We start from the raw sequence: 72,089 nt of genomic DNA, 5'->3' as shown, positions 1-72,089 counted from the left end.
ATAATTATTATACACCACTCAGCCGGCCGCAGCAGCGACATTCAGAGTAGCCCGAGGCATTCGTTGCAAACTACTGTCAGTGACAGCATGATGGCCCGCCGGGCCGCAGCACTGCATGACTGGCATGATGGCGTGGGGAGTCCGCCAGTAGTGACGCGGACCTCTGGTGGGGGGCTGCACGTGTACGTTTTGTGCCAACAACTCCCCTTAACACTCAAAAGTCCGATGGATAATCCTGCTCTCTTCGTCAGACATGTCAGACCTACAGCTCAGGAGCAACTCTCCCTTTCTTCTGCTAGGTCTCTGCTGTTAGAGCTCAGGGCACAGCAGTCGAGTAGTCACCTAGAAAGAGAGCCTTTATACACAGCAGAGATTAGGCATAGCACTGCACAGCTCACAGAAACGCTTGTAGAAGCTGAATACGTAGTAAGGAAGAGGTCAGGAATTAATTTCTTTAGGTAAAAAAATTGTTTGAAGTTCTCTGGTTATGTTTTTTTTTAGATCTGTTGTGTTCATCATGTATTCAGGTTCGATGCAAGGGACATGAAGATCGTGGCACACTGTCTATGTGTCGCAATTCCTTCCTGTAAGTGGTTACTTTCTTAACCTGTGCCAGCCAGCCTACCTGTGGCATACAAAACCCACAATGCTGTATTAGCATCAGCACATTTCACTCATCATCGTCAAAGTGAAATGATGGGCTCCAGCACAAAACTGTTCCCTGGAGCATTTTTATTGCTTTTGTCAATGACAAACTTTCAGGGCAGTTGTAACTCATGCTGCTGACACCCAGCCAATACAGCGTTTTTCGGCTGGGTGTCTGCAAAATGAGATACAAATGCCCTGTGCTTTGGAGCAGTTTTAGTTCTTTGTTAGTCAAATAGGTGTAATTATTGATGTTTATATGTTTTTCTAGTCTTTATTTATTGATTTTGCTTGCAAGAAAGTGTCACTCACATTTGTTGAATGTTACTCATAATTACACTGAAATTATAAAAATGTCACAAGTAAGCAATCTAAAACCTTGGCAGCTATGCCGAAGCAGGGGCTGGGAGGCTGGCCGAGTACATGGCAATAGCTGCAGCAGACAGGGGGGACTGTCTGGGGAGGCAATACCCTTGCACAATCACAGATTGCAAACATGCAGTAAATCCAAAACCAACTCCCAACATGATGCATCCCTTTGTACCTTTTCCACATACATTTCCTTACCTTCATTTGCAAACAACTTTTAGGGCCGCAGTTCACAATACTGATCAGGAGTCTGCACTATAGTTCACCATACAGGTGCCCACAGGGGCCTAGGCCTTTCTTCATTGTTGATCCCCCGGGGTGGGGTATGGATGGCCACATCGCAGGGGATACACACTCCAACGAGGGGGCGGGTGGCCCCCGAACGGTGCATAAAAACCAGCACCCAGGTCCACTAATCTAGACCCAGTTTTGGACGAGCTATGTGGGACCTCAGAGCCCCATGTTTTCCATCAAATGGAGGCCCCCTTGCAGTTCCAAAACGATACAGACAATCCAGTGTTGGGAGTTAGGTTTCCCACACACCTAGAACCAAGATGTACCCAATTCTTATCTAAATTACAGCTAATATGCACCATCACTGACTAGCATGGGGGCTCTTGCGCCCCTCCAAATGAAGGAATCTGCTTAGTTTAATGGAGCCTACATCGACATTCTCACAGCGCTTACGTAGGGACCTCACTTACACTTACATTGAAGGGAACATTAGCATTCCACATGCACTACACTGCCCACTTCTATACAATGGTATCAGCACAGCTACATTTTGGGCACCCAAACCGCAAACTGGTCATGTTACATGTGTTTACTGACACCCACTCATAGGGGCAGACAGGCTTAACTTATCCCAAGAGATAGCCCCTAAAAAAGATAAATGTCTCATCTACTTGTGCCTATGTAAGGTTAGGGCCACGCTACAACCCAATAGAGTAGAACCCCTTAGAGCAGTAGTAAACATTACCTGGTATGAGACCAACCCCAAAGCACTATACCTTTTCACCAAACCAAGTGATATTCAAACCAAGCTAGACAGGATGCCCAGAAGGGATACTATAGGCGAGGACACTGTTTGGTACTGAGACTTCATAGAAAATAGGTTCTCAGAGGTAGCAAAACCACTGCACCAGTGCCCAAATACTTCCACTCCCTTGTCCACCAGTCGTCCCAGGGTGGTTTTCAACATATTTGGGGCAGCCTTTCTTAATGACAAATGGACCCCTGAAATGGAATTACAGTGCAGATCTATTCACCTAAATGACGCTAGAGAAAATATGTCCCATGGGGTCAAACACCAGCACAGTTACCCCATGCCAGGAAATCTGGGATACTGAAATAAATAGGTACACATAGTTGGAATGGAAGGGGCAACTTCTAATTGCATAGACACTTACACGTTATTCGTTGATTTTCAGAGGCAAGGGAACAATACCTGTTGGTACCAATAAAAACTGTGAAGCAATACTGCACAAAACAGACCTTCAATGGGGCACCGCCACTTGATGGATTACTGAAAGCAATGCAGCAAATTTGCCTATGCACAGCTCATCCCCAGATGGCAGGGCCTCTGCACCCTCGTGCCTACCTTATGCTTAGGGCTCCCGGTTTTATGGTATTTTTTTTTTTGCCATTTCCGTCTGTATTTATCCATATTTATTTTTCGGGCATTTTTTCTGTATTTATCCAGATTTATTTTTGTCACAAGCAAAAGATGACACTACAGCTAGCCTTTTTCCACATTTATTTAAATTGACAATGCAACGCAAGGAGCTTGTAAATAAGCCCTAATCTGTGATCTCTGTCGAAGGCCTGGAGGCAGGCAGGACGCAAGTCATGTTGGGTCCTTAGATTCCTGCTTGGGGGAAAGGAAGATTGCTGTTGGGTAGAATTTAACCCCCACTCTTCGTTCCTGTTTAAAAGATTTAAGCCTATTGTCTTGAATTCCCATGATACAAACGTGCAGAGCTGTGTTCAGTGTGATAATTAGGTTTTTGTTTAATACACTCCAGGCACTGCAGGTTGGCACACACAGTGCACGTCAAGCATGACATGCTTTAGAATAATTTGTAATTATTTAATGCACATACACTCTTTGTGGTTTAATGAAACATTTAATTTTGCTTCATGCAGCCTGCCTGTTGGAATGCAACAAACATTTTAAGATATTATGAAAGCGTTAAAAAAATAAAATGGCACGGTGTGTGATGTACATAGTTAATTGTTAAAACACAATTTATTTCAGTGATTTTCCACATACAGAACGTTGTGTAAAATTTAGAACAAAATAGTGTCTCCCAGTTCACAAGCTCAAGAAACATTGAGCCTCGACTTCTCTCTCCTCTTCTACCTCCTCCAACGCTCCCTCAACCACCACCCCTTGCTTCACCACTTCCATTTTCCCTCGAGGGTTCCCCTCACGTATCATATTGACAGGGCAATCCTGTTGAACCAGCCGACAAAGCATTTTTCCCAGTGCCCATCATAACCTGTGGAATGTCTATGATGTCGATTGCCCAATGGATCTCTTTCCAGCTAGGCCTTCACCCCCAAATCACACACCTACTTATACAAAGGGTTTCTGCTTTCCACAAGATGTGTAGTGTAGTACCGGGCCGTCATATTATTTACACTGCTAATCCGTGCACCTCACAAAACGAGTCTTAGTAGAGCTAGTCACATATTGATTGCAGTCACATTACACACAAGCCAGTGACTGCTGCTCTCACGGATATCACACCACAGAACATGGTAACTGATGTACCCACACGAGTGGGAAAGTGATCAGCTGTAGAGGGACCACGAGATGAGAAGAACAGTTGTAGCTTGCCATCTAGAAAGGGGGGAGTGGGCGCACTTTTTATATCTACCTGTCCAGTACCGGCTCTGCATCCCCAGAGGCAGCTGCTGCTGCTTTCCAGACCTGCTAATTCCATCAGGGAGCGGAGTCCGTCCTAATCTGAGTCTGGCAGGGGCTCTTAAAGGGGTGAAATAACAAAGCAGCCTCATTAACAAATAAATGGTCTTTCAAAGACCTGTGAAGTACTCGGGTGCGGCTGGCAGCTATGTGTGCACACGGGAAGCTGTCACCTCTTAACCCTCTAAGGAAGAAGAGACACCAGACAGCAGCACAGCAAAATATACTAGTATTTTCCCGTTTTCTATATATAAATACAGATAAAGGAAAACTTGTTTTCCGTCTGTATTTATATGTAAAAATCCGTAAAAACGGAAAACCGGGAGCCCTACTTATGCTACAGAAGAACTGATGACTAGTTTGGCTGGGCTCAGTACAAGTATATTTTTGAAGAATTCCTACAGTTTTTTTTTTTAACCAAACAAAAGCTTTTTCTGCATCTAAAAGGAGAACTAAAGCCGGAACCTTTCGTGTTTCAAAATAATCTAGTGCCTCAATCAAATAGTGTGTATTGGTAATAAGTTGACGGCCTGCAATAAATCCATTCTGATCCAGTTGGATCAATTGCGGGGAGACATAATTAAAGCGAATAGAGTGTAATTTTGTGACAATTTTGTAATCCGAATTAAGTAGTGTAATTGGCCTATAGGAATTTGGGTCTTTAGGCTCCTTTCCCTTTTTCAAAAAGCTAACCACCATTCCATCATAAAAGGATGCTGGAATTGGTCCGCCCTCCAACATGGAATTTAATAATAAAAGAAGAAGTTCAGCAAGGGAGCTAAAAAACGTAACAAAAAATTCAGCAGGAAGTCCATCTGGACCACAGACCTTACCACGTGGGAGACCCTTAACTACCAACTCTAATTCATCCCTAGAAAATAAAGTTGCCATTGTTTCTTGGTCCAGATGAGAAAGAGTAGGGAGAGGATATTTATCTAAGAAATCATTAAGTCTGTATTGATCCGTGATATGATGTGAAGTATAAATGTTTTCATAGTGGGACAACATTATGGTCCCTATCTCTCCCGTATCTGAGGTGTCCAAGTCATTAATTGGAGACTTTAGGGAATGAATTATATTGGCAGCCGCTTGTTTCTTGATCTGCCATGTCAAAAATTTACCCGTAAAATTACTATGTTCATATATTTTTTGGGACTGTCTACAAAAAATGTCTTCACTTCTTGCAAAATAGTATGCACTAAGCTTCCGCTTTGCAGCGTTTAATTGATTCTGTATAATCACGGAGGGATTATGATACTTTTGATCTATTAGGGCCTGTACTTTTTGCTGCAATAAATTCTTTGTGTCCCTTACAACAGCTGATTCCCTTGCGTCTCTTCCTATGACAGCCCCACAAATAAACGCCTTCAATGAGTCCCATACAACATGGAGAGGGGCCGTCCCCATATTGCGTACGATATATTCCCCTATCTCATCTTTAAGTGATGTGACCCATACTTCGTCGGACAGATAAGTTTTATTAAATACCCATCGCTTCGAAGTTTTCTTACTATCCTCCAACACAAACTCAATAATTAACATTGCATGGTCGGAAAAGCCATTATGCAAAATCCGATGATACCGACTTTTAAGTTTTGTAGAGGCAAGAAAGAAATCAATTCGAGAAAATGACTTAAACCTTCCCGACCAGCAAGTAAATTCCCTTTTGGAAGGATTCAAGAAACGCCAAGGTTCAACAAGATCAAGGGTGTTTACATTATTAAACATTGATCTAAACGATTTGGGTTTCGACTGCTTTTTCCCACCAGTGGTAGAGTCCAGTTTAGGATTGATAAGGATATTAAAATCCCCCCCGATGACAATATCCCCTCCTACCATCAATAGGGACTGAAACAACTCCTCATATATTGTAGGGTTATCATTCAAGGGAGCATAAAAGCTCACAAACGTTATGGGCGATGGTCTATTTTTTAATTTACAAGTGACCCAGCACCAACGACCCTGACCTCCCTCTTCAGTTTGAATAATCTCTGCCTCCATTTTCCTATTTAGGAAAAGTGTGGTTCCTCTCTGAGACTCAGTGAAGAGAGAAAAGCGACGATAGGAAGCCCAAACTTTAAACATCGAGAAATTGTCAACTTTTGAAACGGGAAAATGAATTTCTTGTAGAAGTATAACTGCAGGGTTCTCAGTCAAAATCCATGTTTCTATAGCCCGCATTTTCTTATTATTATTTAGACCATTCACATTAAAAGAGATAATTTTCAATCCTGTTCTAGCAGACATTTTCATTTATCTAAATCAAATAGCATTTTTTTTTAATTATCTTTAAACAGAGAACACCACAATCTGTCTCTGACGAAAAGCAATTTTTTATCTCCAGAAATTGCAAAAAAAAGAAAAAAGAAAAGAAAAAATAATTTTTGTCAAAAACTCAATTTTTTTACTTTTTACCCACCACACCATTTACCCACCCTACCCCCTTCTACTGCCTGTGGCTCTATTCTACCTCCCTCTACCCACGCTAGCCACAGGACTTTTTCCCTTAACATTGAGATGTCGTGTAACTACACCCCTTCAGCCCAGGGGCCGTGCCACCCCCCCCTCTAAATTAGAGCATGGCAAACAAAATAAAACATAAGGTATGGTGACGTTGGTGTTGGTAGTGCTCAAAAATCAAAGTATTCAGTCTTGCAACCCATCTAGCCATTCACTATCCCCTTCAACCACTCCTGCACTTCCTCAACATCTGATATAAAACTTCCCCTTAATCAACACTCTCAGCTTTTATTGTTGCGCGATCATGGCTTGAGCCCCCTGAGCTTTAAATAGGTGAAGAATTTTAACGAACTCCTTCCTTCGTCTTGCTGCTGCTGCAGACATATCGGAGAAGATTCGACATTTCACCGTAGCATTTACCGGGAACTGCCTCTGTTTGATCGCCCTAGACAGAATTTTCTCTTTAACCCTAACATCTGTGAAGTTTAACAAAATAGTACGAGGAAGAGTGGAGTTCGGAAGGGGGGGGGCTGGAACCCGATGAGCTCTAGTAATAGTTAGGTTGCCTTTATACTCCGGTATCACTCCCTGTTGAAGAAAAGAGGTAACCCACAGAAGCATATCGCCCCCCTCAATTCCTTCTGGAACCCCTACTATGCAGAGATTAGATCTTCTGTTATAGTTCTCCAAATCATCCAATTTAACCTCCAGAGCCTTTGTTATCTTGGATACGTCTTTAGTCTCCTTCTTCTTTTCGACCATTTGATCCTCCAGGTTAAAAATTCTCTCCACCGCCTCCACTAGGCGGGCTGGAAAAGTAGAGACTAATTCCTCAATTTTATCCATTTTGTCCAGTCTCTGATGGATGGCGGCCAATTCGGCATTTTGGGATCTCTTAATATCCCTCACCTCATCTAGGATTAGGTTCAACATATCCTTAACGGACATCCTCATTTCACCATCAGTCTCAGTGTCCATCCCTAAGATGGGGCTGGAGGAGTCCATCACCTCACCAGATTTCCCGTCTCGTGATTCTGAGGGTTGCGCTACTATGCTTGCTAAATCCTCAGTCTTTAGATTCAAAGAGTCAGCTGAGTCCTTTAAGTCAGGTGCGGGGCTTACAGCAGTGATTTCTAAATTCTGATTTACGCTTACATCCGAACTCAGGGAGGGCAAATTACTTAATTGAGGCAAAAAAAATTTTGGGTAGAATAGAGGGAATTGCTTAGAGGGCTGAGAGGGCCCAGGATTCTTGGGTTTGTCTTCCAAATTGGAATCATCGACTTTATCGTTTTTATCGTTTTTGTCTTTTAAGCTGGGTTGAGCTGAATTTTCTGTTACTAATTCCTCTTGCTCATCCGAACTTTCTGATGAATGTGCGGAATTCTCCTCCCTGGAGTTACCTCCCTCTGTTAATTTGGCAGCCACATCTTTCGCCTGCTGTCGACGTTGCTTTGCCTTGATTCGGGCATTTAGAAGTTTCCCCATTTTATATACAGTTATATGCAGTTATATCTCACCATAGAGTGTAGTAAAATTCAGTGAGGCTCACCAGACCGAAAAAGCAGATATGTTTCCAGGGGGGAGGACTCTTTGACGGGGGTAGCGCTGCCCAATCTTCACCACATTATTCTATGGATACAGATCTACAGGCTCTTAACAGGGATAGCGCAGCCCAACCTTCACCCAGGTAACACGTATTTTAAACTCACGATGTTCTGAGTGCAGCTTTTATTTTTCCCCTTTTACCGCTGCTCGTTGGGCGTCTTTACTTCCCCCTCTTTGCAGTCAGCCCAAAGCACACATTGATTCACGCTCTCTGGGCACACAGATGCCACTCCTTCCTCCTCCGCAGCCTCCGCTCTAGGGTGTCTCCACCTGCTCCTCCTCGCAATCAGGGAAACCAAGCTGGAAGCCTCCCAAAAAAAACGGCAATCGGGAACCAGGGCCGTCTCTGCTTGCTTCTCCTCGCAATCAGGAAAACTAAGCTGGAAGCCTCTCGAAATAGACCAAGCAACCGCGACCCTGGGCCGGCACAGAGCACTCCTCAGCTCCCGCAGGCAGACGCCTACACGCCAGCACTTCGAAGCCCGGTATGCTGCCACAATGCTACACCACGTAGCTCAGGTATACAGATTGACACCCAGGGAAGAAAAGGACCTGCGCCGCAGATCGTTTTTAATCCAAGCTCCCGCATTAGAGGTAATAGGTCAGAAGTGAGAGAAGCTGTAGCCGCCAAACTGCCAGCCAATCTCCGCCATCACCATCTTCAAGGGGGGGGGAGCTACGAGCACAGAACCCAGGTGCTACGTGGAGGCGTGGAACTCCACCGTAGCGGCCGTGCCTACAGTTTTATCTTGATGACCATGATGGAGGGTAGAATGTGTGCCAAGATTGGTGCTTCCTGTTGGACTTTTATTCCTGGAAATATACTTGAAAACGGAACTCTTACTTTTGCCATCCAAGCACTGAATCATCATAAAACTGACTTGAAGAAGGAGGGAGGTGCCCCTGAGCAGGCCTTGTTTCATAGTATTTTTTCCTCGCTACCCCTGTTGGTGACCAAACTCTGGGCGTCATTGTTTCCACTTCTCATGTTTGTACTACTGTTGTGTGGTTTCCTACAACTGGGAGATTTCCTGCTGTAAAAACGAAGTCCTCAAATTAGTTTGCAAATAGCTAGAGAGAGCATAGCAGACACAAAAAAAACACACCCATCCTTGAATAATGTGACTGTTATGACATATGAGAAAAATGATGTTGATGAAATTTCAACTAGAGGAAGAAATGTGAATATTGGTGAATGTGATGTCAATGTACTCCATCATGTGTGCACATATAATCATGTTAATACCAGGAAATACGATGTACGCCAATGCAAATGTATGCCAAATTATGAGAATGTTTGTAAATGAGATATCAATGACTGCCATGTTATATGTACACGTAATAACGAACTAGCATCATTGTTGTCAAAATCACCCAAAATGACCTCCCCATCAACCCTGAGTCTACCCAAACCCAAGCCTACTTATTGATGCATCACAGGTGGGGTTACATGAATCCAAACAAGCCCACAGGGCAAACCCAGATCGATCCCACAGATAGGCAGCTATTCCACAAAAGGTCTGAGGAAATTGGCCCCACTAAAACATGTTTGGCCAAAGGTGTACAGATTCTCAAAATACCAAAAAGTCATATGCTGCATGTTGTTAGGAACACTCTGCCAGGCAGAAAACAGCATGCACACTACATGCGGTGATCAAGCACTCCCCATGCCTGACATCTGGACACATACTCACTGGCCCACATTGGGTCTGCACAGAGTCGAAGGCCACCTGCGCCACCTTATCAGATGGTTGAATGTATGGTTCATTACTAGGCCCCGGTTTACGTGCTAAACAATAATCTGTAATCGGTTTACTGTGCTTCACGAACTGTATATAATGTCGGTCAAAACCTCTGTACCACTAGACCGTCTTCAGACATGACTCTGTTGCTGTTCTACCGGCTGATGCTTTTAATTAAGCCAACTTGTTCCTGTTTTGTCACATGCCTCTAGTCTTTTTATTTCTTCAAGGTAAATCCACATACATGCAACAGCGTGGAAAACTGTGTTAAAGTCTATATGATTTAACCAGATTTGTGTATAATGTCAGTAGTTCTGGAGCACTCAGATTATCTATATCTGGATATGGTGTGTATCGTGCTAAGACTAACAATGTTGCTCCCTCATTTCAATGAGGACTTAGTCTAAATTTCTTGTATGTATGTGGTAGGGCGCCTTCAAACCAATTTTGGAGACCATGGTAAGTTCATTGTATTTCTAGAGCTTTATTTAGAGGTGTAGTTATTAGGAACTGAATCTACAGTGTATGACTGAAACAGTCTTGAAGTTGTATTTACTTCTAAAAATGTAATCCATGAATACAATATCTCTGTCCTGAATGCTTTGTGGGCTTCAACCACAAAGGTAACGTCTCCACCCATCTTGGGAAGACCATGTAGCAACAGCATTTGTCTAGCTACATGTCTGCTGTGTCTTCGTTCTCAGACGTTCGAATATGTGGATTCAAATAGAGTACCTCAGAGGGGAGATCCTTTGAAAAGTTCAACCTTGAACAACCACAGCCAATAAATAGGGTCTACCTACTCAGCTGAGGAGGATATTTTCCCTAACAACAAGGACATCCCCTTTTATCCTGGGTCTGTGGGTACGCAAAAGAAAACTACTCAGGTGATTAATTAAATAAGAACCTAAACTAGAACATTGGCGGCGCCATGTAGTATGGCTAATGCTTTTTCAAGTAAAAATGTGCATTTGTTAAACAACATAAATGTTGGATTGGCATGCGACTGACTCTGAGCACTCCTCAGGATATGCTGGCCTATAGTCCTGCTAGCTCATAGTGCATCATCTGTAACCCTTGTGGTAAATAAATATTTACCGTCGGAATTTCTATGCGGTAAAGTTCAATAAAAATAACTCACTCGGAAATGAGAGGCAGAGTCCGTGGTATCTGAGTTATAAGGGTTTTATTCCATAAAATGGAATGGTTCGAACCATGGTATCATGTTCCTTTCACCACTAAGGTTCAGGAAGGGATAGACAATACTTTATTAACAGAGTACAATATATATAGTCAATGCATATAGTGGTGATGAATACAGAAGGCGTAACAGCTGAGAGAAACGAGATAAGAACACATGTGCGTAACAGAAGGCGTGCACAAGGGCGTACACAGAGGTGTGTGCTAGAAACGTCACATGAAAGTGTCACAAGTGGGAGAATACATAGAGGAATCTTGCAATGTCAGCAGAAATCTGTAGCAAGGATGCGCGCGCAGCGGCATGACGTGTGACTGACGTGAGGCTGGAGGGTGCAGGGGACTTGACATTTAGCACTAGAGGAAGAGACAGAAGTCTGGCATGTCAGATCGACTCGTTCCTAAATCATATCTGATATCTTGTGTTTGGGGAACTATATTATCTAGAAGGAAAGGTCTCTTGGGCAGAGGCTACTCTATACTGACTATTAATGCGTGCATATGTGACTACGTGTCTGCGTGTAATGCGAGGGGCCATGGGCCTACCATGGTAACGGGAGCAATGAATTACTTGCATGGAGACAGAAAGGCCAGGCCCTTTGCTCTGCAGCCGGGGATTGTTTATCTACTCTGCTAGGCTGGAATGTGTTTTCGAGGAGCTGAGCTCGGCTATACTGATAACTCGAAGGCAAAATACTGTCTTTGGCAGGCAAGCAGGCCGAGCCGGGCACCGCTTGCCACGCAGGGAGTAGGGCAGAGGTCAGGGATGTATCCCACGTTGCAGCTTTCAGGAGGCAGAGAGCAGAAAGGGCTCGATGGCAGAAATCAGGGCCTAGCTCTGCAGGGCTAGGAAAACGTGAAAGTGCCCCATGAAAAGACGTTGGCAAGGCATACTTAGGAACTGAATTATCAATCCATTCATGGTGAATCTGAAAGAGGACATGTTAACGTTGGACGCAAATGTATTTGCGTCTTCATAGCTGGTCGAGGAGGGAAGTTACATGCACTTTAAGCACGTACATGGAGACGGTGGGGTTCACGTTAGGGGACATTTCTTGACCATAAAAATTCAAATTACCTCATTCCCTCCTTGTCCCCTACGGACCCTTCATGATATATCGATCTTCATTAATCCATCTATCTGTTCATATAAGATCATTTGCTCATCCTTTCTCAGGCGGGATGTAGAGCGTGAACTTGAACGGGGGATGCAGGCTGTGGCACACAAGCCACATATCGCTGGCCCACATTGAATGCAGAGACAACAACTGAATACTATGGCCAATATAATCCCTAGGAAAGAAAGTAGCTTCCATCCCCAGGCTGTTATCGTACTCCAGAACCAACCGGACCAAGTCCAGGTGCCTGGATTCTGATGAATCTGATTAGCGATCTTATGAAGACGGGATATGGCTCTATATACTGACGGTGCATTTTCTGGAATGAAAACACAGCAACTCGATCCGATGACTCTAGAAGCCCCGCCCCTATCGGCCAGGATGACGTCAAGGACGAGACGATTCTGAAGAACAACAAGTCTTATAGCAGACTGTTCCTCCGTTAGGTTACCTAGGGCGGAAGTAGTTTCATTCACTACTGCTTCAAGGGTTCTGGTCAATTTTCGTATCAATTTACTATTCGAGACAGGTCCTAAAAAGAAAAAGAATCCTCTATTGAAATCTGTATATTGTTCCCATGTTGTTTCAGTCTGATCGACAATTGGGAGTTCTCTCTTGTGTCTAGTATGTATAAGCTGAGGATTTCTATGGTAATCAGGAGGAGCTAGAAAAACAGGGGGCAGTAGGAATGCAATGTAACAAGTACCATCCCAATCTAGGGGTAAACGTATGTATGCGGTATGACCACAAATGAAATAGGAATGACGGGAAGCTTTGAATGTGGACTTGCCCTTATCACTGAATTTGATCACAGTAGTACATTCACTATGACCTAGGTGTATTGAACCATTCTTTTTGACACATAATTCACCTTTGACTGGTAACACTGACATAGAGGGCAAGTCTGGTTTGGTTTCAGACAGTACATTCAGAATCATGAGGTTAAGTGTATAATTACCTAATCCATATACTTTGTTTTCTAGATCGGTCCCTGTCCTTTGTGGGAGACCCTCCTTGTCTGGGAAACATGCTTGATGCATGACTGTGTTCAAATTTCCCCATACCCAATTGCCTTGGTAAACTATGGAATCAGAATCTAGAGAGTTCATTAAACTGAACCATGCACCACAGGAACCATTGTGGGTAAACGGATACGGAAAGAGGGGCAAAACTCCCTTGTATTTCTGATAGGGGGGGAGTCGGCCACATATCCAACAATTAGTAGCATTACTGGTCTGATGGGAATGGTGTAACATACTGATGAATGTATTGTTGCGCAGCGCAAGTCTGTAAGACAATTCGTGTGGAGGCAGTTAACTGAAGGTGTGCTCTGCAGTGTTATTAAGAGTAGAGTGTGCAATAGGAAAGAACATATGCAATAATACACTTATGCCGATAACCATAAGACTCAGAAAAAACATAATCAATAACGTGATGATGAAATAGCTCCGGAGAGATTTACAATGTTTCTGTTTCTTGATCTGTTTCTGTCTATCTCTCTCTCTATTGGGGTCTAACTTGTACATGTCAGGAACCTGTCTAACCGCTTCACCTAGGGGAGGACTTAAACAATTAAACTGTCTGACTTACTAGACCTCAATTTTGTTTTGTACTCCTGAGACGGAGTTTTCTCTAACAGGGGGAGTTTAGAGTCACTGGAATCTGGGCAGTCCTTAGAGGGGGAGGAAGAGTCTGGCAACAGTCCGTGAAACTTTTTTATATGGCTTGTGTGGAGCCAGCCCTTCCTCCCTTCCAACTTCACTGCGGTCCTTGTAGTTAGTAGCACCAACTTTGGCTGCTTCCATCTGGGCTCCAGCGGGCTTTTCCTGTCGAAATTTCGGACGATGACAGTGTCCCCTGGACAGACGTCGTGTGGTTTTACTTGGGTGTTGTCCGGAAAGGCTGCGGCAACCTGTGAACGACAAGATTGTAGTGCAGACATCAAGGAGGCAAGGTAATCTGTCAACATGTTACTATCAACATCGGTTATTTTCCTCGGCAAAGGCGTCCCCCACATATTCGGTGGCCTACCAAAGACAACCTCATACGGGGATAGCCCTCTAGAGTGTGCGACCATTCTCATATAAAACAACGCAACTGGCAAGGCGACTATCCAGTCTACCCCTTTCTCGGCACAAATCTTAGCAAGACGTGTTTTCAGTGTCTGATTGTGGCGTTCCACGAGGCCTGCTGCTTCGGGATGTCGGACACAGTGGAACTTCCACTGATATCCTAGCAGGAGTGATACCTGCTTCATTAGCTCGGACGAGAATGGCTGACCGTTATCTGAGTACACGACACGAGGCAAACCATACCGTGGGAAGAATTCACGAACCAGCTGCTTGGCAGTGGTCGGAGCAGTGTAATCTGGGACTGGATATGCTTCTGTCCAACGGGAAAGTGCACATACAACTACGAGGACATACTTGAATCCTCGACATCGTTCCATCTGGATATAATCCATCTGGAGGACTTCAAAAGGGTGATCGGGAGGATGAAATCCACCTTGCTCTACAGGAATGCTTTTACCTGGGTTGAACTGACAACAGATCATGCAAGTACGCACTTTCTGTTTTGCTGCTGCTCGTAAATGTTTGTTGTACCAGAGATTCTGTAAACTGTCTAACATGGCTTTTTCTCCTAAGTGTGCTGGACTGTGTGCGGTGTTAATCATAACTTGAACCATAGAGTCGGGGAGAAACCATGTGGCTTTTCCCTTCGTCATCCATCCCTGGTCTGTCTGGATCCCTCCTAGTTCAGTCCATTTCTTTATTTCGTCTGGAGTAGCATGTGTCTGTATGTCAATTACATCTAGTGCGGGATCCTTAACTGTCATGCAATGTGTCGGAACTATTGTCTTTGTCATATCAGTTGCATGTGTGTGAGTCAGAGCTGTGTGTTTCGCGGTTCGATCGGCCAGGTCGTTACCCTGGGAAATAATATCTGTAACTTTAGTATGTGCTTTGCACTTCATGATAGCTATGGCTGATGGCAAATGTATTGCTTCTAACAATGCTTGAATGAGGGGACCATGCTGGATCTTGGCTCCGTGAGAGGTCAAGAAACCTCTTTCTTGCCAGAGTACACCGAAGTCGTGTACGACTCCAAATGCATAACGTGAATCTGTGTATATGTTAACGTTCCTGTTCTTGGCTACTATACAGGCTCGAGTCAGAGCAATGAGCTCTGCAGCTTGAGCAGACAGTGTATCAATACGGTGTGTTTCTTTGACTTCAGTTTCAGTGGTCACTGCATATGCGGCCACTAATTCTCCTGTGCTTGTTCTCATACATGAACCATCCACGTAAAGTGTCAGGTCTGGGTTAGTCAGTGCAACATCTGTCAAGTCTCGTCGGGGCTTTGTTACTGCATTAATGATCTCTATACAGTCATGTGGAGCTGGATCTGTTGTATTCGAGGGTAACAATGTGGCAGGATTGAGTATATTGCAGCGTCTGATTTCTATGTGTGGCTGGAACAATGTCAATTCATAACCTGTCAGTCGTGCTATAGTCAAGTGTTGAGTCTGCGTTCTGTTTAAAAGAACTTCCACAGAGTGTGGAACTTGGACTGTCAATTGGTGTCCTAACACTATGGAATCACTTTGTCGGATTGCTAGGGCTGTCGCTGCAACTGATTTTAGGCACGCAGGCAGGGCCTGGGCTACTGGGTCCAATGTACTCGAAAAATAAGCACAAGGCTTATGTGAACCTGCTTGGTCTTGTGTGAGGACAGATAATGCTGTGCCATCACGTTCTGTAACAAAAAGTGTAAAAGGTTTGCTGTAACATGGTGTTGCTAAAACTGGTGCTTGACATAAAGCTTTCTTTAATTCATCAAAAGCCTGTGTATGTTCTTGAGTCCAAGGGAGGACAGTCGAAGTCGCTGCCTCCTGTGTTGTCAACTGTATAAGTGGCTTAGCTAGAAATGCGTACTGAGGGATCCATTGTCTACAGTAAGAGGTGAGGCCAATGAAGGCCCGCACTTCCTTTTGTGTCTTGGGTTGCGGTAATTGTGCGATTAACTGAATGCGGTCAGATGTAAGCTGCCTACCCCACTTGGACAGCAAGTGCCCAAGGTACACCACTTGCTGAACACAGAATTGCAGCTTCGAAGGAGACACCTTGTGTCCCTTGTCGGCCAGGAAATACAAGACTGTCAGTGATGCGTGTTCACATTCGGGTTCACTTCGGGCGGTGATCAATAGATCATCGACGTACTGGAGTAGGGCAGTGTTAGCAGGCATGTGAATACTGTCAAGTTGTCTTTTCAATGCTTGGCTATAGATGCTGGGGCTTTCTGTGAATCCTTGAGGTGCGCGTGCAAATTTGAAGCTACGGCCATTTAAACAGAATCCGAAAAGATATTGGCTTTCCGGATCAATGGGGACACTGAAGAAGGCGTTCTTGAGATCAATTACAGTAAAGAACGTCGCCTCTGAATCAATAGCGGTCAACAATGAAGAGATGTCGGGAACTACAGGGTACTGTGGTACAATGCATTTATTCAATTCTCGTAAATCAATCACCAACCGATAAACTGGAGGTGCATTCGGGTCAGTACGTTTAAGAATCTGAATGATAGGGGAATTACAGACATTTGAGTCGGTTTCTACAACCACTCCTTGTGCAATGAGCTCGTCAATTATTTTCAGTAAAGCCACTACAGCATCAGGTGGTAACTTGTATTGTCGGATTCGGGGTAAGACAACTCCTGGCTTGAGTGTAACTCGATATGGTGTAATGTGCATACAACCTACATCAGTTGGGCCTTGCGCCCACAAATGTTCTGGTACATTTTTCAATCTGACATCAAAATATCGTAATACATAGTGACCCTTAAAGTCACGCAAAAACAGTCTAACTCCTTCCGGAGAACAACATATCACTGCTCCTAGAGCTTTTAGTGTCTTGATACCCAGCAAGTTTTCTGGACATGATTTTGTGAGCAATAAGTCTGTAGTACGTGACAATGGACCAACTGCTAGGGGAACAGGTTTCGATACTTCATTAACAATAGGCTTTCCTGAAAATCCCAGGGAGACATTCTGTGAGCCTGAGAGGGGTGCCCCTGGAACCTCGTCGTGACTAATTGTTGTTCTGCTTGCCCCTGTGTCAATCAAAAACTTTCTATCCTTTCCTAATACTTGACTATGTACATAAGGACCCTCTTGATCTACAGGAACCTCAATAAGAGGCAAGCCAACCTCCCTCTCTAGGCTGTTTCAGGAGTATCGCTGATAATCGGGGTAATCAGATTGTGCATACTGGTACATCTGCTGTGAAACTTGCTGTGTCGCGGCAATGGGCTGTGGATGTGGTACCGCTACTGTCTGTACTGTCTGTTGTGGAGCAGGCATAGGCTGTACGTTCTGTGGAATATGTTGCTGGACCTGATGTTGGACCTGATCCTGTCTAGGCTGACGTGGTCTCTCTTTAGTTTTACCTGTGGCTATGTTGTGTTTCAGAACTGTACATTCATTCACATACTGACCTGGCTGTTTACAATAGTTGCATGTCCCTTTAACGGGAGCAGCCGTATTATTAGACTGTGTCATACCCCTTTTCTGACCGTCAGCTGGAACTGACTGAGCAACTAACATTTTCATTTTCGTATCTTTCATACGTCTCTGTTCGTGATCTTGTTCTTCCCTAATTCTATTCTGGTGGTACTGTAACATTTGTAACATTTGGGAAGGCGTATTTGCTTGCCATGTGCTTTCGACTTTCAAAACACGGTTCTTAACTTGAGGCAGGGAATTCTCGACTAATTTTGATACAAAGAGGTGTGGGTATGACTCGCTACTTGTTTTCAGGCCACTGTTAATAATAAAACATTTCTCGAATCTAGAATAAAAATCACTAGTATCTTCATTGTGTTTCTGCTTACAGGCTGAGATTGCGTCCCAGTCTTCCTTTTTAGTCGCTAACAGTCTAGGCAAAACCTGTACTAATAAACCTGGTAATGCTTTAGCTTTATCCCCAAGGCCTAACCCTGGGGTACGACCATTTTCTTCGACTTCTAATGCAGCCCAATCAATCTTTTTGTCTCCCACCTCCCATTCTTTCTCCTTTAGTTTCTCGTAAATTCCTGCAGGCAACAGTACTTTTAACATTTTCATAATATCCGAATACGTGTAATCGCCCATGAGTAACATATCTTTAATTTCTCGGTGAAAACCTGCAGGGTCTTTATCATGACTGGGCACTATTTTCTTCATTTCCAATAATTCCATTTTAGTTATGGGTGTGTATACGAATACACGTTCTAGTGTGTTATCGTCTTTTCTGACCGGATGTACTTCCCGTAAGGGATTCTGTCTGTCGAAGTAAAACATTTTTCTTTCTGGGGGTGGTGGAGCTGAAATAAACTGTGGTTTCAGGAAGGCACTATATTTGTGTCGATGTTCTAGAATTTCTTTAATTAAATCAGTACCTAGGCCTCTCCATCTATTTGAGAGCAGTTCTATTAATACATCAGGTAGGGGACCAGGATCAGAATGTTGGCTTTTGAACAACGTAATGAGATGCTGAATCATGTATATACCAGCTAATTTCTGTTCATCAGGGGAGAGGTTCAAAAATGTCTGTGCTACTGCATCATCATTATATGTACTAGAATTGTCAGCCCATTGTACTGCGGACCGGGCTAGTTCTTGTTCATCCATGGAATTGAGTACATGGTACCCCATTCGATCTTGAAGTATTTTATCGGTAGCCTGAAACATATGTTCAGGAGAACTCGGATTTGATATTGCAGAGAGAAAAAGTCTTTTGCTTTCTGGACGTATTGTTTTCTTAAGGTATCTTCCTTACCTACAAATGCTATCATGTCTCTAGTTGCTAATTGCGACGTTTCTGCTGTGGTCTCTGGTTGTTCTTCCTCCTCTGAGGTTTTCCCGTCATCTGACTCTAGTTGCTCTTCAGATACTCGGCGGGCATGTATTTCTATTATTTCTTTACGGATCTTTCTAACCATAGTATGTACACTGTTCTCCTTTTCATGTTTACCATCCGCAATGTTCTGGCTCCATCTATTCAGTCTATTCATCTCACTTTGTGGAAAACCTGCCTGATCTTGTTCTCTTATTAAACAATTTACCAAAAATCGCATTATTAAACCTTTGTTCTCAACTTTCTGACGTGACATGGCTGCAGCAACACACTCCGGTCCTTCTCCTGTTCTAATAAAATAATACAATTTGTCTAGATGTTCTGGCATTTCTGGTAGTAACATCAAATAATCTGTAACGCGTCTCAAACGTAGGGACGCTAACAACATGGGTCCTGTCGTACCAGGCACTGTGTCATATCTGCAGTCTGTAAGTTCTCTTCTAAGTTGTTCGGCCGGTGCACCTTTAGGTGTCCGAGCCTTTGCTAACTCTCTCATTGTCACTCGGTGTAACGGTGGGGGTGTTTGATAACTTCCTGTAGCACCTCCTGAAGCGGAGGCTTGAGCATAACCTGGCTGTAGGGTCGGTACCTGCTGTAGCTGGGTTGGATCCTGGGCCACGCCAGTCCCAAAAGGATTAGATGGATGCAGTTGTTGAATACCAGGGGGAACAACGAGAGCGGGTGCGGGCAGCGAACCTGGAGGGATCTGCTGTTGCGGACCTGGGGGCTGATGATCATGGGGTAGGTTGACGTCAGCAGGTGCAGGTGGTACGGGTACATGGGCAGGTGCAGTAGTATATGTAGGAGCTACATCGTCTAAATAGGAAGAAAGAAAAATGTCTGCTGCGGTCTTTTGGCGTAATTTAGTCGGAACCAATGGAGCGGGCAGATCTTTCGGTATTTCCGGAGTGGCCTTAGGTAAACCCTCGGCCAAAAGAGGATACATACCATTCACAAGAGTGTTTCGTTGTCGGTCTACTTGTTCTGTTTTAACTCGTATACCTTCTTCAACTAATTCATTTTCTCGGGCTTTATCTGAATCTTCTCTACGTTTTTCTGCTTTTCTGAATTCTTTCTCTGTACGTCTATGCGATTCTTTACGCCACAATTCTATGGCGTCTTTCTGAGATTGTCTGGCCTTCTTTTTCCATAGCGCTTCTTCTACTCTCATGATGCAATCTGCGTCCCATGTCCCTGTAACGGGCCATCTATATTTCTCGTCTAGGTTCTTAGTATAATCGACCCATAAATCTAGATATAATATGGCATCTAAGCCGTGTTTGTGATACATAAAATTTCCAGGAGTGTCCCTAGGTGGGACAGGAATCGCTTCCTCTAATATCCCTTTCCTAGTTCCTAACTGTCTTAACTTCGAGAACAATGGCATCTTGATATTTGGCACTTGACACTTACTCGAACTTGAACACAATTTTTACACATAAGCACAGTAATGTAGATCAAACAGTCACTCATACCACGATATTAATCACATAGAAACATTTTGAACACATATTGACTATACATGAATTCTATAACGAAAACAAAATCGAACCGTTGAAGACACGAATTACTTGATATACTGCTAAACAGTACAGATACACTGCTAAAACAGTGCAGACCGGGTCTGTGTACCCAAACCCGTCTTGACCGGATACATAGTAATGCACCCGTCTAGATGCGTCCCCAGCAACGGTACTCACCGGGAAGCACGGAACGGAAGGCCTCGGAAACTCGTCTGGACTGGACCGGACTGGACTCGACTCGATTCGTGACGTCACAGGTACGTCGGAACTGGTGGGCCTCTAGACACCTCGGACCTTGCTCTCTCGGCTGGGCTCTGGTCGGGATCCTCTGCACTCCTCACCGCCTCGTCTGGATGCTGATCGCAGTCTCCGTCACCTCCGTAGGCCTGAGGGAGATCCAGGAAATCCTGCGGGTACGCGTAATTGTCCGTCACGGCTGTGGCAGGGGGCAAAGCCTGGGACGCACCTACCGGCGCGTGGGGTGGGGGAGGGGTCCCTGTTCGGGCGCCAAATTAATGTGGTAAATAAATATTTACCGTCGGAATTTCTATGCGGTAAAGTTCAATAAAAATAACTCACTCGGAAATGAGAGGCAGAGTCCGTGGTATCTGAGTTATAAGGGTTTTATTCCATAAAATGGAATGGTTCGAACCATGGTATCATGTTCCTTTCACCACTAAGGTTCAGGAAGGGATAGACAATACTTTATTAACAGAGTACAATATATATAGTCAATGCATATAGTGGTGATGAATACAGAAGGCGTAACAGCTGAGAGAAACGAGATAAGAACACATGTGCGTAACAGAAGGCGTGCACGAGGGCGTACACAGAGGTGTGTGCTAGAAACGTCACATGAAAGTGTCACAAGTGGGTGGATACATAGAGGAATCTTGCAATGTCAGCAGAAATCTGCAGCAAGGATGCGCGCGCAGCGGCATGACGTGTGACTGACGTGAGGCTGGAGGGTGCAGGGGACTTGACATTTAGCACTAGAGGAAGAGACAGAAGTCTGGCATGTCAGATCGACTCGTTCCTAAATCATATCTGATATCTTGTGTTTGGGGAACTATATTATCTAGAAGGAAAGGTCTCTTGGGCAGAGGCTACTCTATACTGACTATTAATGCGTGCATATGCGACTACGTGTCTGCGTGTAATGCGAGGGGCCATGGGCCTACCATGGTAACGGGAGCAATGAATTACTTGCATGGAGACAGAAAGGCCGGGCCCTTTGCTCTGCAGCCGGGGATTGTTTATCTACTCTGCTAGGCTGGAATGTGTTTTCGAGGAGCTGAGCTCGGCTATACTGATAACTCGAAGGCAAAATACTGTCTTTGGCAGGCAAGCAGGCTGAGCCGGGCACCGCTCGCCACGCAGGGAGTAGGGCAGAGGTCAGGGATGTATCCCACGTTGCAGCTTTCAGGAGGCAGAGAGTAGAAAGGGCTCGATGGCAGAAATCAGGGCCTAGCTCTGCAGGGCTAGGAAAACGTGAAAGTGCACCATGAAAAGACGTTGGCAAGGCATACTTAGGAACTGAATTATCAATCCATTCATGGTGAATCTGAAAGAGGACATGTTAACGTTGGACGCAAATGTATTTGCGTCTTCATAGCTGGTCGAGGAGGGAAGTTACATGCACTTTAAGCACGTACATGGAGACGGTGGGGTTCACGTTAGGGGACATTTCTTGACCATAAAAATTCAAATTACCTCACCCTAACCTTACAGAGTAACAAATGGATGTGCAACCTCGGAACATGACAACCCTGACCCCCAAAGGAAATCATGGTATTAGACCTGGAATACTTTCTGTCACTTAATTATGCATGCCAAAACAGATAAAAAAGAAATACACAGTATGTAGTTTCAATATTTATTGAAGCATTGTGATTTTTCATTAAAATACTTGTGCTGTAATGAGTAATAGAAAGAAACAGGATACTGTGATTACATTACAAGAATGGTGAAGAAGGTGAACAATTCAACGGTTTTGCTGATTACAGAAAACGATATGCTTGCATACAAGTATTGACATATAGTGTATTCTTACCTAGCGCATTCTACCTAATCATGTGTAAGATGAGTGGATCTACCAAATCCTTATTGGGTAGTCTAACTTCCCATTACCTGTGGGTAAATGTCAGCAAGCTGCCTGTTTTGCTGTAGAGTTGGGCAGCGTCCCTCACAGAGGTGACAGGAATCAGCTGAGCTGGAATTCTGGCATGGACCGACCTCTCAGTGCCAGCAAAACGCTCCTCTAAATAAACAAAGGCTTGACTTTATATCTATAAATATTACCATCCTCCATGTTTTCATGCCGAAGCCCAAGTTAGGCCGCAATTGTTTATTCTATTATGGTAGCTCTGTCGCAGAGCTGCCAAAAACGTATAACATCTTGGATGCTGAACTTAGCCTTCGTACAAAATGATCAAGGTGTTCTTAAAGAGTACCTACGAAGTGGTATTGTAATGAAACCGAGTTTGATTAATGTTATCCTGTAAATGCGCACAAATGAATGTGTGTCAAATGTGCTCGTGTTTAAGTAGAGAAGGCAACTTCAGACATGAGCATGTAAAGATAGCTTTTCTCAACCAGCCTAATATCTTCACATGACACTAGTAATGTAATAATAGGGTTTTCGCATTTGGCAAGCATTTTGGCCAGGATTTTGCAGTCAGTAATGATTAATGATATGAGTCAATAGCCCTTGGTGTCTTGCAAGAATTTATCTTTATTGTAAATAAGGATACCACACCCTGGTAGGATTTATATAGCGCAAACTCAACCCAAAGTTATTCAAGTGCTTTACATGAGCACCAAATACGTTACACAAGGACACATTCATTTTTGGTGGGTGCAGGAAGATTAAGTGATTTGGACAGAATGCTGAGCTGACACCTAGGCTCAAACCCGATTCCCTAGCTTCAAGGTCCGATGCTCGAACCCGGTTCCCTAGCTTCAAGGTCGGCAGCTCTAGCAGCAAATGATGAAATTGAGTTTAATGATTAGGGAAAGTGAGTGAATATTTGATAGAATTCTTCCCACAGACGGTCAGGGTGCCTTCTTTTTCTTTAGACTGTGGAAGCTTATCATAATTTATTTTGCGTAGAGGTCTGTTCCCAAAGGTGAAAGATTTGGGAGGTCTTGGTGTTTGTTTTGATTCTTCATGACTTACGAAACAAAATGATCTGGGAATTCTGTAGAGGTTTGCCCTTTGTTTGTATATAGTATTTCACAACATTCTTGGAAGACCATGATAATTTAATTTCTAGTAATTTTTAGAATACCTTGTTTGATTTCCATAGTATTGTTTTTAGCTTACAAGGAGTTGTAGCCGCTACATGGTATTTTGATTTGATATTGAGAGATATGTGGTCGGCCGCAAAGGTTAATTTGTTTTTATTGACTTCAATACTCAAGTTTAAGAGTATTTTAAAGGTTGAAATGGAGTTGTGCATCTTTTTTGTGACTAAAGCAATAATTTCCTCATGTAATGATGGGTTGTAAGCATCCCTCGTAGTTTCTGTGGACATCGATTTTGAAGAGCTTTAAGATGACACGCTGTGGTAAAGTGACATAGGAGATTGTATTTAACATTAAGCTCGGTTTTCTATTGCAATTTGATTGATTCTCAAATGTCATTGAGAAAAGAGCTTTGACTGATTGGGTGATTGAACCAATATTTTTTTCAATACAGGTGTTGAGCATGTGGTGAAAAGTAAGTAGTCAAATTTAATGTAGGAGTTGTGTGGTTTTGAAAAGATAGTACATTCCTGTTTCATAGGATTTGCAACAAACCAGATATCTGCATGGTTCTCATTTAAGATATGTTTTTGAAATTCTTTTTGCGATTGTCTCAGGATATACTTGGCAGGGCTTACTGTCTATACTTGTATTGCAGTCATTCTAAGTATTACATTTTCATGATCATGTATTTCTCTGATGGCTTCATGGATTCCCTTCCAAAATGGGCAACACTGTGGATTGGTATGTAAAGATTGAAGATTTGTGTGTGGAATAAACATTTGTAAAACAGGCGGATACCCATCTGATGTCTGTATATTTTTGGTAGATGGGATGGTTGCCTTCAGTTTTTGTATTGAGAAGAACTGCTACATCATTATTTATGTTTTTAGTTTGTGAGAAGACAATCTCACTCACCAATGATAGTTGTAGATGTTACTTTTAAGCATTTAATCAAAATTATCCATTAATGCTGTAATATAAAGGGTCTTTTCTTTTATACACTTCATAATGATGGACAAAACAAATAATTGACAGCCTAAACTACCTATGGAAGAGCCTATGTAATGTAGCCAATGCTTAACTTTTCTCTTCTCTTAATCTGATAATTCAAATGTACACATGTCCTTTAAAGGACAAGGTGGGGCAACCACTAATCAAATGTCCTTCATTGCTAACACATATGTACCAACCAGCCTTTGGAATGAATTCCTTCTTGTCCTCCGCAAAAAGACTCCTAGCTATTTCTGTTCTTTATGACAGTAGGTTTTGACTATAATAATGATATTAATTATTCTATTTAGGAAAGTGTATTGAATAGTGTGCAATACATTATTGGTTATGGTGTATTTATATATATATTTGTACATTTGCATTAAAGCATTTATAGTTAAAATAAAGTTAAAATTAGGAAATGTATATACATTATTTTTATTTAACTCTCTCCTTCAATTATTTACTATGGGATGGTGTTGTAGCACCAGTGGCTGCTGAACTTACACTAGTTCTGAACTGGAGTGTATGTATTACAGTTTTGGGACCTATGTGACAAGTGCAGTTTGTCAATAGAAATGGGCTTACTCTTTTTTGAGTCTATGCATATCTCTCCCGAAACCCCTCCATAAGCCTTCCCAAGCCCTCTTTACTACTCCCTTAACATCATTTTACAGTCACTGCATTGTCCCTCCCTCATTTACTACAAAAATATATAGCTATTTGTGCAGAGTTATCTGCTGTAAGAATGGAGATCACTGCACATAAAAGAAAAGAGAGGCAGAGTTTCAGACCTCCACATGTAGGTTAGTGAATAGCATTTTGCAGTATGTTAATAGTACTACTAAACATACTACAAAATACAGTTTATGAATAAGCCCCAAGGAGTAAACTTGCATGTGGAGATTTACTCAAGGGTAAGTTTACCTTTGTGAGTAGCCCCCCATATGTGTTCAAGGTAAAATCATCACATAGTGCCCCAAGCTGTTCTTTGCTACCAATTAGTGTTAGTGACAGCATTTTCCTACTGTTGAATAGCTATGGCACCATGTTTATATTAATGTACGTTTTGTTGCGTGGCTCATGAAAAGAAATGTATGCATCCTATCTAATTTAGAGCCTGATGTACAAAACCATTTTTGGTCGTAAACCGTGAAATACTCAAAAGCACAGAGTTTGGAGTTCAGGATTTTTACTATCTACTTAAACCATTTTGCAATTTAGTAAATATTTACCTATTTGCAAAATGGGCTTATCAACATATGATTAATAATTTGCAAAAAAATTATGATCAGATAAATGCCCTTTCCTCTAATTGCAATGAGAAGTATAAATGGTTTGTGTCCACAATTGCATCTAAAATGAGGTGGCAACCCATTTGCAAAGGTGAAGCTGTGCTTATTTGGATCTGTGCAGAGCAACCTCTGGAAGAGCAGGCAGGAATTCATGTGTCCCCTAATAGGATTTTTATTCTATGTAGCACCGGTAAAAAAAACAAAATCCTATTTGGAAATATAAAATCAGCTGTTCCTGTCCTGGTGTAGGCCTTTATCCCTATGGTTGTAGCCAATCACTGGGAATTTTAAATAATGACATAACTAATTAGAATGATTAGGCAGGTTTCTCTATCTCTGCAATGAGAGTTCTGCAATGTAACATATTAGTGCACAGGTTACGTCACGCTATCTGTGACCTTTCTCTTTGTACATTGGGCCTCAATTTGCAAATGGAATAAAGCAATATCTATATGTTATATTCAATGGCAAAGGTTGAGGATCAGTTATAGTTTGGAAAACCTACTTGTTAACAAAACCAACGTAAGCTACACAAACCTTGGAATATCTAAAATAATAGTGGTAACGTAAAGTTAAAATTTGTGCCCATGCAAAAATTGTTATAACTTGGTCACGTCCATACACAACTGACAACTCTCTACCCATACTACATTAACTATAACTCATGCCTTCCTCATGCACTGCTTAAGCCCTTTCATATTACATCACTTTTAGACTTCACCCAGCGCCACTGTCTGCGAGGCAGCTCGCTCCTGTTCTGGCCCCCACCCCGCTTGTGTGCTAAAGGTCAACTTCCATCCAATTCTTTCGACATGACAGAAGACCACATCCTTTAAACTGTATTTGAGAAAAGAAAAACTTAGCCCCTCAGCCCAGCCATGCAGCTGTGGTAGGCGTGGTAACAGGATGTCCTTTTTGTGTAAGGCGCTTTTTCTGTTAAACTAAAACTAAAAGCTAATTTACAGTAAGCCTCAAGTCAACAAGGCATGACCTTTGGGCTAGCATAAAATACCATGTTTGCGAGAAAGGGCTGCTTTTTGAACATATGGATCGGAAGGGTCCGGAACAAACCATAAATGACGCAGGATGCATAAATAAGCACGAGATGGCGCAAGATGACGTTACCATAAGACCCCTCACCATGTTAAAGAGTATAAAAGGGAGGTTCACAAAGACCTCTTTGAATTACTCCTCGTAAGTGAGTTCTTCCCAAGGGTTATTTAAAAACCTTTGAATTAGTACATGTACTTTAATTTTGATGCTTTAGGTTATATTCTGTCTTATGAAATGTTACATTTGAAATGTTGCCTTTGCTATATATTCTGTTAACCTTGCTTTTTCCTCATTATATTTGAAGTGTTTATATTGTATTTTTAGGACTTCTCACTTATAGGCAGATGTGAGTATTTTCCTAAATAACATGCACTTTGCTTTTTAATGTACTTTGCCTCAAATGAGAAAGGTGTCTTTAAGGTTTTAGACCCTTGTCCTCTAGCAGTTGGAAAGCTTGTATTGAGTAAATGCAATGTTCAGTACTAAAATCTAAATCCACGTGGCTACCAGTGAATGCGGAGGGCTGCATATTGAACTAATGTGATTCTCATGTCTTTATATTGTTTCTAGAAGTTGCATCTTCTTAAAAAAAATGGTAACCTTTCAGCTTCAGTTTCCACGGCTCACATATCTGTTTTTTCTACTTTTAGAGCAAGGGTTCCTGCACAACCAGGTACAAATTAAGGTGCTCCCTTGTCCTTAGTTCTCTCTCACGATCTTCCCAGCGCAGGCTTCAGAGCCACTGCGCCCAGCCCCCTGAACCCTTCTGCCCCGTAATAAATCTCCCTCTATCATTTGGAGCCGTGACTCTGGATAAGCAGCACCAACAGACAGGAAGCATCTGACCCTGGAGGAAGTACAGGCTGCTAGAACAGACGTGCAGCCCTTCTGACTGAGCCATAGCAGAAGCACAACGCACGGGGTAAGTTTATAACTGGACTGCCTTGGTGCTTGTCTTTTTCTGGGCTACAGTGGAGAGGTGGTTGTGTTTTGTGGAGCGGCTGTGTCCCTTACAGGTTATCAGTTTCTTACTGTCTAGTGGTCTAGTCACACATTTTTTTTCTAAGAGAGGGGAGGTTATCTGAGGAGTGGAATTCTGAAAACTGAAAGTGAAGTTGGGACATAGTACATTGTACAAGTATAATAGGAAAGACTGTGTCTTGCGTCTTTCAATGACCATTCTTTTTCTGAGCCTCTCTGAATAAAAGGGAGGGCCTCTGACTATTCTAATAGATTTTCAGGGAAGGGAAGGTGCATCTGGCGTCTTTCAATATTTACCTAAACTGGAGTTTCTAAGTGATATAATAGTGATAAATACCCAGTATTTTTTTGCTTTTCTAAGTGATCCTAACTGGAGTTTCTAAGTGAAGTTTCTGTATAATAGAGATAAATACCCAGTATTTTTTTGCTTTTCTAAGTGATCCTAACTGGAGTTTCTAAGTGAGTGTCTGTATATAGTCTAAGTGACATGATTCTAAGTGAGTCTCTGTGTATAGTCTAAGTGACATGATTCTAAGTGAGTCTCTGCATATAGTCTAAGTGACATGATTGTAAGTGAGTCTCTGCATATAGTGTAAGTGACATGATTCTAAGTGAGTCTCTGTATATAGTCTAAGTGACATGATTCTAAGTGAGTCTCTGTATATCGTCTAAGTGACCTGATTCTAAGTGAATCTCTGGAAAGGATACCCTCCATTTCAATAGTCAATGGAGATGAAGCTAAATCTGAAAACCACGTAGCTAATGGTTTTTCTGATGGCGATTATGTAAATAACTAAGTGAACTAAGTGATTCCCGGTTGCTGAAAGTATTGTGTTTTCGCCATTTAAAAGCACTTTTTTGCATTTTTTTGTTCTCTTTCTGTACACCATTTGCATAGGAAGCACTTTAAACGCCCTCTAGTGGGCAAAGTGCGCAATTTTTTAAAGAAATTCAAACACTAAAAATATTTTTGAGAAACATGAAACAATGATCGCTATTTAGTAGGTACTTTTAGGACTACATGTCACTGCTTGGTGTTTAGTGATATATGTATAGAGGTTTTTATTAGGTATAGCTGCAGAACTTTTTGTGATTATTATTATTATTTCTTCATAGTCATTGAATTGGAAGTCACTGGCTGGTACAGAGGCTGTCCTTAGTTAGACCATAATATCTAGGCACACATTGGTTGTTCTTTTTTTTTGTTGGTTGAGCATACGCACACATATATTAATTGCAGAGTAATACTGCTGAAAAATATTTTGTGAACATTATTAAAGGCCACTGCCAAATGCAGAAGACTGGTTCGTTAGTGAGATTCAATAACTAGGGAGATTGTAAATGCATGTATGTATCCCCATGTGTATTGATCTGCCACTGACTAACTGAAGAGATTCTGTAAGCTAAGCATCGTGAGAACCATAATTGTCACAGACATACTATTTTTATGCTATTACCTTTCAGTGTGCATTCAGACTAGCCCTCCCCCTGAGGTAATATGAATTTTTATGGTCAATTGTGTCCCCTAACGTGAACCCCACCGTCTCCATGTACGAGCTTAAAGTGCATGTAACTTCCCTCCTCGACCTGCTATGTAGACGCAAATACATTTGCGTTCAACGTTAACATGTCCTCTTTCAGATCCACCATGAATGGATCGATAATTCAGTTCCTAAGTATGCCTTGCCAACGTCTTTTCATGGTGCACTTCCACGTTTTCCTAGCCCTGCAGAGCTAGGCCCTGATTTCTGCCATCGAGCCCTTTCTGTTCTCTGCCTCCTGAAAGCTGCAACGTGGGATGCCTCCCTGACCTCTGTCCTACTCCCTGCGCGGCGAGCGGTGCCCGGCCTGTTTGCCTGCCAAAGACAGTATTTTGCCTTCAAGTTATCAGTATAGCCGAGTTCAGCTCCTCGAAAACACATTCCAGTCTAGCAGAATAGATAAACATTTCCCCGGCTGCAGAGCAAAGGGCCCGGCCTCTCTGTCTCCATGCAAGTAATTCATTGCTCCTGTTACCATGGTAGGCCCATGGCCCCTCGCATTACACGCAGACACGTAGTCACATATGCACGCATTAATAGTCAGTATAGAGTAGCCTCTGCCCAAGAGACCTTTCCTCCTAGATAATACAGTTCCCCAAACACAAGATATCAGATATGATTTAGGAACGAGTCGATCTGACATGCCAGACTTCTGTCTCTTTCTTCTAGTGCTAAATGTCAAGACCCCTGCACCCTCCAGCCTCACGTCAGTCACACGTCATGCTGCTGCGCGCGCATCCTTGCTACAGATTTCTGCTGGCACTGCAAGATTCCACTATGTATCCACCCACTTGTGACACTTTCATGTGACGTTTCTAGCACACACCTCTGTGTACGCCCTCGTGCACGCCTTTCTGTTACGCACATGTGTTCTTATCTCGTTTCTCTCAGCTGTTACGCCTTCTGTATCCATCACCATTATATGCATTTACTATAAATTATGTATCCTGTCAATAAAGTATGCTCTATCCCTTCCTGATCCTTAATGGTGAAAGGAACATGATACCCTGGTTCGAACCATCCCATTTTATGGAATAAAACCCTTATAAACTCAGATATCACGGTTTTTGCCTCTTATTTCCGATTGAGTTATTTTATTGAACTTTACTGCATAGAAATTCCGAAGGTAAATATTCATTTACCACATTAATTTGGCGCCCGAATAGGGACCCCTCCCCCACCTTACGCGCCGGCGGTGCGTTGCAAGCCTAGCCCCCTACCACAGCCGAGACGGAGATACAGGAAATCCTGCGGGGTCTTTATCATGACTAGGCACTATTTTCTTCATTTCCAATAATTCCATTTTAGTGATGGGTGTATATACAAATACACGTTCTAGCGTGTTATCGTCTTTTCTGACCGGATGTACTTCCCGTAAGGGATTCTGTCTATCAAAGTAAAACATTTTTCTTTCTGAGGGTGGTGGAGCTGACATAAACTGAGGTTTCAGAAAAACACTATATTTGTGTCTATGTTCTAGAATTACTTTAATTAAATCAGTACCTAGGCCTTTCCATCTATTAGAGAGCAGTTCTACTAATATGTCCGGTAAGGGACCTGGATCAGAATGTTGGCTTTTAAACAACGTAATGAGATGCTGAATCATGTATACACTAGCTAATTTTTGTTCATCAGGGGAAAGGTTCAAAAACGTCTGAGCCACTGCATCATCATTATATGTACTGGAATCGTTAGCCCATTGTACTGCGGACCGGGCTAATTCTTGCTCATCCATGGAATTGAGTACGTGGTACCCCATTCGATCTTGAAGTATTTTATCGGTAGCCTGAAACATATGTTCAGGAGAGCTCGGGTTTGATATAGCAGAGAGAAAAATTCTTTTGCTTTCTGGACGTATTGTTTTCTTAAGGTATTTTCCCTTACCTACATATGCTATCAGCTCTTTGTCTGACTGTTGTGAAGTTTCTGCTACATTCTCTGTTTCCGCCTCCTCTTGCGAGGAAAGTGGATCGTCTAATTCAAAATCTTCCTCAGGTTCTCGCTGGGCATGTATGTCTATTATTTCTTTACGGATCTTTTTAACCATAATATGTATACTGTTCTCCTTCTCATGTTTACCCTCCGCCATGTTCTGGCTCCATTTAATCAGTCTTTTCATCTCAGTTTGCGGAAAGCCTGCCTGATCTTGTTCTCTTATTAAACAATTAACCAAAAATCGCATTATAAAACCTTTAGTCTCAACTTTCTGACGTGACATGGCGTCAGCAACAGACTCCGGTCCTTCTCCTGTTCTGATAAAATAATACAATTTGTCTAGATGTTCTGGCATTTCTGGTAGTAGCATCAAATAATCGGTAACGCGTCTCAAACGTATGGACGCTAACAACATGGGTCCTGACGTACCAGGCACTGAGTCATATCTGCAGTCTGTAAGTTCTCTTCTAAGTTGTTCGGTCTAAGCCGTTTTCGGTGTCCGAGCCTTTGCTAAATCTCTCATTGTAACTCGGTGTATCTGTGGGGGGGTTTGATAACCTCCTGTAGCACCTCCTGAACCGGAGGCTTGAGCATAACCTGGCTGTAGGGTTGGTACTTGCTGTAGCTGGGTTGGACCCTGGACCACGCCAGTCCCAAAAGGATTTAATGGAGGCAGTTGTTGGATACCAGGGGGGACAACGGGAACGGGTGCGGGTAGCGGAACTGGAGGGATCTGCTGTTGCGGACCTGGGGGCGGATGATCTTGGGGTAGGAGGCCGTCAGCAGGTGCAGGTGGTACGGGTACATGGGCAGGTACAGTAGTATATGTAGGAGCTACATCGTCTAAATAGGAAGAAAGGAAAATGTCCGCTGCAGTCTTGTGACCTAATTTAGTCGGAACCAATGGAGGGGGCAGATCTTTTGGTATTTCTGGAGTGGCCTTAGGTAAACCCTCGGCCAAAAGAGGATACATACCATTCACAAGGGTGTTTCATTGTCGGTCTACTTGCTCTGCTTTAACTCGTATTCCTTCTTCAACTAGTACGTTTTCTCGGGCTTTTTCTGAATCTTCTCTATGTTTCTCTGCTTTTCTGAGTTCTTTCTCTGTACGTCTATGCGATTCTTTACGCCACAATTCTATGGCGTCTTTCTGAGATTGTCTGGCCTTCTTTTTCCATAGCACTTCTTCTACTCTAATGATGCAATCTGCATCCCATGTCCCTGTAACGGGCCATCTATATTTCTCGTCTAGGTTCTTAGTATAATCGGCCCATAAATCTAGATATAAGATGGCATCTAAGCCATGCTTATGGTACATAAAATTTCCGGGAGTGTCCCTAGGTGGGACAGGAATCGCTTCCTCTAGTATCCCTTTCCTAGTTCCTGTCTGTCTTAATTTGGAAAACAATGGCATCTTGATATTTGGTACTTGATACTTACTCGAACCTGAACACACTTCTGACACAGAAACACGGTAATGTATATCAAACAGTCACTCACACCACGACATTAATCACATAGAAACATTTTGAACACATATTAACTATACTTGAATTCTATAACGAAAACGAAAATCGAACTGTTGAAGACACTAATTACTTGATATACTGCTAAACAGTACAGATACACTGCTAAAACAGTGCAGACCGGGTCTGTGTACCCAAACCCGTCTTGACCGGATGCATAGTAATGCACCCGTCTAGATGCGTCCCCAGCAACGGTACTCACCGGGAAGCACGGAACGGAAGGCCTCGGAAAACTCGTCTGGACTGGACTGGACTGGACTCGACTCGTGACGTCACAGGCACGTCGGAACTGGTGGACCTCTAAACACCTCGGATCTTGCTCTCTTGGCTAGGCTCTGGTCGGGATCCTCCGCACTCCTTACCGCCTCGTCTGGGTGTCGATCGCAGTCTCAGTCACCTCCGTAGGCCAGAGGGAGATACAGGAAATTGTGTGTTATCAGCACTGCTGGAGAAGACAGAGAAGCTCACTGCTGTTTAAAATATATAGGTGTCACTTAGGTTTACAGAAAATGTTTTTCTTTTAAATTACATTTTCACACCAATGAATAGGATACAGGGTTACAGAACATACAAGACTGCACACACAATACATGTGCATGTTTCTATGATCACACCAGGATTGAAGATACCCACCATTGTGATCACCTCGTTGCCCCGGAACCCCTTGCGCAGCAAGGTCCTCGTTGCTCGCTTGGGCGAACACCCTAGTGCTCTACAAATTCCCCGACCTCTCTCCAGAAGGTGTTTATAATGGCCCAGATAAAGAAGAGATTAAAGAGGCATTCTATTTAGTCATCAAAGAGGCATTAGGGGACGAACTTGTACTAGACTATCCTGCATTTCTAACAACTGACACATAAGGGCAGCGATAGTACATATAAAAATATATATATTTCGCTACAAGATACAGATGAGCTATAGTGAACAACAACCAGTTGCGGTGGTTCTGCACATATTAGACAATAACATTATATCAGTACAGAACATTAGCGCACAAACTCTGACGAGATTTAACAGACGCCAAATTCCCCTGATATCTAAAGCGTGGGACCTGTTGGGAATCCAACTCACACAGGGTACTGAGATAAGATTATCTGCATTGCATCTAGTGAGACTGTACCGCACAGCGTGAACATATAAATCCCCTACCCATAGTCCACACCTTAAACTTTAGGGACCACAGTACTCACAGAGCTCCCCATCTGTGAGGGACACTCAAGACATACCTTTGCAACTACCACTGGTGCTCCTATCAACATCCTATACTACTGAAAAGTCTGCCACAGAACATATTCAGTCAGTAGGAAGTGTAGTAAATAGCGAAAGCCCTGATCTCACCCACCAGCATTTATTCACATCATCTCCTCCAAGCACCAACTGCCAGGAGAAGCAGGGAGATTCACAAGATACTCACGCCCCACAAGGTTGTGAGCATCATGCATTATTTCTGCAGGCACTATACGACCCCAAATTGCCCTGGTTTGAAATCATCACGACAAGGAATACATGAGCAACTGGTGCAACAGCCCTCACCATGTCCCATACAGCTGTTACAGAGACATCCTTCCACAACGCATTACCCATTAGTGTGAGCATATTTACAAGACCGCCAGTTAAAAGGAGAATAATATTGTCACATTCACTGCCACAGTTTGCTCACCTCAAAGGTAGCTCTAAGAGATGAGCAGACAGCCCACACAATACACAAGACTACAGATCACGGTACACATAGAGAACGGTCATGTTACTGCTCTTTCTAAGGATACAACACCATCATCTGTTCAGGTCTCGCCCCTAATGCATACAGTCATCTGGACACTAATATCAGCCCTGGGAATTGACACAACAAACTTGCAGCGGGTGAGATTGACTATAGCACATAGTGGAGTTACACCCTTACTCCTTTCTACACACGACGCAGAAGAAGAAGAATGCCAACACCTACAGCAAATTCACCAGCCTATGACGCAGATGGCATGTACCCAGGACAGGTTATCAAGACCGATCTAGAACACTTATTAAATGACAAGACAGCCATAGGCCATGACGATATCTCAGTCCCAGACATCTCAAGGGTTTCACAAGACAGTAGACCAGAGAGTACACAGGGCCAGCTATCCCTGAGCTCCCCAAACTCAGTACTGCAGGGCTCAGCATCAGGAATGCCAGTTCAAATTGACGCGCTATTTACAATAAAAATGACTCCTGCTTCCAACTTAGCAGGTCCTCAGCAGGGAGAGGACCAAGGGAGCGGTGGGGCCTCTGGCGGCTCACATCATAGCTCACACATGCCACTCTCCAGACTTAACAGCCCGGCCCCCACATCCCTCACTGAGGACCATATTCCCTCAAGAACGAGAACTAGAGATTATGGCCCATTCCGATCCCCTAGCCAGTAGCGTTACAATACACAGACACACTATAATTAGTGGCAGCCCCTGAACACTGGTCCCAGGCGAGAGGAAGAACATCTGCTACAGTTTAATGAAGAAAATAGGGATAGCAAGGAGTATCCATCTGAGGTAGTAACTGAGGGAGACATTAGCAGAAAGAGGACAGAGCACGACTTACACCAAAGAACTGGTAGAGAAGAAGGGGACATGTCACATGAACAGTACTCAAGAAGCCCCATTGGCAATACAGCAACACTCCAGCGACTGTCATGACACGTAAGCAGAGTAGATGATAGAATGACTGAACTGATGGGTGGCTTGGGCCAATTTAGTAAGAAGCAACAACAAGCACTCAATGAATTAGCAGGTGCTGCAAGCCTAGCAGGGTCACACAGTGGTGGGGTCCCAACTATCATGCTGCAGCAAGTGCCATGGATAGACTTACATCAGGAAGCCCAAAGTGCAGCCCAACCGCAGAGCAACACAGCAGCTTCTCTCACAGCCAACTACTTAAGTGTACCCCAAGCTCTGTCTACAGTCGTTAATTATAATGCTCAGGTGACACCATCACCTACGCCTGTACCTCAGGCATCACCTCCAGTAGTTACACCACATAGGCTAGAAAAACGCAGCTAGACCTAGACAATTTGGACCTGCCAAATGTGCATGAAAGAGCAGAAAATAGGTAGAGTAGACAGAAAAGAACAGAGATAGAAAATGTTACAGTGTTAGGTAACGAAGGGCGACCTGAGGACATCCTACAAGAATATGATGTATCAGGTACAGCACGCCTGCGCACAGCCAGATCTAGAGGACTGAACAACATTGCCCTTTACAGGCCAGGACCGCCATTAACCAATGGTCTGACGCCAATTGAGATAGTAGTACTTGGAGAAGGGTCAGACTATTATGTCGATCCATTCTCAGATAACTTGGCAGGCTGGACAGAAGCTAATGCACCTCAAATGAATGTCTGGCCCCGAGAAGGATCTTTTGAGCCAGAGGAAATGGCCACTGCTGAAGAAAGTATCTTGCAGGAGGCAGGAGATGACGATTAGAACTACACCTACATGCGCCAAGGCCTAAGGGTCTGGCAGAAATACGCACGCAGGTACGGTCACACAAGACCCACAGGGGTATCACATCAGCTGCCCCTGCTGTCCGAAAAGGTCAATGACCCCCCATCTCGGTCACTTGGTACCTAACGGGCAAAGAAAATATGAAAAATAAACTCCCACCCCTCACAAAGGGTGCGGGAAAGTGGATACAAGCCTTTGAAAATAACACTACAGGTGTGTCATTGGCTATTAGGGAGGTGAAAAGTCTGCTCACCTCCCTGATTGGAGAAGATGCAGAGGATATGTTTTTATGCATCGACACAAGACTTTCCACCACTAATTCAGAATTAGATAGTGATCCTTTCAATAAAATAAGATCAGCGCTATGGAACGAACTGCGCCAGAAGTTTCCAGATATCTCAGACATCGGATTTCTAATGTCACAAAAAAGGCAATTAGCTATTGAGAACACAGCTGCTAAATTAGAAACAGCAAAAGTTAAAGAAAAGAGAGACTCTTAATGCAGTTAGGCTAGCTACACCAGTGAGTCAGGTTCCTTAAATGTACTAGGAGGTTACACACAGGTAACTACACATCACATACAACTACAGCTACCTCAGCAACACATGCCTTTGTACCAAATGGTGCGCCAGACTCAAGTCCTTGAACGACAGGGAGCTACAGTACTGCCCCCCATCAATTTGGTTTCACAGGGCACGACCCAGCAGTACCAGGCTTGAGGTTATTCAAGTTAGAACCGCCCACAGATAACTCTAGTGTGTCCCTTATTGTCATGTCTCACAAACATTAGAGAGGACTCAGTTGTGCATGTCATGATTAACAACAACACGTATAGTTTCTTGATTGACACAGGTGCTACACTCTCCTGTATCAAGGAGGGGGCACTGCCCATATCCAACAAAAGCACAAATACATTAGATTTATCTGGGGCAATAACAAGGGTCCCTTTCACCGAGCCAGTACCAATAGAAATAGGAGGTAAATGTATTCAACAGCGTCTACTTTACACAACACAGTCCCCAGTAAATATCTTGGGACGTGATCTCATGGCCAAATTAAATATGATAATATATTTCAGTGAGAACGACACAATGACTTCCTCCATTCCTGATACATCACCGACCACAATGATGGCTGTCAAACAAAAATTCCTCAAGTTATACCGTATTTTTCGATCGTAGGCCTGAAGACTGCCCTCTTCAGTGTCCCATTGCACACTGACAGCCAGTATTTATTAGAATTTTCATTCTGAAATAGGCAGTTCACATATCAAAGGTTACATTAAAACTACTGTGAGTCCCCCAGTGTGTTCAACAGAGCTGTCAAAGATGATTTGTCAAACTTCCTATGTGGCAGCTCTCTGCTACAATATGTTGATGACAAACATACTCCTCTGTAGCACACTAGAGCAAGAGTGCTGGCAGGATACAATTGCTCTGCATTACAGACAGTACAGTCTACTTTGTTGATGGTTCTTCTACCATTGATCAAGAGACAGGAGTAAGATACACAGGAGCTGCAGTAGTCAGAGCACATCAGAATAAATGCTCAGACTCTCTAGACATTGTACAGCAGATAGCATTGCCATCACATTACTCAGCACAAGTAGCAGAATTACTGGCACTGATTGCAGCACTCAAACATGGAGCTGATTATAGAGTTACTGTATATTCTGAGTCTGCTTATGTCACCACGACAACACATTCAAGGATCCATCACTTCCATACACAATTGATAGTACACAGCAATATGATCTCATTGCTAAGCATGGGCGAATTTTGCGAATCTCGCGTTCGCGAATTTTGCGGATTTGCGAACTCGCAATCCGCAAAATCCGCGAATTCTCGCGAATTTGCGTTTTTTTTTTTGTGTTCGCGCAGGTTTTGCGAACTTGTTGTTTCTACGTGTCCAGCCTGTTTGGGACACTCTTCTTCATCACTGCCACCCTCTGTCACCACTGCCACTCTCTGACTACTCAAGCCACCCTCTGGCCCACCCATGCCACCCTCTGTTTCATCACAGCACCCTCTGGTTGTCCAGTGTACATTATTGTGGCAAAGCAAAGCACACCTTCCCTGCCTCAAGTGACCTGAATTAATTTGGGGCTGATTAATGTGTCACAGAATATTTTTTTAGCTGGCACCTGCTTCCTTAGTGCTTCCTGATTAGTGATCTTTTGCACTTGCTAAGTGCTTTCATTGTTGCAAAATTAGTTACAACACCTGCCCTGCCCCAACTGACAATAATGAATTAGGGGCTGATTAATGTGTCACTGGATTTGAACTTCCAGCCTGGCTCCTGCTTGTCTCCCTTAGCTGTAATTCAGGACCTTTGTGGCATATGTGTAACTATTCTGAGGGTCAGAGCAGGGTCACATAATAGTTGCAAGTAGGCAACTGAACTCTGGAGGGGCCCCTCAGGAAGCACTACAGGAAATGGCTACTAATGATGAGCTTGAACTTTTGAACCTGGTAAGTAGTTTCAGTTTTGCTAAGATCGTATTTCTGCAATTTAGCGCTTATTCGCGGGGCGCGAAGTTGAACTGGGAAGCCGCGAACTCACGCGAACAGTGCGAGCAAGCCATAAAATCCGCTGCTCGCGGATTTGCGGATTTTGCGGGAAATTCGCGAATCTCGCTGATTGCGAATTTACCGAAAATCCGCAAAATCCGCGAGCGGAACGGATTTTCCGCCCATACTTACTCATTGCACAACTGCACCTCAGAGAGATACAGGGGAAGTACCCCACCTGAAGAAAAAGAGTTGTGGAAGAAGAGGGGAGTGCAGCAAGATGCTTCAGATTTACAGACAGACAATGACAGGAAAGCCTATCATGCCACAAGCCCTTTTAGAAATAGCACTCACTCAGTTACACCTTCCTACACATGTCCCTCGTGATATAATGTCCACAACTTTGCAGACAGAGTGGTTCATCCCCAATGCATATGAGCATATACAACTCTTTGTTCATTAATGCCTCATTTGTCAACAGTATTCCCCTAATCCAGCTATAAAAAATATAAGTTGACTTCAGCCTATCACCCCCAAAGCAATGGTATTTGTGAGCACCCCAACGGCCTGTTCAAAGCCAAGATCAGTAAGATAGTGCCCAATTGGAAAGAAATGGCTATATTACCTTTTCATCGCTTTGTTTACACTTAGAAACGCTCCCAGTTCTGATCATCACCTCACACCTCACCGGCTTGTCACTGACAGATCAATGAACGTGGTTGTTCTCTCCACCAGACTTAAAACAAGACACTGAGCCTTCTTCTGATATTGTAAAAGATGAATTGTTTGTTCATTTATGTGCCCTAATGCGTGCATCGAAGTTCCTTTCCATTCAGATATCAAAGACAAAGAACAAGGGTCCTACTTCTAATGAACTTCCGCCTATCTGCTTTGGGTCACACATCTTTGTAATAGAAGCAGTCCGGAAGAGGAGAGACCTCAAATTCAACGAACACTTCCAAAATTGACTTTTCATCCACAGCTGTCCGAATAGCCAAAAGGAATGGATTCAGCAAAGCCACGTGAGGATCCACCCGGCACCATCCGAGATCTGAACATTGACCGAGAGAAAGGCATCATGTTCCCACGGACTATCCAAGAACGAGAGTATGGTGATCAATGATGGCCTACGGACTGAGACACAGCAACAGACCCGCCTCACATGTCAAGTTTTCAATGAAAAAGATATGTACAATTGCAATTATTTTCTTTGCTATGTTTGTAGCTTCAGTAGCCATATTCCACTGGTTAGCAGTGCGATTAGAGAAAGAAAAAAGAGCTACCAGCAACATTAAAAGTGTCACTACAACTGGGCACCCCATGCACAAGACACTTCCCGGTAACAAGCAAACTGGGATAAGCACCAGCAGTAGCTATGACACCACCGAGCCCACCTTGACACCTTCCTCTCCCCAAACAGACCCCACAGAATGGGACTTGTCACCTGATCTCACCCTGAATACCCCTATGACAGGTACCCCTAAACGTGCCCGTCAAAATAAAAGAAGTGTCAGAGATAAAATGGGTCACGAGAAAGTGCCAATAAGACATACATCGTGTACACAACGTAAGGAAGAACAGGCTATACAAATTTCAGACTGGGTCAGTAATATCCAAAAGACAGTTGTTTACACCTTCGACCAGCACACTGTACTTGATAGTAATCCAGCAGAGGATAATGGGATTCACAATGCTCTATTAGACAACATGTGGTACAGAGACATGAGGGAGGTTGGAAGGAAGGTCACAAAGGGTCATGCTTTGTATGTTCACACATTCCTCACGCTGTAGGCGCAGATAAATTGCTCTTTCTCACCACCCACAGCCAAATGTCTTTTACACCTGTTTCTTTGCCGCATACATGGTCAGATACAGCTCCACTCAGCCAAAGTGGATGATGCATTTGTAAATACCACAGAGTGGGATGACAAGTATGTAACATTTACGGTCATCACTAATCCATTGGAAATTGAAAGGACAATGGAGGTTTACCGTGATATGAAAGTACCTGCCGACATAATGCAGGTTTGGGAACGTCACTATAAGATACTAGGGTACTTCACCTTCCCAACGCCCCCATCGAAATGCCACTCACCCGAACATCAACGAGCTAACCATACACATGACACATGCCCTTGTCAGTGGAGACCAATTCTGCACCTGAAGGCCAATATTTATTTTAACAGCAAGTGGAATGGTCCACATGACTTAATATGTAAGGCAGCCTCCTTAGGTAGCACAATTGTAGGACAAGAGCACAAACATTATTTAAATGAGGATATAGAGAGGGAGTGTGCTGCGATATGGGCTAAGGAAACTAGAAGATACACTTTCAATGAGGGTACACCATACAAAAGAAAAAGACCATATAAGCTAAAGTCTCCTCCCCTTTGCTTTCTAGGTAACGGAACAGTTCCTGTGGGTCAAAATACTAATTACAGTAACACACTTTTTAATTTGGACCTTAAGTACGACACCTCCAGCCTCATGGACATCTATTGGGCCTGCGGAGAAAACATATACCTGCAGCTGCCTCCCCAATGGCAAGGACTTTGTTCCATTGTGACGATGTATGAACTGCATCTGGTTGTTCCAGCAGCAAACATTTCTCAAATTCATACCCACCCAATGACAGATGATGTCACTCTGCTCCACCACCAGAAAAAGAAAGTCAAGAAGTATTTCTCACATGGCCCATTTCAGGACATTTCACAAGAATTCAGAATCTTCAACGATGCTGAGCTTTTCTTCGGGGGCGTTATCCCCCTGTTCCAGACAAAAGCCAATGCTCGCTGGCCCCAAGTGACCAGGTACGAGCTGATGCAGCTTGTCAACAACACCTGTGATGGGTTCAACGCCGTGAAAGAAGAACTACGACCTTTGAGACTCATGGTTCTGGAACACCACTATGTTCTGGACCAGCTAACTGCGATGAATAGTGGTGGATGCGCAAAAGTGGGAAAGTCGTCCTGCTGTGTCTTCGTTTTGGCCAATGATGCGGATAACGAAACACTTACAAAGGCCATTGAGGACTTGGACAATTTAGGGAGACAGATGCCTGAGGAAGGAGTTGCAAAAGCAGATGTTTTACGTAATTGGTCCAACTTGGACTGGATGCCTTCATGGCTATCTGCAGTACTAACATTTATAATGCCTATGTTATGTGTGTTGGTGCTGATGTATTGCGGAACACAGATTATGCTGTATTGTGTTAAGAGATTGAGGTCTAAGGTAGTTGAGATGAATTATGCAGATTCAGGAGTATACACAGGAATACGTAGGGAATAAGGGGACGAGGAAGGAGTAGCAATGTTAAACATAGTAGAGCTCACCATCCCTGACTCTTGCACACCACAGGATAGTGAGTACCGGGCCCAGGTGCATAGTGGCCCACCACTTCCCTCGGGGAGAGATCTGGTACATCCCTATGAGACGATGTGCGACAAACTAGGGGGGCCACATGAGGCCTTAGCAACTGCCCCGAACACTGAAGAGCCGTCTCTTCATGACTCACCATGGCCACTCCCCCCCGGCGCCAGCTAATTATGCGGATTGAATAATGTTCAATGTTGTTCAATAATATGAACAAGAGAGGGGATTGAGAGAGGGAGATATTTTACTGTATAAATATCAGCTAGCATAGACCCCTGTGTGTAGGCCTTACTGTTCAAAAATATAGGCCTAGGTTAGATTGGCCAGAGTACTGCCATGGTACTGCCATTTTGTGTTAAGAAAGCAGAAAACAGGTCTGACCAAGACTTCACCCAGCGCCACTGTCTGCGAGGCAGCTCGCTCCTGTTCTGGCCCCCACCCCGCTTGTGTGCTAAAGGTCAACTTCCATCCAATTCTTTCGACATGACAGAAGGCCACATCCTCTAAACTGTATTTGAGAAAACAAGAACTTAGCCCCTCAGCCCAGCCATGCAGCTGTGGTAGACGTGGTAACAGGATGTCCTTTTTGTGTAAGGCGCTTTTTCTGTTAAACTAAAACTAAAAGCTAATTTACAGTAAGCCTCAAGTCAACAAGGCATGACCTTTGGGCTAGCATAAAATACCATGTTTGCGGGAAAGGGCTGCTTTTTGAACATATGGATGGGAAGGGTCTGGAACAAACAATAAATGACGCAGGATGCATAAATAAGCACGAGATGGCGCAAGATGACGTTACCATAAGACCCCTCACCATGTTAAAGAGTATAAAAGGGAGGTTCACAAGGACCTCTTTAAATTACTCCTCGTAAGTGAGTTCTTCCCAAGGGTTATTTAAGAACCCTTGTATTAGTACATGTACTTTAATTTTGATGCTTTAGGTTATATTCTGTCTTATGAAATGTTACATTTGAAATGTTGCCTTTGCTATATATTCTGTTAACCTTGCTTTTTCCTCATTATATTTGAAGTGTTTATATTGTATTTTTAGAACTTCTCACTTATAGGCAGATGTGAGTATTTTCCTAAATAACATGTACTTTGCTTTTTAATGTACTTTGCCTAAAATGATAAAGGTGTCTTTAAGGTTTTAGACCCTTGTCCTCTAGCAGTTTGAAAGCTTGTATTGAGTAAATGCAATGTTCAGTACTGAAATCTAAATCCACGTGGCTACCAGTGATGCGGAGCGCTGGATATTGAACTAATGTGATTCTCATGTCTTTATATTGTTTCTAGAAGTTGCATCTTCTTAATAAAACTGTTAACCTTTCAGCTTCATTTTCCACGGCTCACATATCTGTTTTTTCTACTTTTAGAGCAAGGGTTCCTGCACAACCGGGTACAAATTAAGGTGCTCCCTTGTCCCTAGTTCTCTCTCACGGTCTTCCCAGCGCAGGCTTCAGAGCCACTGCGCCCAGCCCCTTGAACCCTTCTGCCCCGTAATAAATCTCCCTCTATCAATAGATCCAATTGAGTCTTTACTTTCCGATTGTGAGGGATTGCTCATGCCACCCACACAACCAAACACCATACTTGTTCCCTCACATGAAGCCCCCAAACCATCCCCCTCCCCTTTTACCGTAGGAGCCAATAACGGCACAGGTAGTATACCCAGCCTATTTAAAAAAAGCAGCAAGCAAGAAACAGATCACAAAAGCCCCTGTAGAAATAGAAGAGCCCTCTGCCAGGGAAGCCTAGGGTAGAATTCTATCTGATCTACTCTTGAGCAATAGATTTGCACCCCTTGCGGATGACACAATTATGATTGATGTACACTTATACAAGGAGGGCACGGGCCCCAGTCCCACAGAAGCATGTGGGAGGAATATAATTCCTGACCGAGGGAGCAGCGGGACCCAGGTTACTGATATAATACCAACCAATGCTGACCTACAGAGGGAAATCCTGGCACTTAGAGAAACAATAGGGACCTTATCCACACTTATATCCAAATTATTTGTTATCATAGAAGATCGTAATACATCTGAGATATCATCCTCCAATAGCTCCTTGAGTACACCCATGATAGCTAAATCAAATCACCATAGCAAACAAGGAATACCTAACACTTTAATCACCACTCCTGCACCTCTAGTTGATAACCGAGGTGGCTGTAAGGGGGGCCACCATTGCAATATACATAATCACGACATATCTCGAGGAGGCCACAATGAACACCGTAGGGGTCTGATCGGACCCTACATTGCTAAGGCGAATGACCCACTCCTGCGACCCGAAGATTGCAGCGAGGCCCCCCTATTTTTAAGGCTACGCTTAAGTCCCAAAGTCGTTCCCCAGTTTAACATCTACATGATTAATTTACCAAAGCTCGACTGTAACAACAAATCTGAATATTGTGAAGCCCTAAAAAACAAAGCCATTCATTGAATTAGGCAGGTAAGGGGCTGTCAATCTGTGATAAGAGATGACATCTTGAGGGCTAGGAGATATGTCTTGAAAAATAATTCAGTTGATGCTGTAGAACTAACTTTGACAAATGAAAATCGAGTGCATGATTTAGTTGCCCTGGAAGAAAGATCTTTCCCTCAACTTAGCACCAATATTCAATTGAAGTTCAATATCCCCTCACTGGAAGCCAATTTCAAGAATGTAGCGGTCTACCAAAGGGACTCACCCTCTTCCACCTTGAGGTGTTGAGGGTGAGTAGTTGAGGGTGAGTGAGGGTGAGTGAGTGAGGGTGAGGTGTTGAGGGTGAGTGAGTGAGGATGAGGAGTTGAGGGTGAGTGAGGGTGAGGTTTTGATAGTGAGGAGTTGAGGGTGAGGTGTTGAGGGTGAATGAGTTGAGGGTGAGTGAGGGTGAGTGAGTGTGTGGTGTTGAGGGTGAGTGAGGATGAGTGAGAGTGAGGGTGAGTGAGGAGTTGAGGGTGAGGCATTGAGGGTGAGGCGTTGAGGGTGAGTGAGGGTGAGGATGAGTGAGGGTGAGTGAGTGTCAGTGAGGGTGAGGTGTTGAGGGTGAGTGAGGATGAGTGAGAGTGATGGTGAGTCAGGGGTTGAGGGTGAGTGAGGTGTTGAGGGTGAGTGAGGAGTTGAGGGTGAGTGATTGTCAGGGTGAGTGAGGGTGAGGGCGGGTGAGGTGTTGAGGGAGAGGTGTTGAGGGTGAGTGAGGTGTTGAGGGTGAGTGAGGGTGAGTGAGGGTGGGTGTGGGTGGGGTGTTGAGGGAGTGAGTGTGAGTGTGTGAGGGGTGATGTTGAGGGGGTGAGGGTGAGGGGGGGAGTGTTAGGGGGTGTGAGGGTGTGAGGATGAGTGATGTTGTTTGCGTCTGAGAGTGTGTGAAGTGTCGTGAGTGTGAGAGTGTTGTGATGAGTTTTAGGGGAGCGTGTTTGTGTGAGGGTAAGGTGTTTGAGGATGAGGGGGTGTGTGTGTGTGAGGGTGATTGAGGGTGTGTGAGGTGTTGTTATTCAGAGTGTGTCTGAAGGTGTTTGACGGTGTGTGAGGGTGAGGGTGTGTGAGGGTGATTTTGAGTCATTGTGATTGAGTGGGGGTGTGAGGGTGATGGTGTGTGAGGGTGAGGGGGTGTGAGTGTGTGAGTGTGAGGGTGAGTAAGTGTGTGTGAGGTTGAAGGTGTGTGATGGTGTATGAGAGAGATGTTGTGTTAGCGTTATTGAGCGTGTGTGAAGGAGTGTGATAGTTTTGGTGTGTGAGGGTGATGTTATGAGTGTGTGTATTTTAATATTAATTAAGTAATGTGTTGTTTTTAACAAAAGGTGTCAGATGTTCCCTTTGTATTCGTTCTGTCTTATGTGTATATTTGTATGTAATGTAAGTGTGTATGTTTTGTACTAACTGTGTGTTCTGTTTTTAACGTGTTTGTGGAGTCCCTTTTTTGTTTTTTTTTTCAAAATGGCCGACGTTTCGCGCCACGTCGACGTCGGCTATGTTTAGCGGTCTAGTTTTTTTTTGAGTTGTGTGTTTTTTGTTTACGTTTTTTTTTAGCCAATCGGAGCGCGACGTTTTTGACGTAGCGTTCCGATTTGCATACGTCAACGGTGGAATTCCCCAGAACTCGAGAATGTTGGTGCGCGGAAGGCGTGTTCTTGTTCCTGTGGTGTTGCTGCGTCATTTGACAGGTAAGAATGTAATCCTAAGTTTGTTTTAATGTAATGTAATGTAGTATATATACTATGTTTAAGTTAAAGACTTGCGAAATGTTTTTATTTCGATCGTAATATTTGTAAATGTTTGTAATGTAACCTAAAGTATATTTTTTTATTGGCGATATGTAATGTATATGTTTTGTTAAACTGTAATGTAATGTATTTTTTTTTTTTTTGGTAATTCGACGTACAAAAGATTTTTTTTGAAATTTGAAGTGCTAAATTTGTTGTAATATATTGATGTAAGTTGTGTCTGCATTATGTTTTCGTGTGATGCTGAAGTAGTCGGATAATATGTTATTGACGTACTTGATGTATGAAATGAAAATTTGTGTCTTTGCTGACTTTAGTATTCGTAGCAATGTATGAATTACATGTACAGTGATGTAATGTATTTTTTGTTTGCTTTTTGTGAAAGAATAGTTCTATTTTCGTAAGATGTTTCTTATATTACAACAAATTAAGTGTGAATAACTGCTATAGTGGTATGCGTATGGCTTTTTGTGTAAGTGTCGACTATTGTCTTTAATCCGTCCCATTTTCCGGATGAATCGTTCTTGTTTATTGCCCTCAGAAAAAGTTGACTGTTTCCGAATAGTTGTATTTTTGTAAAATAGTTTTATATTAGATGCAATTCTGTGTGAAGAATTGCTATAGTTGTATGCGTACGGTTTTTAGTGTAAGAGTTGACTATTGTCTTTAATCCGTCCCATTCTCCGGATGAATAGTGCTTGTTTATTGCCCCACGAAAAAGTTGGCTGTTTCACTTTTGTCTTTGTACATCCTCGTCCTCGCTTCCTGGCACATATTTGTATTTGTTTCCTTTGTGAAATATTGTTGTAATATTGTACGAATTAGATTATCTTTTTGGGCCGAAGCCTGATTACCATCCTTGCATCCTTTTAGGTCAATTTTTTGAAGTATTTTTTGTGTCTAACGTATCTGATGCAGTACTCCGTCGACCCCCTTGTTTTCCGTTGTGAAATTTTTTTATGTGTATGAAAAAGGCCTAACATTCCTAAAATTGCAGAGTGGGTGAATGATGCATATTGTGTGAATGATGGAGATTGGGTGAATGATGCAGAGTGGGTGAATGAAGCAGATTGGATGAATGATGGAGAGTGGGTGAATGATGGAGAGTGGGTGAATGATGGAGAGTGTGTGAATGATGGAGAGTGGATGAATGATGGGGAGTTGGTGAATGATAAAGAGTGGGTGAATGATGCAGACTTTGTGAGTGATGGATAGTGGGTGAATGATGGATAGTGGGTGAATGATGGAGAGGCAGAGTGCTGTTGCGTTTTTGAGGGTCAGTGTGGGTAACTGAGGGTGAGTCGTTGAGGGTGAGTGAGTGTGATGTTGAGTGAAGGTGAGGGTGAGGTGTTGAAGGTGATTGAGGGTGAGGGTGAGGTGTTGAGGGTGAGTGAGGGTGAGTGATAGTGAGGGTGAGTGAGGGAGGGTCATTGAGGGTGAGGTGTTGAGGGTGAGTGGGGGATGTGTTGAGAGTGACTGAGGGTGAGGTGTTAAGGGTGAGTGAGTGTGAGGTGTTGAGGGTGAGTGAGGATGAGTGAGGGTGAGTGAGGTGTTAAGGATGAGGTGTTGAGGGTGAGTGAGGGTGATGTTGAGTGTAGATGAGGGTGATGTGTTGAGTGTGAGTGAGGGGTCGGGTAAGGTGTTGTGGGTGAGTGAGGGTAAGGTGTTGAGGGTGAGTGAAGGTAAGGTGTTGAGTGTGAGTGAGGGTGAGATGTTGATGGTGGGTGTGGGTGAGGAGTTGAGGGTGAGTGAGGATGAGGGGTGAATGAGTTTTTGAGGGTGAGGTGTTGAGGGTGAGTCATGTTGAGGGTGAGTTAGTGTTAAGGGATGATGGTGTGAGGGTGAAGGTGAATGATGGTGGGCGAGTGTGAGTGTGTGAGACTTATTGAGAATGTGTGTGGGTGTGTGAGGATGTGTTATTGTTTGTGAGGGCGGGTGTGTGTGAGGGTGGGGGTGTGTGAGTGTGGGAGCATGTGAGGATGTGTTTTTGTGGTCATGAAGGTGAGTGTGGGTGAGGGTGGGTGAGGGTGAATGTGGGTGAGGTGTTGAGTGAGAGTGAGCGTGAGTGAAGTTGAGGGTGATAGTGAGTGTAGGTGAGTGTGAAGTGTTGAGGGTGAGTGAGGGTGAGGGTAAGGTGTTGTGGGTGAGTGAGGGTGAGGTGTTGTGGGTGAGTGAGCGTGAGGTGTTGAGGGTGATTGAGGTTGAGGGTGATTGCGGGTGAGATGTTGAGGGTGAGTGTGTCTGACTGAGGTTGAGGCCTTGAGGTTGAGTGAGGGTGAGTGATGGTGAGGGTGAGTGAGGGTGTGTAATTGTGGTTGAGGTGTTGAGGGTGAAGTTAGTGAGGGTGAGTTGTTGAGGGTGAGGGTCTGAGGGTGAATGAGTGTGAAGTGTTGAGGGTGAGTGAGGGTGAGGGTAAGGTGTTGTGGGTGAGTGAGGGTGAGTGAGCGTGAGGTGTTGAGGGTGATTGAGGTTGAGGGTGATTGTGGGTGAGATGTTGAGGGTGAGTGTGTCTGACTGAGGTTGAGGCCTTGAGGTTGAGTGAGGGTGAGTGATGGTGAGGGTGAGTGAGGGTGTGTAATTGTGGTTGAGGTGTTGAGGGTGAAGTTAGTGAGGGTGAGTTGTTGAGGGTGAGGGTCTGAGGGTGAATGAGGGTGAGGTGTTGAGGGTGAGTGAGGGTGAGGTAGTGAGGTCGCACTCTGATGTTTATTTTTTCTCTGACTTGGCTTTTGCTTGTGTTTTTTGGACCCGTATGTGACTTGTTTCGCTGCTATGCATTTTTTTTTGTTTGTTGATTGTTGTAGTTAAAATTATTATGTATGCACTGTTTCTGTTCTCTTTGTGTTTTTGTTTTTTATATTTTCTAAATTTCAGTGAATGAGCTGCTACGATCGACAGGTAATGACAATTTTATTTTCATATTCTTAAAGAGTGTATTTGTGAGTTCTTATACTTTTGTTTATGAATTTGCTTATTGTGAAGGTAATGTCATTATTGTTTTAGGTCTTGTTTTGCTCGCATTTACCTTCTGTCTGTCTCCTTTCATTAGAGTGTGTTTTGGATTTTATCAATGGCTGCTATTTCGGTTTATTTGTTGCCATGGATTGAGTTCCGTTTTGCCGTACGTGTTTTTCGGTCGCACTTGGCTTGTGTTTAGTAATTTTCTCTTCCACGGCATCCCTGAAGTCCATTACTGCAGCACGCAGCAATCGCACATTATTAACATTCGGCACCCCCACAGTACCATTGAGCAATATCAGATCATCACTCTTGCCCACTAGAGCCGTATTTAGCACACCCCCAGTGTCATTTAGATATAGTACTGCAGTACTGTACAGAAGCAAAGCATGCTTGTTTTGCTGTAATTGTGTGTGCAACGTAAAAAAAGTTGGCCTAAAGCGTGGACTTCCGGCTGGTGGTGTGTGTGACTGTTGAAAGCGTGGACTGATGCCTGTTTGTGTGCGTGTATGCATGGTGAATGCATGCACTGATGACTGATGTGTGTGTACGCCTGGTGAAAGTGCCCATTGCTATCTATTGGTGTGTGTGCCTGTTAAAAGCGCACATGTTTTGATTGTATGACATTTGCCTGCTGAGTAATGCTGTAGTGGTAATGAGTGGTGCTGTGGTGGTAAATGTTTGTGTGTGGTTGTAGTGTGATAGTGTGTTCTTGTTGAATGATGCTGTTTTGGTGGTGTAGAGTGATGTTGGTGTGTTGCTGAGTGATGTTAGTGTGGTGCTTAGTAATGCTGTTGTTGTGATGTGTTGTTCTGTGCTAGTGATGAGTGGTGCTGTGTTGGTGTTTAATAATTACCAGCACAGCATAACTCAGCACCACAACAGTTGCACTTCTCCCAACAATGGCATCACTGATGTCCACGAATGCAACACGCAGCAATACCACTTTATCATTCAGCACCCCCACAGTACCATTGAGCAACAATACAGCATCACTCTGCACCACCACAGCCCTATTTAGCTCACGAACAGTCTCATTCATACATACTACAGCAGTACTGATGACAGTTGTGTATGTAGGCCTGGTGAAAGAGTCCATTGATAGCTGTGTGTGTGTGTGCTTCTTAAAAGCGTCCTTTTTTTTATTGTATGACGTTTGTCTGCTGAGTAATGCTGTAGTGGTGATGATTGTTGCTGTTGTGGTAAGTGTTTGTGTGTAGTTGTAGTGTGATAGTGTGTTGTTGTTGAATGATGCTGTTGTGGTGGTGCAGAGTGATGTTGGTGTGTTGCTGAGTGATGTTAGTGTGGTGCTTAGTAATGCTGTTGTTGTGATGTGTTGTTCTGTGCTAGTGATGAGTGGTGCTGTGTTGGTGTTTAATAATTACCAGCACAGCATAACTCAGCACCGCAACAGTTGCACTTCTCCCAACAACGCCATCACTGATGTCCACGAATGCAACACGCAGCAATACCACTTTATCTTTCTGCACCCCCACAGTACCATTGAGCAACAACACAGCATCACCCTGCACTACCACATCCGTATTTCGGACACCAACAGTCTCATTTATACATACTACTGCAGTACTGATGACTGTTATGTGTGTATGCCTGGTGAAAGTGCCTATTGATAGCTGTTGTTGTGTGTGTGACTGTTAAAAGCGATCATGTTTTTATTGTATGACCTTTGTCTGCTGAGTCATGCTGTAGTGGTGATGAGTGGTGCTGTGGTGGTAAGTGTTTGTGTGTCGTTGTAGTGTGATAGTGTGTTGATGGTGAGTGAGGGTGAGGTGTTGAGGGTGAGTGGATGATGGTGTGAGGGTGACGGTGTGAGGGTGAGGGTGAGTGATTGTTGGCGAGGGTGAGGCTATGAGGCTTATTGAGAACGTGAGTGGGTGTGCGAGGATGTGTGAGAGTGTGTGAGTGTGGATGTGTGTGAGGGTGGGGGTGTGTGAGCGTGTGGGCATGTGAGTGTGTGGTAGAGGTCATGAGGTTGAGTGAGGGTGTGTGAGGGTGTGAGGGTGAGTGAGGATGTGTGATGTTGAGGGTGTGAAGGTGTGTGAAGGTGGGGGTGGGTGAGGGTGCCTGAGTGTGAATGAGGGTGAAGCGTTGAGGGTGAGTAAGGGTGAGGTGTTGAGGCTGAGGGTGAGGGGCTGAGGGTGAGTGAGGGTGAGGTGTTGAGTGTGATTGAGGTTGAGGCGTTGAGGGTGAGTGAGGGTGAGGTGTTGAGTGTGATTGAGGATGAGTGAGAGTGAGGGTGAGTGCGGGGTTGAGGGGGAGGTGTTGAGGGTGAGTGAAGTGGTGCTGCGGTCGTAAGTGTTTGTGTGTTGTTGTAGTGTGATAGTGTGTTGAGGGTGAGTGAGTATGAGGGTGAGTGAGGGTGAGGTGTTGAAGTTTAGGTGTTGAGGGTGAGTGAGGATGAGTGAGGGTGAGGTGTTGAGGGTGAGTGATGTTGAGGAGTTGAAGGTGAGTGAAGGTGAGGGGCTGAGGGTGAGTGAGGTGTTGAGGGTGAGGTGTTGAGGGTGATTGAGGATGAGTGAGAGTGAGGGTGAGTGATGTGTTGAGGGTGAGGTGTTGAGGGTGAGTGAGGGTGAGGTGTTGAGGGTGAGTGAGGGTGAGGTGTTGAGGCTGAGGGTGAGGGGCTGAGGGTGAGTGTGGGTGAGGCGTTGAGGGTGAGTGAGGGTGAGGTGTTGAGGGTGATTGAGGATGAGTGAGAGTGAGGGTGAGTGAGGGGTTAAGGGTGAGGTGTTGAGGGTGACTGAAGTGTTGCTGTGGTGTTAAGTGTTTGTGTGTTGTTGTAGTGTGATAGTGTGTTGAGGGTGAGTGAGTATGAGGGTGAGTGAGGGTGAGGTGTTGAAGTTTAGGTGTTGAGGGTGAGTGAGGGTGAGTGAGGATGAGTGAGGGTGAGGTGTTGAGGGTGAGTGATGTTGAGGAATTGAAGGTGAGTGAAGGTGAGGGGCTGAGGGTGAGTGAGGTGTTGAGGGTGATTGAGGATGAGCGAGAGTGAGGGTGAGTGATGTGTTGAGGGTGAGGTGTTGAGGGTGAGTGAGGGTGAGGTGTTGAGGGTGAGTGAGGGTGAGGTGTTGAGGCTGAGGGTGAGGGGCTGAGGGTGAGTGTGGGTGAGGCGTTGAGGGTGAGTGAGGGTGAGGTGTTGAGGGTGATTGAGGATGAGTGAGAGTGAGGGTGAGTGAGGGGTTAAGGGTGAGGTGTTGAGGGTGAGTGAAGTGTTGCTGTGGTGGTAAGTGTTTGTGTGTTGTTGTAGTGTGATAGTGTGTTGAGGGTGAGTGAGTATGAGGGTGAGTGAGGGTGAGGTGTTGAAGTTTAGGTGTTGAGGGTGAGTGAGGGTGAGTGAGGATGAGTGAGGGTGAGGTGTTGAGGGTGAGTGATGTTGAGGAATTGAAGGTGAGTGAAGGTGAGGGGCTGAGGGTGAGTGAGGTGTTGAGGGTGAGGTGTTGAGGGTGATTGAGGATGAGTGAGAGTGAGGGTGAGTGATGTGTTGAGGGTGAGGTGTTGAGGGTGAGTGAGGGTGAGGTGTTGAGGGTGAGTGAGGGTGAGGTGTTGAGGCTGAGGGTGAGGGGCTGAGGGTGAGTGTGGGTGAGGCGTTGAGGGTGAGTGATGGTGAAGTGTTGAGGGTGATTGAGGATGAGTGAGAGTGAGGGTGAGTGAGGGGTTAAGGGTGAGGTGTTGAGGGTGAGTGAAGTGTTGCTGTGGTGGTAAGTGTTTGTATGTGGTTGTAGTGTGATAGTGTGTTGACGGTGAGTGAGGGTGAGGTGTTGAGGGTGAGGTGTTGAGGGTGAGTGAGGGTGAGTGAGGATGAGTGAGGGTGAGGTGTTGAGTGTGCAGTGTGGGTGTATGCCTATTGAAAGCGTGCATTGATAGCTGTTGGTGTGTGTTCTTGGTGAAAGCGTACATGTTCTGTTTGTGTGACGTTTGTCTGCTGAATAATGGCGTTGTTGTTATGAGTGGTGCTGTGTCGTTGTAGAGTGATAGTTTGTTGATGGTGAATGATGCTGTTGTGGTGGTGGAGAATGATGCTGGTGTGTTGGTGAGTGATGTTAGTGTGGTGCTGATTAAAGCATTTGTGATGATGAGTGGTGCTGCGTTGTTGATGAGTGGTGCTGTGTTGGTGTTAACTTATTACCACCACAGCATAAATCAGGCCCACAACAGTAGCACTTCTGACAACAGCATCACTGAGCACCAGCAATGCAACACGCAGCAACAGCACATTATCACTCTGCCCCCCCACAGTACTATTGAGCAACCACACAGCATTACTCTTGTATAGTTATTGTCTTTTTAAAAATGTAACAGCAACAGCTATTGTTCTGTATGTAGTATTGGCACATTGAACATTGTTTGAAAAAAATGTACCCACCCAGAACGAAAATGACCATGCTACAGGATATGTTCAAAATATTATCTTTATTTTCAGTAAACACAAATCAATAATTATTTATTTTACATTGTCAAAAAATTGTAATTGTGAGGATTTTAACTTAATCACTTAAATCTTCCTCCGACTTTTCTTTAACAATTTTAGTAATTTTGCCATTGCAAAATATAACCTCACATGTTTGAGGCAAATAATGAAGTCGTGCTTCACCAATGTCATCCACCTCTTCGTCCAACATAAACCATTGTATAAGTGTTTGATTTTGTACATCCATCGATTGAAAAATATCTGTGTTGGTTATTTTTGTTGTTAAGGTGCTCCAATCTCCGTTTGTGCTTTCCACGCCATATATTTCGACGTCAATATTATCTTGTGGTGGTGTTGTTACCTGTTGTAGTAAATAAAAACATAGTTATTTTTTTTTCCCCAAAAAGGTTACAGTGTGTCTCAGAGAGAGTGTTGTACAGAGGCAGTTGTACAGAGGCAGTTGTACAGAGGCAGTTGTAGAGAGAGGCAGTTGTAGAGGGAGGCAGTTGTAGAGAGAGGCAGTTGTAGAGAGAGGCAGTTGGAGAGAGAGGCTGCTGTAGAGAGGCAGTTGTAGAGAGAGGCAGATGTAGAGAGAGGCTGCTGTAGAGAGAGGCTGCTGTAGAGAGAGGCTGCTGTAGAGAGAGGCTGCTGTAGAAAGAGGCTGCTGTAGAGAGAGGCTGCTGTACAGAGAGGCTGCTGTACAGAGAGGCTGCTGTACAGGGAGTCTGCTGTACAGAGAGGATGCTGTAGAGAGAGGCAGTTGTAGAGAGAGGCAGTTGTAGAGAGAGGCAGTTGTAGAGAGAGGCAGTTGTAGAGAGAGGCAGTTGTAGAGCGAGGCAGTTGTATAGCGAGGCAGTTGTAGAGCGAGGCAGTTGTAGAGCGAGGCAGTTGTAGAGAGAGCGTGTTGTAGAGAGAGCGTGTTGTAGAGAGAGCGTGTTGTAGAGAGAGCGTGTTGTAGAGAGAGCGTGTTGTAGAGAGAGCGTGTTGTAGAGAGAGCGTGTTGTAGAGAGAGCGTGTTGTAGAGAGAGGGTGTTGATGAGAGAGGGTGTTGTAGAGAGAGGGTGTTGTAGAGAGAGAGTGTTGATGAGAGAGGGTGTTGTAGAGAGAGGGTGTTGTAGAGAGAGCGTGTTGTAGAGAGAGGGTGTTGTAGAAAGAGGGTGTTGTAGAGAGAGGGTGTTGTAGAGAGAGGGTGTTGTAGAAAGAGAGTGTTGATGAGAGAGGGTGTTGATGAGAGAGGGTGTTGATGAGAGAGGGTGTTGTAGAGAGAGGGTGTTGTAGAGAGAGCGTGTTGTAGAGAGAGGGTGTTGTAGAGAGAGGGTGTTGTAGAGAGAAATTGTTGTAGAGAGAGCGTGTTGTATAGAGAGCGTGTTGTATAGAGAGCGTGTTGATGAAAGAGCATGTTGATGAGAGAGCGTGTTGTAGAGAGAGCGTGTTGTAGAGAGAGCGTGTTGTAGAGAGAGCGTGTTGTAGAGAGGGTGTTGTAGAGAGAGAGTGTTGATGAGAGAGCGTGTTGTAGAGAGAGCGTGTTGTAGAGAGAGCGTGTTGTAGAGAGAGGGTGTTGTAGAGAGAGGGTGTTGTAGAGAGAGGGTGTTGTAGAGAGAGGGTGTTGTAGAGAGAGGGTGTTGTAGAGAGAGGGTGTTGTAGAGAGAGCGTGTTGTAGAGAGAGCGTGTTGATGAGAGAGGGTGTTGATGAGAGAGGGTGTTGTAGAGAGAGCGTGTTGTAGAGAGAGCGTGTTGTAGAGAGAGGGTGTTGTAGAGAGAGGGTGTTGTAGAGAGAGGGTGTTGTAGAGAGAGGGTGTTGTAGAGATAGGCTCTTTTTAGAGAGAGGCTGTTTTAGAGAGAGAGTGGAGAGAGTGTTGTAGAGAGAGCGTGAGTGTGTGTCTGTGTGTTGAAGTGATAGAGTAAGGGGTGCGTGAGAGAGCGTGTGTTCCTTACTTTTAATTTGCTGTGCCTTGTCGTGTTCAATATTTTCTGTCCATTAAATTCATGTACTGTGACATGAGTTAACATGACATATTCTCCAATGTTTATTGAGAAATCAGTAGCCTCTCTCCATAATGTGACTTTTATGTCATCAGTGGCATCTTTTAATGTAATTGATTTTATTGCCGTATGTTGTCCATTAATGAGTACAAGTTTACTTTCCTCTTCCTAAAAAGAAATAATAGTGTTAAAAATGTAAAAGCACAGAAGTAATACGTAATAATTTTCCAAGCATTGAAGACATAATTATTAAGGGCTATTGCTCTTTTCCAATGTACGGTGTTGTTCCCAAGTATGTTAAAAAATCTTTAACTCTGATGTCTCAGTTTGGCGCTCTTCTTAAAACACCTATCAACTTTACTTTTAGAAATGCAGTGTATCTTTAGCTCACCTATTTACACATTGTTAATTCTTCTTATTTGGCTGCTGTACAGATCATTTATGATCGATAGAACCCCTCAGAAACATACCACCATATGTAATGTGTTACAGAGACCACACACAGAACTGCAGCCACTCTAAATGAAAGAACATGTAAGCATCAAATAGTACACATACACACAAAGACACACACACTGATAAAGGGAAAATAAATATTGTCAATGGCATAGACAACACGACACACACAAACGGACAACTCAAGCAGCGAGACCAACAGTAGAAATCACCACAACTTACTTCTGAAATGGTCCCACACACTGTCATAAGACTTCTCAAAGATGCCCGCTTTATTTCTTTTATTGGCGAAGCAGATGGTGCAGGAGGCTGAAAAATGTTTTCCGCTTCTTGAATTAGTTCTTGAGTTATAGTCATTGCTGGAAATTTTGTTACTTTTGTTTGCTTAGTAATCAGAATTGTGTTGTTTTTAATTATAAAATTGCGTATAAGTAGTCCACAAGTTTTTTGTGTCTGCTGATATAAACTTTCCTGGTAGCACGTAGCTTTGATTGTTCCAGTTTTGTCTGCCAGAGCCAAATGAAAAAGTACTTTATTTTCTTGTTTTGCGTTTTTGTAATTAGTTTTGCTTGAGCACTTGATCACATTAACTCTTATGGGTTTTTCATATGGCTTGTTGTCATTTGTGGTAATGTTAGCGATTTCTTCAATAGTCAACATCTGAAATAGAAATATAGGTTACAACAAATGTTAAATACAAATCCATAGTGCTTTATGATCACTGTAATAGCATTCTAATATACCATAACTTTGAAGTATGTAATTGGTATATATATGATCTAAGATAGATTGGTAGTCTGTTGTGTAAGTATCTATAAGTTGTGTACATTGCAACTTACTCTCACAGAACCCAATGAGTTTGTTAGTTTGTGAATTGCTTTGAGAGACATCCACATTGAAATCTCCCATAATGATGAATTTGTGTGCTGGATAAAAATTAGTGATACTGGTAATAATTTCTAAAAGATCTGTAATAAGTTTCTGTGGTGGTTTGTAGACTATAATAATAAGGTAATCTGTGTCCTGAATCTGTAATGTAAAATGTAAAATGTCTATCCCTTGGTGTGTTTCATAAATAGGTAATATCCTAAGCTCTTTCTTGTAGTAGAGTATCATCCCATGGTTAGTGTTGTATGTATGAAATTTATCAAATATCATGTGATCATATTGTTCTACATTAAAATCATTTGCAGTTGAGTTCCTTGTTGTGTTGATCTCAGTTAAGCAAATAATGTCTGCTTGCATTATGTTACTATCAGCTATCATTGATGTGAAATGCTTCTGAAGTGATCGTATATTGTGTGTTATAATATTGAAATGTGTTTTGTATGTATCTAATTGTGGTATTGTGATTTCAAGTTGCATTTCGGTCCTTAATCTTTCCATTTCCTCATTAACTTTTGGGTGTACTATAATTTTAGTATCATCAAAATTCTTCACGTATATGTTCTGTATACATTTAGCTCTGCTTATAGCAACATAATGTAAATGATGAATTTTGCTGTTATTAAAGTGTATATAAAGTGGCTCAATAGTGTCCCCTTGTGTGCGATGTATAGTACGTGCTGATGCTTGTCGTAAAGGAAATTGTTTGCGTATAACAGTAATAAATTTCTTAGTGTATTGAAAATGTCTAGCTATAGCATGTATTGGTGTCCATGACTTTTCTATTTGTGAATGATATAAATGCTTATATTCTTGCCTTGCTTTTTGCCCAACACTAATATTGTCAAATGATACCCAGACTAGAAATGGAGTATTGTTAATAATGTCAACAAATTGGACTATACCAGTTGCGCCATTTGTTAAACCATCATTTACATCCACATTGCAAGTTAAATCATAACGGAGCTGTAAAGCAATGTGTAATGTATGTGCAAGTCCCATAGTTTTTGTTGGATCCTTAGGCAATTGCTTTATTATAGTTTTTTTGACATTTTCTGAAACATCTGAACTCACAGTATCGTTAGCTACTGTTATATACACTGGATAATCCTTGCTATGTTTATCCAAAACAATTCTGTTAATTTCATTAACTTCAACATTTGTAGACATAATGTATGGTATTGTTTCTAAGAGACTCTCATCAGGTGGCATTTCTCTTTGCTTAATTATTAGAATATCTTCTTTAGTATGCTTCCCTTCTCTTAATCTGTTTAGTAGTTCTGCAAATTGTAGATCTTCTTTTTGACGCATAATCTTCGTTAATTCAAAGAGTTTAAAATGTTCTTTCCATAAATTAATACTTAAAGGGCCATACAAATTATTAGAATCCTGAAAAATGTATCTGTCACAAACAGGTTTCAATTGGTAGAAGTCACCAATAGCTATAATAGAAACTCCTCCAAATGGTTCATTTGACGACTTTATTTCTTGTAGTCTGTTATGTATAAAATTAAACATTTTTTGACCCACCATCGAAATTTCATCTATAATCAGAACTTTAACATGCATCATTTGCATTTGAAGTGAAGTTCTATTTTCATGACTTAGTGGTTTATAATTAAAACTTTGTGAGACAGGAATTTTGAAAGTACTATGCAATGTTTGGCCTTGAATATTATGTGCTGCTTTGCCTGTTGGAGCAGTAAGTAAGACATGTATATTATCTGGATTTTCCCCTGCCTTTGTATTATAGTAGCGTAGTAATGTTTGATGTAGTGCAGTTATTAGAAAGCTTTTACCAACACCAGCCCCTCCAGTGCAGAAAGTATAGCATGGAGTACTTTTCGTTTTTAACAAATTCAAGTGATGGTAAACAAAATTGAGTTGTTGAGCAGTTAAGTTGTGCATTATCTGTTTGTATTTATCATCAGGTAGAATGGAGTTAGTTAAGCTTGTTTCTTCAGTTATTGTTCTAATTCCTAAATCTAATGACAAATCATATAGATGTTGATTTTCTTTATTATTCCCTTCATCACCTACATTTTCTGTTGGTATTAATTGTGGTGATAGAGGAGGGGATATAATATTTTCATTCGACTCTTCATTCGTAATATTTCTAACTTCACCGTGATTATGGTTATATATTTTAACTTGTGAATCAACTACCTTTTTTACTAGTAGATACCTTTCAAAGTAAGTATCCTTGTTAGCTATAATTTTATGTTCTTCTCTCCATGGATAGTGCAACATTAATAGTTCTCTATAATATTCTTCTGGCTCTTTGTCTTTGTTAAATCTGCAAAAGCGTATAATTTTTCGCCGTTTGCGCTTACTTAAAGCATACTTGCTATTTATATTCTGCATACCTACATCCTCCTCTGTACATTCTATTTCAATTTCTTCCTCATCTGAGCTGTAAAAGTTTCTTTCAGCAAGTAAATCTTCGGAGTCATTTATTTCTCTGGTATATTTTTTTTTGCTGGAGTAATTAAAATTTGAGGCATAATCAGCTAAAGTACACATTTCTAATGTTTTGGGTCTCTTGCAGTACTTAGCAATAATATTTTCACATTGAATGTCAGTCGAATTTTCTGGCAATGAATTAATAGTTTCCATATCGCGCATTAAATAAGTTCTTTTTTCTGGTGGGCTAGTATTAATAAATACAAATGCCCGTGAACTTTTCCGTAATGGTATCTGAAGAATGAGATATGCTGCTTCTTGAGCACTAATTTCTGTGCAATTGAGGAATTTGTTCCCTATGTGTTTAAGTTGTTCTTTGACATTACTATTGTTTTTCACTTCTTTAGCAGCTTGTGCAATAAGTTTGCTAATTCCTCTTTGCGATTTGCTAATATATGAAATAATATAGACTGCACAAGCATAAGCATCTAGTACAAACTGCAAGTCTATGTTTGCTCGCCAAGCTTTTAAAATCGTACTATTGTAGTTATTAATGAAGCATTCATCTGGTGTTCTTTTTAAAAAAATTGTTGGCTTTTCTTTACTAGTTTGTATCGAAGTGATATATTCTTTATTATCCATCTTAATAACACCTAAGAAATCATCAAAAGAAAGTGTGCTAAAAGTAGCATTATTCATAGCTTCATGGATACGTTTTAGATTATCTTTCCATTGCCTATCTGTGCCTTCAAGTGTCAATGGCTCTAATATGAGAGTTTTTGACATAGGATATTTTGGGTATTGATATTTACATGTTCTTTTTTCTTTGTGGCGGCAATTTTTAGTGTGCCCATGCCTTTGTAAATTTATTAAAGGCTGTAAAACAGTGTCATGTGACTTATTACATTGAATATATTGCTCAATAAACTCATTGACATCTTCTAATGGCGACACACCATAGAGGGGTGCATTTTTTACCCATAGTAATGCATGTATATGTGGAGAACCTCTCTGTTGGAATTCTACTCTGTAAAAGTAGTCAACTATTTCCCCAATTGGATTTGTCCCGTTCATCAAAACACAATTAAACAATTTCCTCACTTGATAGTCAAACTGTCTAGCACATGTAATAGGATCTTCTTGTATTAATCGACATTTAGTTTCCCAAGACATGTTATTGAATTCCTCTTCTGTGCATTCATTTAAGTTTTTAACTCTCAATAATATATTAATTAAATGGTGCCATTTTGTTTCAGCAGCAGATAAAGTCAAGAAAAAAGTTGGTATTCCAAGTTGTCTTATCATAGCAAAAAGATCTCTTTTACAACTTTCCCAATAAGGAGGTGAACTGCGTATAGTTTTCAAAACTTTATAACCTTCATTAAACTGGAACAAATTTTCAATATTATATTTTATATCTTTAGCAGTAATATTCTTACCATCTGTATATTTTTTCCGTATGGAAATATTAATTTTCCCTTGAATTTGCTTAATATGTAATTTTTTAAGTTTAAAGAAAACATTAGTCATACTTTTAGCTACTCTTCTATCATGACTTCTTAATTCCCATTGGCAAATAGTACTATAATGTACCGGTATATGTCTTTCCTTATTGTTTGGCCTTCGTTCTCCACAATAAATTGTAGGGAAAGCCAAAAATTCTGAATCTTTATCCTCATATAAACCTCTTGGTGTATTATATTCAGCTGGAGCTAAACTTAAAACATTTACCCTATTTGAGGTAATTGTTTCATTTGTTAACATAGTATCTAAATTTCCAGCTTCCATGTTCTCAGATGTATCTGAAGAATAGCTTGTGTCGGAATTATCATTTACATTGTTGATTTCTGGAGGTATATACTGCCATTCGGGGTTAATTGTCACACCATATTAATTAAACATGACACTATTGGTTGCTAGCCATGTAGCTGCCTTTTTAACTGTGTTTGGGCGAATATTTTCATAATGCGTGTGCGATCTATACATTAGTTTCCTTTTTAATTTTACTGGGATGGTCATGGCATCATTCATTTGCCTTGGTAAAATTGTAACTGTTGTCATTACATCTGCAGGTACATTAACAACAGCACCTGATAATGATTTTTGAAATCCGCGTGGTAAACTACGAATTTGTAAAAAAGGTATCCTAGGAGAAACTAATCTTTCTTCTAAATCGTATAATTCTAATTCAATTGGTACATTTGGAAATGACATGCCATTTAGGACTGAACATGGTGGTATTTTATCTTTTCTGATGTAAGCATAGCAAGTCATACAAATTAAATTTGTTTTCTTGCTACTAATGTTACACCTTTTAAACATTTCTGTTTCACAAACAGTGCGAGTATTTTTAATTGTTTGTTTATGCCACAACTGGTTGCAAATCGTACAAACATACTCTGGTCCATGCAATATTTCACGATGGAATTTATTAATAATTAAATGGATTTGTTTATTACCTTTGCGTTTTTCTCCCACCGTTAACATTACATTTGTTGGTTTTTTTTCAACACCTTTATTTCCAAGATTGTCAATGGGTCCTTGTGCATCACTTCTATTTTTCCTTTTTTTCAGACTATGTTCTGAAAGGCTAAAGTAATCAAAGTTGATTTGACAGTGTTTATTTGTCTCCAGAATAGAAGTACTTGTTTGTAGCAAATGAGTTTCCTTACTAGTATTGCTATTATTCACCTTACTTTGAGTTGCTAAAGCGTCCATAGAAAGTAAACTCGCTTTATTTGCTTTTCTTTTTCGTCCCAGAGGTAAACTTACAGTTGGTCTGTTTGGTTGAAGTACTTTATTCCCAACATTGTCAATGGTTCCTAGTGCAACAGTAGTATTTTCACTATTTTTTGCACTATGTTCAGAAAGTGTCAAGTTTGCTCTTTTTATTAGAGACTGTTTGTTTGTCCCCATAATAGAAATACTTGTTCCTGCCAAATGATTTTTCTTACTCGTATTTCTAATACTGCAATTACTTACAGTACCTAAAGGCTCCGAAGAAAGCAAACTCCCTTCAAAAATCGAATTGTCAATCACTTGAGTAGTATGTCCAAAGATTTTAGTAACTGGAGTTAAAAGACTATTTTTCTTGTGCACTCGAAGTGCTCTTTGGAATGTTTGCTTCAAAATTTCTTTTACATCTATTGGTGTTAATTCAAATGGTATGCAATCCTGCGGAGAATTTCTAAATTTTTTGGCTAGATTAATTACATATTCCATAAGTGCTTCAAAAGTTGGAAATTCTAGAGTTACACAGGTTCCATTTGAATGTGGCATGCCTTCATTGTCCCTGCTATGTGAATCAAATACATTATATGTTTGCCTACTTTTAAAAATAGAAATGACATATACACTCATACAAAGTAGTACCCCACAGTACTTAGAAATCCCTAAATGCAATGCACTGTTAAGATCTAGATAGTTTTCATCAAAACGTTTAAGGACATTACCATAGAAAGGGTTGCGTAGAGTAAGTGAATAAAACCTATTATTGTGCTCTATATATTTTGGCAATTCATCAGGATGCATAAGTGTTTCATTGTTAAAAGAATGCATTTGTAGATACAAAGCATCTCCAAGGTCCATGATATAATGTAGATCGTTGGAGTTCCATGTATTAACTGGTTTGCATACATTGTGCAAAATAGCAAAAGTACTATTTGGTAAGCATTGCTTCCCTTTAGATGTACTATTAAATCTTGTATTGCCTTGATGGTAACTGGCTTTTAAACATCTATGCATGTTTTTTTTTACTCCCTTTACTTTATTCCTCTAAAGTCTATTCACAGAAGTAAGTCAAATTACTTATGTAATAACTATTTATAGTTGTTTCCAACCAAGAATATTATTTACCTTGATTTGTGGGTGATTGTACCTCAATGGATGAATCTGAAATAAGAGTAATATGAATTGTCAGAATATTATTTACATGAAATGACACGTCAAATCCTAAACAAAAACAGGAAATGCAATAGTAGTTTGTAAAGTTTGTATACTTTTGTGTGAGAGTGTGACAGAGGGCATGATAATAGATTGTGTGTGTGTGCCTTCTTTTAGTTTTATGAGCAACTTTGTAGTGTGAAAGTGTGTGATGTGTAGAGTGTATGCTTGTTGCCCTGCATACTGAGTACAGTTTGTGAAGTAGAGAAAAAATGAATGTAGTGAGATAAACATTTCTATGTTTTGTATGAAATGAGTGTTGATAGAAAATACTGAGAAGTAGGGTGAAAAATAATGGAAGCATGAAAGTTAGTGAGCCAGTTAAAGTAATTGGTATTTTTTTTGGTAATGTATTATTATGAACACATCATTCTGACAAAGGAAAGTTGTGAGGGAGTATAGTAAGCGGCAAAGTGTGTGCGCTTTGGCATGCGCGAGAAATGATTAATGTGAAAGTGAAATTGATAACTCAGTTTCCCTATAAAATAGTCACTATGAGCATCCTCCACCCCCCAAAAGTAAAGAGTGACGGTATTTTACGTTGTTAGTCCGAATACCTGAGTCTCATAATGCCAGGTAAAAGTGGGAGTCAACTGTTGTAAGAAAGTAGATGAAAGCATCTGCTATTCTAAATAACAATTAGCATGAGGCTTGTTATAGTTGTAAAATAGCAGGAAAAAAACAGTAATGTTAATGTAATAAACGTTCCTGATAAGTAGCAAAGTGTTGTAAGCTTTGTGTGCCAAAGGATGGAGCAGTGGAGTAGCAAGGAAATGTTGTGCAGGGAGGGGACAATATGTATAATTAGTGTGAGCTACATATGCAGAGGTAGGAGTTGACTTTGATAGAGATTCTGTGCATTTATGGGACCTGTGCTGTGTTTGAGTAACATATGGTTCGAATTAGTGTCCCCTGTTTGTTACCATAAGGAGGGCTCATCAGAATTGGAAGGGTAGGCTGTGCAGGCATGGCCTTCTTATTTGTACAAAGCATTGGCACTTTAGTATTGAATTAGCAGGTCAAATAGTTCAAGAGATGTGGCAAATGGGTGTGAGATGTCCATACCCGAACAAAATGCGTGAGCAGCAGAGTTGGCTCACGAGTGTGCATGCATTTGACTGTGTGTTGATATGTAGTGTAAATTTGTAGTGATGTGTGGCCAATTTGTGTATGTATTGTTTTTGTTAGTAATTGTTATGCAACTGTGCTTTATAGATGTGGCAAAGTAGTTCGATGTGTGTGTGCCTTAGGAGGACCCAGCGGAATAGGCTCTAGATGTAGTTAAAAAAAAATTTGGAAGGAAGGGTGTGCTGTATAATAATAGGTATAGCTGTAGGAATTATAGTCTAAAAAGCCGTGTGTTCAAACAATTTTTTTTTAGCTCTAAAAATTCTTAATGTAAATGTTGTGAATTGGTGCAAACTGTATTTTTAATTTAAAAAATGGATGGAATAGCGTAGTATGAAAAATGTGCTGGGCATGTAATGTACAAATGTGCTTTAAATCCCAGTTTCCCATGTTTGTTGTGTAAATTAGCACGACCCAACGTTAGAATGTCCAAATACCAATTGACATGCATGTAATAGATTGCCTAAAAAAATGTGTATTTTCCCAAGAGAGTCTGTGGGCTGGTTGTGCGTGTTGACGTGCGTAAGTAAAAGTCGAAGGTGTGTTTGAAGAACGTGGCGATGAATGAGAGCAAAGCTATGGTGTGCGTGTTTCCGTGTAAGAGAGACTGTGAGTGTGGGGGTGTGTTTGGGATAGAGAATTTGTGTGTTGCTTGTGTTTTAGTGTTTATTTACGCTAGTGAAACACATAAAAATTTTGATAAGTGAATGAGACAGAATGTAAGGCAGGATGGGTGTGTATGCTTGCAAGATGCACGTCTAAATGTTGTGAACGTGTGCGTGTTTGCGTGCGTGTATGGAAAAGAGAGAGTCTGTAAGCTGTTTGTGCATGTTACCGGGCATGCGTGTAATAAGATAAGGAAGAGGCACTCACGTGTGCGTGTTGGCGTGCGTGTTTTTTTTTGTGGGTGGGGGGGGATGTTTGGAGAGCGAATTTGTGTGTTTGTTGTGTTTTTGGGCGTATTTACGCAAGTGAAACGCAGAAACATGTGGATGAGTGAATGAGACAAAAGGTAAGGCAGGGTGGTTGGGTATGCTTGCAAGATGGACGTGTAAAAGTCGTGAAAGTGTGCGTGTTTCCGTGGATGAATGGAAAAGAGCTAGAGTCTGAGGGCTGTGTGTTACTGTCGTGCGTGTGGACGTGCCTGATTGGGATAGGATAAGCAAGAGCCACGACCAGAAAGATAATTTTGGTGGACTGTTTGTGCATGTTGCCTTGCGTGCTGAATGGAACAGAGAGATGATTATGTGTGCCTTGCGTGCTGAATGGAACAGAGAGATGATTATGTGTAATAGTTCCAGCAATTGAAAGACAGGGTTGTATGTTTAAAAGTGGGAAAAAATTGTACGTCAGAATATGAAAGGCAGAAAAGTGGAGATGAATGAATGAGACACAAGGCAGGGGGCGTTTGCTTGGAATAAGAACGTGTAAATGTGTTCAAAGTGTGCGTGTTCCTGTGCCTGAATGCAAAAGAGAAAGACTGTGGTCTGTTTGTGCGTGTTGGCGGTCGTTATTGGGATAGGATAAGAAAGAGCCACGAACAGAGATGTTTTTTCGTGTATGTGTCCCAGCTGGTGAAAAAGTAGAAATTTCTTTGATTGTATGCATTCCTGATGGCGGTGTGACTGCACCTTCTGCACGAACGGAAATCGTGCCTCTGAAAGAGTGTGTGCAATGGAGAGGGGAGAGGCATGGTGAGCTGTGCTTGGTGTTTACTGAGAAGGACCCTGTAGGGCGTTGTAGATGACAGGGCAAGTCACCACAATAAATATATAGAAAAGAAATGAGCGTCCCCCATTATTTCCTGTTAAAAGGAAGACAAACATGTGTCTAAAACGTGCTGGAGGGAGAGGTGGGGGTAGGAAGCGACAGTAGCAGGGGGAGTTTGCTTAAAAATAGAAAGTCTGTGGTCTGTTTGTGCGTGTTGGCGGTCGTGATTGGGATAGGATAAGAAAGAGACACGATCAGAGATGTTTTTTTCGTGTATGTGTCCCAGCTATCTATTTGATTGTATGCATTCATGATGCGGGTGTGAGTGCACCTGCTGCACGAACGGAAATCGTGCCTCTGAAAGAGTGTGTGCAAGGGAGAGGGGAGAGGCATGGTGAGCTGTTCTTGGTGTTTACTGAGAGTGTTTGTTCTTTGACTGCGTAATTGCGCGAGTAAAAGGCTGAAAGGTGCAAATGAATGAATGAATGAGACAGAAGTGAAGACGGGGCGATAAGGTAAGGCAGGGTGGGTATGCTTGCAAGATGTACGTCTAAATGTAGTGAAGGTGTGCGTTTTTCCGTGGATGAATGGAAATGAGATGTAGTCTAAGGGCTGTTAGTGCATGTCGTGCGTGTGGACGTGATTGATTGCCATAGAATAAGCAAGAGACACGAACATGGTGCAAATGATGTCAAAATGGCATTTAATATGAACGATTAATTGTAATGAAGTCCGCAAACGTTTTGCTGTGGCCCCCTCCCCACCTTACAGAGGTGAAGATAAAAATGAAAATCAAAGTTGTGGTGCATGGATGTGAACGATTCTAGAGTGTTTGTTCTTTTACTGCGTATTTGCGCGAGTAAAAGCCTTAAAGGTGCAAATGAATGAATGAGACAGAAGTGAAGACAGGGGGCGATAAGGTAAGGTAGGGTGGGTATGCTTGCAAGATGCACGTGTAAATGTTGTCAACGTGTAAGTTTTTCCGTGGATGACTGGAAAAGAGATGTAGTGTAAGGGCTGTTATTGCCTGTCGTGCGTGTGGACGTGATTGATTGGCATAGGATAATCAAGAGACACAAACATGGTCCAAATGAATTGAAAATGGCAGTTAATATGAGCCATGAATGTAACTGCTAAACACATTTGTAAGATATTGCGAAGTGGTGTGAGATACGTGTCCTAAATGAGTGAGCAGCGGAGTAGTCCAAAAAGTGTGTGCAATCGTGTGACGCTTATGTGGTATGTCATGTTGATCATAGAGACAGCTAGAGGGAGTGTATAGTGGCCTTTAAAAATACCCTTATTTCACTAAGCGTTTCCGTAAGACAGATAATTCTATGACAACAGTAACATGCAGATGTACTCACCTAAATTATTGTTTGTTGAAGATCACAAGTGGTACAGAATGATTAGCAAACAGTCTGTGTTGTATCTGTAAAAGAAAAATTATAATTTAGTCACATGTATTACGTCCGTCTTTAATGCTCATTAGAGTACGATTGATAGTTTTTGGGTGAGGTCAATGAAACAAATGTGTTGGTTAATATTTTTGTGGATCTGGCAATGTAGTTATAGGAACCATAAGAAGGAGGGTAAGATCGAATAAGAAAGTATTCATGAGCTGAAGTGAGCAAAGTAAAGGCGAAAATGAATGGTAAGAGTGTGCTGTTAAAGGGACCGAAAAGAGTGAACGCTGAAAAAATATCTGTTTAGAAAGTGGAGAGATACAGGGGAGAATGTGTAGAGGTAGAAAGCTTGAAGATGAGAGGAGAAAGAGATAAGGAAATGTAGAGACGACCAAGTAATTTAAACTTGTAAGGAAAAGTCAAGTGTAGTACGAAAAAAAGTACAAATGCACTTACATTCCAAAGTAGTCGCGTAGTGTCTTTGAATCTGTAGTCTTCGTTGCAAATACAGCGTCGTTCCGTGGGTCACTGTTGTGTTTCTGGAGACGAAAAAGGCTATGGCTCACAATGAGCCTTTCGTGATCTTAAATAGGCCGAAGTGGAGAAGTTTCCTGGTAAGGTGTTTGGAAGTGGACAAAGGATGAAAGGTACATCCCCTTCCCTTGGCCCCGGGAGATGTCTCCAGAGATAATGTGTGTAACTCCCAAGTGTGAAAATGTGAATGTGTATGTAGATGTAGGTTCGATTGTGGCGCCACTAGCGACTTTCGTGTCTCCTTGAGGCACCACTTGTTAATGTACGTGTCTTCCCGCACGCAGCAAGGAAGAAGCATTCAGAAAAAAAGTAACGTAAATCCGAGGAAAGCTTATATTTATCCATATATTTTTAAAACTAAACAAAGTATAAAGCAATGAAGGGTGTAAAAGGTACGTGGGTATAAAGATAATGTAAAAATATTGCGGCGTTGGAGTCCTAAATGTGACGTTAAGAATTCGTGCTCATTATTTCACAATAAATGCTAGTGAAGTAAAAGAGCACTTGGCACACTAAGATGTCAAACATATTGTAACTGTGTAATCTATCCATCAGTTGTGTGTGATAGAAAAGGATGTATAGTGTTTGTGTGTATGCATGTGCTAAGCATATACTGAGGGCTAGTGTTCTATGTAGATTGTTAAGAACTGCACAAAAACTTCCCGACTGAGGCCTGTGTGCACTGACAGGGAGGGCTGTTTGGACTGAATGATGGTTGTGTGCACTGTGAGTTATGTCTGTGTGCAGATAGTGTCTGCAGTAGGAACGGATATCGTACTGTATGCAGTGTGTTTGAAGGATGTGTGCATTGTTAGTGAGGCCTGTGTGCAGTGTGAGTGACGCCTGTGTGCAGGTGGATTTAGAGTTGATAAAAGTCTCAGAATGAGTTCTGTGTGCACTGACAGTGAGGTCTGTGTGGACTGATTGATGGTTGTGTGCACTGTACGTTATGTCTGTGTGCAGATATTGATTGCAGTACGCACTGATAGCGTACTGTATGCAGTGTGTTTGAAGGATGTGTGCATTGTTAGTGAGGGCTGTCTGTAGTGTGAATGACGCTTGTGTGCAAGTTTTTTACTGTTGCGTGCACTGAGTGAGTGCTGGGTGCACTGTAAGTTCTGTCTGTGTGCAGTAAGTATGTGCAGTACGCACTGATAGCGTACTGTATGCATTGTGTTAGAAGTCTGTGTAAAGTGTTATTGAGGGCTGTGTGCACTTTGAGTGAGGCCTGTGTGCAGTGTGAGTAAGTGCTGTGAGCAGTGACTGAGAGGTGCTTGCACTGAGTAACGCACTTGCTTACATTTTTCTTTTGATGGTAATGCGTTAGTGATATGTTTAGAATTAGTGTGCCCTGTGTGTTTGCGAAAGGAGTGAGCAGCGGAGTCTGAAAGGTAGTGTGTGCAGGCATGGAATTATTATATGTACAAAGCATAGGCACTTTCGTTTCGTATTTGCAGGTCAAATCCTTCAAGAGATGTGGCAAAGTGGTATGAGCTCCCTGTGCCTAATGAGTGAGTAGCCGAATCGGATCACGATTGTGTAGATGCATGTCACTAATGTGTGTTGAGAAGTAGTGTACATTTAGTGTGATGTATGGCCAAGTTGTGTATAGTTTGGCAAACATTGTCAATTCCGATGACACAGACTTTTATATATGTGTCGCAGTGTTGTGATCTGTGCGTGCATTAGGAGGGAGCAGCAGAATTGGCTCAATATACTGTGTGGATCAAAGGTAGTGACGAAGGGTGTGCTATTTAAGAGCACGTACAGCTGTAGTTAGTATATAGTATTGAAGATGCATGTTCTAAATAATGTGTTTTTCGTCAAATGCGTCACTTATTAAAGTGTTGTGAGTTCTATGTAAAAAGAAAGGATGGAAGAGCGTAGTAGGAAGGATGGGCTATGGAGTCATGGGACAAATGTGTTAAAACTGGCGTGTAATATTGTCTGAAAATTTGCACTCCAAATAATTTTCAAGATGTGGCGAAGTGGTGTGATCTGCCTGTGCAAAGTGAGTGAGCAGCAGGGTTGGTTTTCGAGGGTGTGCATTTATGTGACGAATGTGTGTTGTGAATGAGACTGAGGTTAAGACAAGGTGGGATAAGATAAGTAAGGGTGGATATGCTTGCAAGATGCACGTGTAAATGTTGTGAACGTGTGCGTGTTTCCGTGGATGAATGGGAAAAGACAGAGTCTGAGGGCTGTGTGTTAGTTACTGTGGTGCGTGTGGACGGCCCTGATCCGCACACGTAAAATATCGTGTTATGATGGTCGATTTGTTGTGGGTGAATGCCCTAAGCAGGCCCTTAGGGATGTTGCTATGCATGTTTTGTGTGTAACTTTGCACTATGAAACGTAAGTATAAAAACAATAAGACCATTGTACGTGCATGTCATCGAATGTGTAAAAGAACGTGCCGCTTGACACATTGTTTCTAAAGTTGCTTCCCTTGCTTTATGGTTTGTCTGAAAAAAAAGGCGCCTTTCGGTCTCTTTAGTTAACATTTGCATTTCCCCGCGGATGGCCGACAACAGATTACAATCTTTACGACTCTGCTGAAAGCAATTCAGTCTCCTGGGGTGGTTAGGCCACAGACGTTTGACTCTGGCCCCCTCCCCACCTTACAGAGGTGAAAAGAAAGAAGAAAAAAAAAAAGTTGTCGTGCATGAAAGAGAGAGTCTAGCCTGTTTGTTTTAGTGCGTATTTGCGCGAGTAAAAGGACGAAAGGTGCAGATGAATGAATAATGATTAAGTTAAGACAGGGATGGATAAGCTAAGGCAGGGTGGGTATGCTTGCAAGATGCACTTGTAAATGTTGTGAACGTGTGCATGTTTCCGTGGATGAAAGGAAAAGAAATAGAGTGTGATGGCTGTGTGTTACTGCCGTGCGTGTGGACGGGCCTGATTGGGATAGAATAAGCAAGAGGCACGAGCAGAAAGCTGTTTTTGGTGGACTGTTTGTGCATGTTGCCTTGCGTGCTGAATGCAACAGAGAGATGTTTTGATGTTATTGTTTCATCAATAGAAAGACACGGTGTTATGCTTAAAATGAAAAAAAGTGCACGTCTGAATAAGAAAGTCATAAATGTGTAGATGAATGAATGAATGAGACCGAAGGAAGGGGGTGTTTGTTTGCAAGAAGCACGTGTAAATGTGGTCAAGGTGTACGTGTTTCTGTGCGTGAATGCAAAAGAGAAAGTCTGTTATTTTTTGTGCATGTTGTCGTTCGTGATTGGGATAGGATAACAAAGACACGAACAGAGATGTATTATTCGTGTATGTGTCCCAGCCATTTAAATATTGTAAAATAATTTGATAGTATGGATTGCTGAGTCCGGTGTCACTGCACCTGCTGCACGAACGGAAAGCGTGTCTCTGAAAGAGTGTGTGCAAGGGAGAGGGGAGAGGCATGGTGAGCTGTGCTTGGTGTTTACTCAGAAGGAACATGTAGGGCGTTGTAGGTGACAGGCCAAGTCAGCATAAGATATATATTCCAAAGAAATGCGCGTCCAACATTATTTACTGTGAAAATAAAGACAAAGATGTGTCATAAATGTGCTAGACGTAGAGGTATTGTTCGGAAGAGACAGTAGCAGGGGGATTTTGTTTACAAGATGCACGTGTAAATGTCGATGCTACAGATTTTTTCCT

General features: G+C 42.5%; 2 long non-coding RNA genes across 2 annotated transcripts; both read right to left on the bottom strand.

Moving 5' to 3' along the window:
• Nucleotides 1-54,174: 54,174 nt before the first annotated feature.
• Nucleotides 54,175-56,735, bottom strand: LOC147718841 (uncharacterized). The gene is made up of 3 exons (XR_015310011.1): nucleotides 56,653-56,735; nucleotides 55,927-56,142; nucleotides 54,175-54,352 (listed from the first exon to the last, which is right to left on the bottom strand). It is a non-coding gene; the product is annotated as an uncharacterized LOC147718841 (long non-coding RNA).
• Nucleotides 56,736-56,777: 42 nt separating this feature from the next.
• LOC147718840 (uncharacterized) lies at nucleotides 56,778-68,390 on the bottom strand. The gene is made up of 3 exons (XR_015310010.1): nucleotides 67,866-68,390; nucleotides 63,574-63,609; nucleotides 56,778-57,090 (listed from the first exon to the last, which is right to left on the bottom strand). It is a non-coding gene; the product is annotated as an uncharacterized LOC147718840 (long non-coding RNA).
• Nucleotides 68,391-72,089: the final 3,699 nt, after the last annotated feature.

This window comes from Lissotriton vulgaris, chromosome 4_1 (genome assembly GCF_964263255.1).
Source record: "Lissotriton vulgaris chromosome 4_1, aLisVul1.2, whole genome shotgun sequence".
NCBI lineage: Eukaryota > Metazoa > Chordata > Amphibia > Caudata > Salamandridae > Lissotriton > Lissotriton vulgaris.
The sequence above is the reverse complement of the archived record's forward strand: the minus strand, read 5'-3'. Positions and strand labels throughout refer to the sequence as shown.